The sequence below is a fragment of the Pocillopora verrucosa genome, chromosome 5 (assembly GCF_036669915.1).
Source record: "Pocillopora verrucosa isolate sample1 chromosome 5, ASM3666991v2, whole genome shotgun sequence".
Classification (NCBI taxonomy): domain Eukaryota; kingdom Metazoa; phylum Cnidaria; class Anthozoa; order Scleractinia; family Pocilloporidae; genus Pocillopora; species Pocillopora verrucosa.
This window is the reverse complement of record NC_089316.1, coordinates 28076554-28144077: the sequence shown is the minus strand read 5'-3', so window position 1 is coordinate 28144077 and position 67524 is coordinate 28076554. Positions and strand designations below refer to the sequence as shown.

General features: G+C 38.0%; 3 protein-coding genes and 1 pseudogene across 3 annotated transcripts in view; all 4 read right to left on the bottom strand.

The window, feature by feature from the left end:
• Nucleotides 1-13139: 13139 nt before the first annotated feature.
• LOC136281099 (tetratricopeptide repeat protein 28-like) lies at nt 13140-29663 on the bottom strand. The gene is made up of 7 exons (XM_066167306.1): nt 29403-29663; nt 25686-25839; nt 24533-24694; nt 24193-24270; nt 18121-18188; nt 16789-16933; nt 13140-16518 (listed from the first exon to the last, which is right to left on the bottom strand). Exons 2-7 carry the CDS (start codon nt 25780-25782, stop codon nt 13259-13261), a joined length of 3810 nt encoding a protein of 1269 aa, XP_066023403.1. The 5' UTR covers nt 25783-25839; nt 29403-29663; the 3' UTR covers nt 13140-13258.
• Nucleotides 29664-32394: 2731 nt separating this feature from the next.
• On the bottom strand, nt 32395-38301 carry LOC136280855 (melatonin receptor type 1A-like; annotated as a pseudogene).
• Nucleotides 38302-44187: 5886 nt separating this feature from the next.
• On the bottom strand, nt 44188-55589 carry LOC136280854 (tetratricopeptide repeat protein 28-like). The gene is made up of 4 exons (XM_066166591.1): nt 55440-55589; nt 54270-54431; nt 53944-54008; nt 44188-47329 (listed from the first exon to the last, which is right to left on the bottom strand). The coding sequence occupies exons 1-4, from the start codon at nt 55534-55536 to the stop codon at nt 44327-44329; spliced, it is 3327 nt and encodes a 1108-aa protein (XP_066022688.1). The 5' UTR covers nt 55537-55589; the 3' UTR covers nt 44188-44326.
• An 11775-nt stretch (nt 55590-67364) lies between these two features.
• LOC136280853 (melatonin receptor type 1B-B-like) overlaps nt 67365-67524 on the bottom strand; it is a 981-nt gene continuing 821 nt past the window's right edge. The window contains exon 1 of the mRNA XM_066166590.1: nt 67365-67524. This exon is cut by the window's right edge and continues 821 nt beyond it. Within this exon, the coding sequence (XP_066022687.1) occupies nt 67365-67524 (160 nt within the window).

Below are 67524 nucleotides of genomic sequence, written 5' to 3'. Positions count from 1 at the left end.
CATTCCTTTTCCAGACTGGAACTCAACGCTGCCATTTTTGAAGAGTAATGTGGGAGCAGATCCATAATGAAAAGAAAGTTGAATAAGAAAGTAGCATGTGAATGATTCGTTGCATTTACATGCGTTTTATAGCGCCGCTGACAATATACCTCGGGCGCAGTTCCCCATGCCAAGTGCGTTGCTTCAACGTTACTTGCAGTTTTTTTTTTTTTTGCCGTTTTTGCCGAGTTAGTTTCAGCGAGGGATTTTAGGCTGTGTAAGAAGCAATAACTTCGAATCGTCGCCGGATAGATCCTCATTGGTCATTCGTTGTGATTATCCTGTACTAGAATACAAGGAATCTGGACGCATAGAATTTGTTGTGTCATATTTATTTTGCCAAGCGCAGCTGGCCCCCTACAGCATGAAAGAAGAATGAAACAAATGCGGAGGAATTGTAAGTAGCAATTGAAGAGGACTGGGGAGAGCGTCACAGAATGTAGACGTGTGTTGCGAGGCTCCGTAAACCGGACAATTTTACTACCGTTTGAACGTCCATGGAAAAATTATTCATCACTCCAAAACGGAAAAGTAGCTATCGCAGTGATTCGGAGCCGTCACCAGAAGATAAAAGACTGAAAGAGTCAAATTCTCCGGCTAAGATATCGTGTGACGAAGACGAGGTCATGGAAGCACTCGGATCCAAAATAGATTTAGTGTTATCGAAGCTTTCTAACCTGGAAACAAAAATGGAAGAACTGAACGCAGCAGTCAAAGGTCTACAAAGCAAGTTAACGTCTTTGGAGAGAGAAGTAGATTCAGTGAAAACGAAGCAGAATACCTTAGACGAATACTTCACTTCAATGGAACAAAATTCTGTATTCGTTGACGAGCAAGTACAAGACCTGATAGCTAAGACTAAAAAAAACAATGACGACGTCAGCGATACACGTAGAAAACTGTTATACTTGGAGGCCTACAGTCGACGCGAAAACTTGAAATTTGAAGGCATCCCCGAAACTTTCGCTTCGAGCGAAGAAGATGGAGCTATTCAGCGGGGCGACGTGTCTACTGAAAATACAAAAGCAGTGCTGACTGATTTCTTTGAAAGAGTCCTGGGAATAGAAGATGCAAAGAACATCGAATTTCAACGAGTACACCGAATGGGCAAGCCAAGAAAGGAAAATGGAAGAGAAAGGATCATTATTGCGCGTTTCTTAAGATTTTCAGACCGAGAACGGGTGCTCAAATGCGGACGTAAACTCAAGGAAACAGGATACAAGATGTATGAAGACCTCCCGAAAGAAATCCACGAGATGCGAAAGCTCCAAATGGAGAAGTTAAAGAATGCCAGGAAGGACGGTAAACGTGCTTATTTTAGTAGATCGGAGCCCGACAAACTTTACATCAACGGTAAATACGTCAAAATGTAAAATGTAATAAGTTTATTTGGGTTAACGTTGCTATCATGATCATTCTTTTTCTCTAGAAAATGCTAATTTAAGAAGCAGTAGAAAATTCCTGCCATTTTTGTCACTTTCTACTTTATCCGTTATGCATATTATTTCTCACACCTCATGGGCACTACCAGTTTGATTTTTTTTTTTTTCACATTCCGGTGAAAGGGTTTCGGGTGGAATGATGTACTAGGCGTTTGTTCGTGCTCGTAAACAGTTCTTCTGGAGCAAGAGGTATGTGGGATTGGTTAACTTATTTTCGCCCTCAGTCTTCGTTTTCGTTCTCGTTTTCGTTTTTTGTTCATGTAGTTTTATCGCAGTCTGTTAGATACCAATTTATTTCATTCAAACCGCACTCAATTTTTATACCCAGCTCATTTTCATATTTTAAGAATGTAATATCTATCAACTTACTCTTATGTATAACGTTTGCTTTAATGTTCTATCCTTGAATGTTAGAGGAATTCGTGATCTCAACAAACGCAAATCGATCTTTACATGGGCTAGGGACCAGAAAGCGGATATTATTTTTTTGCAAGAGACATATAGTACGCCAGATGTTTTTGATAGTTGGAAATTTCAGTGGCTGGGAGATATGTATTATTCGCACGGATCCAATCATAGCAAAGGCGTTCTGGTGTTAATACGTCACTCTTGACACCAGAACGAGAGCCTTTCAATACAAAATCTTAAATCGTATTCTCTACACCAATAAAATCCTATATAAAATGAATTTGGTTCCTTCTCCGATGTGTACCTTTTGTGGAGATCACGAAGAAACCCTTGAGCATCTTCTAATCAGCTGTACCTACACTAAAAACTTTTGGCTTTCGGTTATTTCTTGGTTAAATACTTACAATATGAAAATTGATAAGCTTGATGAGGTAACAATCCTCTTTGGTATTTCCGATAATAACCCTGGGAATTGTTTGTTAAATCACATAATCATTCTTGGAAAATATACCATTTATTCATGTCGTTGTAAAAATATCAAGCCGTCTGTATCCTTACTGAAGGCTAAAACATCTGAAACTCGGAAATTTGAATTTTTGATTGCAAAAAAGAATAAAAAAGAATCTATTCATTATAAAAAATGGGAAAACATGTTATTGTAACTCAATAGATGAGTATCGGGTATTAACAGTTATAGACGCAGTTGTATATACAGTCGTTCTACCAAAAAAGGAATTTGATGTAGAAGTATTTGTACAAATTAGGCTTATATTATTATATAACCACAACATAAATTAAATCTAGCCGACTGTGAATGTAATGTAATGTAGTATTTCGTAATTAGTGTTAGTGAGTAGCGTAAGCGTTAGTGTAATTAATTTTGTATTTGTTTGTATTACTCTAGTATTTGTGCTTTAAGTGAAAATAAAAAAAAATGTTAAAAAAAATTTTAAAAAAATGTTAAAAAAAAAACAAACAAAAAAAACTAGCAATTGAATCCGGAATGGGAAGTCAAAACTATGAAAGGTGGTCAGAAGAACTTTCCGCATGACGACAACATTAACGTAACAAATTTTAAAATTTGTCAGGTGCCCGATTAACGAGCCCAACTCCAAGGAATGTAATTATGAGCTGTGTGCACTGAAATCAAATAAAAAGACCCCTTTCTATATGTTTGCTGTTAAAATAGCAGATATTCCTCGGAAAGAAAACAGTTTACTTTGTACGAATTCTTAGTTTAAACTGAGCAAAATTTTGGCGTAATTATTTAAACAAGTATCAGTCTATTTAATTAATTATAGGGTTTGACGGGAGTAGGTTACTGTATGTTGAATGTTTGAACATTTGAATGACAGTTAAGCGGGTTAAATTAAGGATATTTCTGAGGAAAAGTTCACTTCCAATTTTGCATTGTTCAAAGCAACAATTTCTCACTTACAGTGGATAATAATGATGAAGACGACATGTAAACTCAAACGGTCATGTCCCGGCTGAGTTATGATTGAAGAACTTTCCCCTAATTTGCTGACATGTGTTTTAAGATGTCCCTTTCGATTATCTCTAGTTTGGCCCCAAGCCTCAGAGAAGTCATTGAAGGGCACAGGAAATTAACCTCAATAATAAAAGTGCAAATGAAAAGAGAAATGTTTTAAACTGATATCCATATACAAACAAAAATTTATTATTACATAATTAACAGTTTTGCTCGAGAACAAAATTCCTCTTTGAAATCAAAAAGAGACTATCTCTATGGATGCTGTCAACTGCTTTGTAAAAGTTAATGCACAGCTGTCTTTTCCAGTCTGTGCGTTACCTGATGATATTTTGATAGTAAAGATCTCTTCGCTACATTCCTTTCCTTCCCTGAACCTTACTTGTTCCTTCCCGAGCTCTTGGTCCACTGTGTTTAATATTCACTTGATGATGATGTTGGCCAAGATTTTTCTTGGTACTGAGAAGGGGGTAATTCCCCGCCAGATGCTGCAATCACTAAGGGTGCCTGTCTTAGGGATCCTCCTGATGACTTCCAGGTTTGTGCAAAGTATTTATTTTGTCACTCTTTTCGGTAACACAAGCCAGTCTACAAATAAACATGGGTTCGTGTGAAGACCTACAAATGTTTCCATTTTTATCAATAACAACCTCACTTAAAATGTCAGAAAAAAACTACCTCTACACCAGGTTTTGCGCCATTTCAGTTATTCGTCGTTATTTTCGTTGTTGGCTCGGCATTTGAAGCTAAAAATCTTCCAGAAAACAGCCTTATACTCCCGTCTGAAGCTCTTATCTGTGGCACAATATATGAAGGGGTTTATGGTGCTACTCAAGTAAAGCAAAAAGCCATATGTTACGTAAGCTGGTCGTGGTAGCGTGGGCTCTCCCTGCGCCATGTCGATATTGTCGATGATGAAAATAGGAAGCCAGCAGCATGCACCTTGGCTTCCTCCAAATTCATCCGACAAACAGCGAGAGATACTTTTCCCAATTAACAACACAGAAATATCGGCTGACTGCAATTGCTGCCATAGTTCCAAGGCTACACTTCCCAAACGCAAAGATATCAAATGCTTGAAAGCGGCAGACCGTTTCATCAAAGATCTACCTGCCGTGGAAAAGGCTTGCAACTGTAAAAGGCATACATATAGTAGACATCAGAATATCGCTCACAGCCAGTGCAATCACGAATATGTTGGGAATCGTGCGTAGTCTGTGGTTATGGTACACGGCGCAAAGAGTGAGGAGATTTCCAAAGATGGCCACAACATTGGTAACAGCAAACAAAACTGTTTCAGTCCAAACTAACGCCTCTTCTCTTGTGGCAAGCTTAAGGGAGAGTTAACTTGTCATCACTGCTTTTGGTCGATAAGCTTATAAGCTTAGATAAGCTTAAGTAACTTACACTTCTGCACAGTCTTTGTTGTCGACTTTTTGTAGCACTGATCGGCGAAACCCTCTGGTGTGCGCGATTACCAACACTGCGTACCAAAACCGAAAATCAAACTTTATTTTCCATCGTATCCTATCTTTAAACACATTGCAATTAATAAATATTAAAAGATGTCTGTATGTCGTCGTTGTTATCATTCTCATCAAGTTGGAAGTTGTAGGGCCAAATAACAACTCCATTTTATGTTTCTGTTCGGCGCGAGCTCGTGAAGTACGTCGTTGTTGCTGAAAGAGGTTTGTTTTAATTGTACTCAGTTATTTACCTCCGGATAAGTGTTGTTGAATCGCTTTTAATAATCGACATATCTCTTTCGAGTGAAAGAAAAGATGTTGCTTCTACTTTTCCGTATCTTATCTATACAATCTCTTCACACAGCTGGTTAATAAACAAACATATTATTCCGTCGCGTACGAAAGGGATAAGATATCTTGAAGAGTTTGAACAACTCTCTTTTTCTGCGACATAAAATAGCTGAAAAAAATAAAAACTCTCTCAGGAAAAAATTGAAATCCATTCTGTTATAAATAATTTTCGGCATTGTATAGGGGAACTAATTTTTTTTTTGATGGCCATAAAAGATCGCAGAAGTTAAATGACAGTCAAATTTGAAATTTTAATTTAAACCACCTTAAATTTATGCTTGAATTAAAAACCTTTATTCTTAAACCGAGAGGATATCGATATTGTTAACGCCTCCTCTCTTGTGGCAAGTTCAAGGGAGAGTTTATTTGTCATCGCTGCTTTTGGTAAATAAGCTCAGCAAAAAGATAAGTAACTTACACTTCTGCATGGTCTTTTTGAATCACTGGTTGGCGAAACCCGCTGGTGTGCGCGATTGCCAACACCGAAAAACAAATGTTATTTTCCATCACATCCTATCTTTAAACACATTGCAATTAATGAATATTTAGATTTTAGAGATGTCTGCATGTCATCGTTGTTATCATTCTCATTAAATAACAACTCCATTTTGTTTTTCTGTTCGGCGAGAGCTCGTCCAGTATGCCGTTGTTGCTGAAAGAGGTTTGTTCTAATTGCACTCAATTATTTACCTCGGATAAGTGTTTTTAGGTCGCTTTTAATAATCGACATATATCTTTCGAGTGAAAGAAAAGATGTTCTATTTTTCCGTATCTTGTCTAAACAATTTCTTCACACAGCTGGTTAATAAACAAACATATTATTCCGCCGCCCACGAAAGGGATAAGATATCTTGAAGAGTTTGAACAACTCTCATGTCTGCCATAAAAAATAGCTGAAAAAAACAATTAAAACTCTCTCAGAAAAAAATTGAGATCCAGTTTGTTATAAATAATTTTCGGCATTGTATAGGGGAACTAATTTTTTTTTGATGGCCATTAAAGATCGCAGAAGTTAAGTGACAGTCAAATTTGAAATTTTAATTTAAACCACCTTAAATTTATGCTTGAATTAAAAACCTTTATTCTTAAACCGAGAGGATATTGGAAGAATCAATTGTTGTCGAATAAAGAAGCGGAAAAGTCAATATAAGCTCTTAATTAAGCATTGGTTTAAAGCCTTTTTACATTTATTTGCGTATCCAGAACGAAAGAAGACGTTAGAAAAATTGTCGGCCTAGAAACTTCCTTAACTGTAATATAACAACGTTCTAGACAGTAATTAAGCAAATCTGTTTAACAAGGCCACAGAGACGGTATGTTTTCTCTTGCTTATGATGATAGGAGTGAGATAGCAGCGCCTGGTCATCAGCAAAGTCGAGGTCCTCACACACCCTTACCTCACTCCAATTGTCATTCTAAAGCTGAGTATTCTTACCTCTGCTCGTGAAGTTGTCGTAAACGCTCTTATTGAGAAGAAATAGGCAAGTACACAGTTACGATACAAGAAAACCAATTGCTATCGACCACATAACTCTCGTACAAGGATAATGGCAATAAAACGTGACAGATTGCTTAGTTGCATATTAAGTTAGGTTTTTCAATCTCCATCACATACGATATTTAATACTAATCCACGCAGGCTTAACTCACTGATCAATCGAAACGTTCCCTTAATTTATTCAGTCACATTGTGCGCTCAATATTTGATGTTTGTGCACAATCAGTGAATTCCCATAACATACCGCTGCCCAGCTGGTTTCATATTTGTTTGTTATTGACTTTGATAACCATTCTCTTCTACTCAATAATATTGTAATGATATGAGTTTTTGAATAATTATGAATGACAAGAGGGGGAATCAAAAAGAGAAAAAAAAGAAAATAACAGAAAAAGAATAAACATTTTGAAATGAAGCTACAAATAATTAAACTAATCGTTTACTTTTATTGTTGAAAATACTCTAAGAGAGAATCCACTCTCAAAAAAAATTGGGCAAATGTTGCAAGTTCATATAATTTGTTGCAACAGCAATTCAAATTATTTAAGAGGCTGTGGGTAGTTAGGTAAAGTCTGTATTTGAGCAGTGGCCCATCCAGGCCCTGAGCTTATAATACTGGTTTCCTCACATGAAGTGAGTGGGAGTAACTACACCCCTTGGATGAGATGCCAGTCCATCCCCTTTCCCCCTAGCATTTCATCAGGCTTACCTGGCTATAATTTCTGCTACCCATTTAAAGGTAAACTTTACTCAGATACCAATCTATCATTACCAGTTGATGAATTGGATTCCTAAAATTCATAGGCAGTTAGTTGAAAGGACGCTTCCAATAAATCACTAGGTGACGTTTGAAGAAAAGACATCGTTTCTCAATATTTAACATGGAAATCAGTGTAACAGTACAGTTAAAAGGGAGAATCTAAGCAGTCTATCAAAAAAGGAAAATATTGCTTTTAAACTGTATAAAATAATAAACATAAACACGTGAAATAAGCTGGAAATGTTTCTAGGTTTTTGATCAAATGCATCGTAAATACGGGAGCACATTAAATTAATACCTATGTTAGCCTGACACAAAAGCTTGTACAAAACACGTTCATGATTGTGTGCATGACACGCAGACGAAACTGAAAGTGTTCCGATCATCAACGCCTGCACAAAATCAAATCCATGACTTAAATATTCCTTTTAATTCTCCCGAATTACTTATTTTATCCAAGGTAAATGCCGGGTATTGCCTGTGAATGTTTGTGAAGTCGACAGCTGTAACTTGTTCAAACAAGCTCAGCTTAATTAGCTTTTAAGTAACACGAAGCGGCAATACAATTTATAGACCCAAGAATCAAGTAAAAGTTAGCGATCCTCGTTAGTTAACCACAGGGACGTCTTTCATTGTCGGAAATCAGAGAAATTAGGACACATTAAGAGCATTTGAGGGAGAAAATATTGACTGAGAAATTCGAAATAAAAGTATTTACCTTATTACTTTTTCTTAATATTTTTAGCATTTACTGCGTCGGTGATGGCCATGGTATCGATAAAAAACAGCGTTAAAGATACAAATCCCATTGAGTAAGTATTGAAAAACCTATTGTTGTATAAATTGTTCCACTAAACTAGAGCAGTAAATGCAACTATGTTCCCCAGCCGAAATGCGTGCACCTTTCAAACTCAATTTGTTTGTTTTCTATAACGTTCAACGACGTTCACCTAAAATGGATCTATATTTCAAGTGTGTTTTTTTCTTTTTCTTTTTCATGTCAATAGGTCACCACTGTGTCTCTGGAGCCCAAACTTTTTTTTGCAGGAAAAATTCGTCCCCAGATATAACATTCAAACATTCATATATATCATTTGAAAAATGAGAAGAAAAAAATAGCACATCCGATCCTGAGGAACTGAGAACAATTATTTATAAGTTTACAAAATAGGATCAGTGGCTGTTTATATTTACTGACATTATTTTTACTGTCTAAATCACCTCTGAGCCAACCAGGTTCAGAATAATTTTCATATTTGTGAGAAAGAGGGCTAGTCATCGTCTAAATAAAAAATGAGTTTTCCAAATGCAAAACACTGAAATATAACGCGTAAACTTCGCAACTGCGACCGATGTTTATGAATTGTTGATGACTATTGTTGTCTAAAGAATTTGCAGACTTATCATAACGTGTTTAATGTCCTTTAAAGGTGCCACCTGTTGTTTGTCTATTTCCTATTATATAAAGAGTTAATTTACGTCTTAACTAGTGCAGTATTTGAACAAGTCGCTAAGAACCGAGTTCCGGTTTAAAAGAAGAACCCGAGGAATGGAAAAAATCAATAATTTAATAGACAATGAAAACGTTTTCTAGGGCCTTTTAGAGAGCAAACGCCAGAACGCAAAAGCACCAGCGCTGTTGCGTGTTTAGCCCGTATTCTTGCCAATCGGGTCATTATTTTGTGCAAAAGTGACTTTAAAATGCAAACACACGCGCACTATCTTCGTGATAGCACAGTTCTGTTGAAGATGAGGATGGAGATTCACAACGCTGTAGCTGTGTCTTGTCAGTGTCTTGATTTCTTTGTATAACTGGCAAAATAGGAGTAAAATTTATTATCCAAAGTAAACGTAAATCGAATTTCAATTATTCAGAATTGATAACGATGATCATGAATGATTTTGTTTCAGACTTTTTGAGTCCAACCCAAGAGTTCAAGACATATTTCCCGCCTTTAAGAGTTTGAAACTTGAAGCCGTAATCAACTCTCAATCTCTGTATCTTCACGTCAGACGAGTCATGACTGCGCTGGAAAATGCTGTATTTTCTTTGAACGACGCAGAGGTTTTCATCGAATATTTAATGAACTTGGGAGAAAGACATAAACCATGGCTCGTGAGGCTGGAGCATTTCGATATATGTATTCTATTATGCCGATCAAGGCTACTTAGGGGTACATATTGTTGTATAGCGCTGTATTGTGATGTAAATTACAGTAGCGGGAAGTGTAGTGCTATCTTGGGGTACATATTATTGCTTATGATCCATCAAATAATTTTGCTCGCGCGCGATTGGTCTAAACGCAGTAAGTGACTGAATATCCCCTGGCTAAAACTAAGTGATATCCGAGAATATCACCTAAACGATATTCCCCAATTTTCAGACATTACGTCCACCACGATAAGTCTTCGTCTCAAAATTTATGCAATTCAGGGTAATTAGGCATTATCAACAGAATCGATAACGTAAATTGCCCACCGCAAAGAGTTTAAAAGCTCATGTTTCGAGCGTTTGCCCTTTGCAATCGCTCTGACGAAGGGCTGACGCTCGAAACGTCAGTTTTTAAACTCTTTGCAGTGGCCAATTTACGTTATCAACTCACTTGATAATACTAAATTACCATGTTATACTCTCCCACCGACGCAGCATCACAGTTTTTTTAGAACTTAACCTTTTCTTAATTCAATTTAGTAAGCTGTTCATTAACATTTTTCACGAGCGTCGCAAAATATTTGAAGGATAAAAAACACAATAGTGTCTATTTTGCGCGAAAATATGAACGGATATTTGTCCTTGGATATTATCTGTTCCTCGAAGCTCACAGTTTCCGCATCTTGGAACAGAAAATTCGAGAAAATGACTGCGGCAAATATTCGCACTTATTTTGGCGCCAAATTGGAGCAATTGTTTATATAGCGCTGTATGGTGATTTAAAATTCAGTAGAGGGAAGCATAGTGCTATCTAGGGGTACGTGTTGTTGTGAAGCGTTGTCTAGTTACTACATTTTACGGATTTACAGTGCTACTCTGGGGTATAATGTTGTATTGTGCTGTATGATGATAAAACTTGCAGTAGAGGGATATATAGGGACGGGGAAGAGGGGCATATAGGAGTGCGTATTCGAACAGACATGGAGTTTAATAATCGACGGAACGTGTTTGCTCATGATGAATCTCTCAAGTTGTCATCGGCTATCTCTCTAAGCATTATTGTAACTTATCCTTTCTCAATTATTGTTTTGTCAAAACTCTTCCTCAGGGTCTTCTCTGCGTCTGCATCCGAGATGGCGGCTACCGACTCAGTAGAGTCCGGCTGTGGATTGGCCAGCCGCCATCTTGGATTCGCATTGTAGGTGGACCCTGGGCGAGAGTTTGACCCATTCCCAATCACATGATAGAAGAAGCCTTAATTTGGACATTGAGGGACTCGTTTCCGACTAAATGCACTGATTATGTCGCCGAGTCTTGGAGGGAGCTGTTTCGCTTTATAACTGCTATTATGATGAGAGGACTGAGGAGAGCAAGCACTGGCACCCTGTGGACTAGGAATCAATCGAAAGGAAAACTGAGATTTTACTAGAGATGACTTTAAGAGGACACCGTCCCAAAGTGGACATAATACGCATGATCACAACTACTATGGGGGAGTGACGAGGTATATGAGTTGTAAGAAGCCTGACGTTGCGCAAAGATTGAGACGAGTGAAAACTGAAACAGACATGAAAAAGATGGGAATAAAGGAAAATTGTGATGAAAAAAAAAAAAAAAAAGGAAGGAACCAGAGGAAGGAGAAAAAAAAAGGATGCGCAAATGTGAAAAGGTGTAAAAACTTGTGTGAGGAAAAAAATAAAAAAAGGCGCAGATATGTAACAGTATGAACACGTCCGTCGGCGTTCAAAACCATGTGGCAATACGGAGAACGATAGACAGTGAAAGAGACACAATCGAAGAGATGACGCGCTTTTGTTTAGTGGGCGGGGGCTTGAAACATGGAATGTTAGTACACTATTAGCTGCACACATTATCAACTTGGTGCGCGGGAACCAGAGTGGGTCAAAACAAGTATTGAAGTCCCCATAGGATCTGCTTTCTCTACATCTTACGTGCATCCTAAGAATATAAAGACACACAATGTAAATCAACGCAGTTTTTGTATTTTATACACTGTATATTTTTCTTACACAAAGAAGTAAAAAAATAAACACAATAGAAACTGCATTAAATTGTTCAAGGCATTAAGTAAAATATGCGCGAAACGGAGACGCTAAAATGAACCCATTTACTCCCAAGACTGATCATAATTTAAATTCTCCTCACGGTATTAATACACCGACAAACATGGAGTCAATAAAAATTAAAGAAAACCAAACTGGAGGATAATCTTTTACTAGAAACATAATGTTACATCGAATTCTCGGAACAAGCGGCAGCAAAGACAAACACATTCTTATCAGTTGGGAGAATTTTTCTTCAGAACTTGGGAGTTCATGAGTTAATTAATGTAAACTAAGATAAATGAACAGTTATATTCAACTTAAAAAAAAATTGCATCAAAACACTTCACACGAAATACACTGACATTATACAAACCATGTTTAGTTGAAACTGTCCTAGCATGTCTTTAAAATCCTAGTTACATTATATTCAACCACGCATATTATCAGACATCCTCAAATCATGCTGAGGTAAATTTAAAGCGATGAAAAAATTTCAAGAGGTGATTTTCAACAATTAGAAGTTTTATCCTGAAGCCCTGAACGTTTTCACACCTATGGAAACTTTAATTATAGTGAACTCTGCGTCCCTCTTTCCTAGTTTAGATTACATGGACAATTTTTTGCCTCTCCGTCGTCGTTCTTTAAAACGAACGGAGAAGTGTTTGGTAAAACGGACAAAAATTGCCCAGACTCGTTTGATTGAAAACAGGGTTGTAGCCAGCTTTTTGACTAAATGTAAGCCTCTTCCCTCACAAATTTCAGTTTTTGTTTCAACATTTGCAAGAGTCATATCATCTTTTAGTAAAAGTCAAGCGGGCAGAAAACAATTGTAGGTCGGGCCTACGGGACTAGAGGCTGGCTACACCCCTAAAAGTAGGCGTAATGTCTCTAACATATGGTTAGTAAATTTAATAACATCATCTCTGATGTTTACTTCTTCAAATTAAGCTTAGAATGGCAATCTTGGCACTGACAGAACTAGATTGCATTAAAATGGATTGAGTCGAAAATGGTAATCAATTTTTTTGTAAAGATGAAGGTAAATTGTAACAAAGTAACTTATGGTGTAGAAAACGGTCTAAGATCAATTCACATATTCAATTCACATACATATTCAATAAAAGTTTTGGAAATAAAAATTCGTCAACTTTTGCAAATGACGAATTGTTTCTTTGCTTATCAAAAGCTTAGAGCATAAAGGTAATTAAAATCCGGTGGAAAAGCCCCTGGTTGGGTAAAAGAAATAACCTTTAAATTATTTTCCATACAACTGATTGTAATACAGGAACAGAGCTGAGTGACATGTTGGTGGAAATGGAAACCTCGTTCATAACAGAGGCCTTGTTGCATTTCGTTCTCTTCGCAAGCATTTAAATTTGTTAAAGTACCAAAAAATTCCATTGATCAAAATATAATGAAATAGACTGGTTTATTTCTTCACCATACTACAGTTGCACATCTCAAGTTCCAATTAACAAAAAAGTAAAAAGTAAAGAAAAATAGCCAAAAATTGTTTAAAATAGAGAAACATTTAAACCTTCCAAGTTCCTACTTCATTCTTTTGAGATGAAAAATAAAATTTTCTCATTTATTTGATTTTCTATTCAAATTTTCTCTTTCCTTTGCCATCAGGTCAAACGTGAGGTCATCTCCAATCAGAAAAAAGGGCGCCCAGTATTTGATGTCGTGGAACTCATCTGATTCTCTGAGGCTTTTCATGGCCAGGTTCAGTGACTTGCTTGTAGATTTACCTTCTGCAAGGTGTTGATAAAAGCATTTCATGAACTCGAGAGTAGCCTCGTCATCAATCGCCCACAGGGACACCACAACAGACCGAGCACCAGCCCCCATAAAAGCGCGCGCAATGCCAACCACACCTTCAGCCTTGATCTCGCCCCGACCACTGTGGCAGCAACTGAGCACAACAAGTTTAGCGCGAAGTTGAACATTCAACACATCTCGAATCGTTAAAATGTAATCCTCTTTCTTGGTAGGCACAGTAGATATTCGGTCTGGGTCAGGTGTAAGAGCAATTTCGCCAGTTTCCATACATCCGTGTGCCGCAAAGTGAACTAAGGAAACGGAACTGAGTCTTTTCAACACCTCACGTTTCGTGGCTTTTCTGCCAGTGATTGGCGTAGTATTCAGAATTTCTCCGATCATTTCTACTTCTTCTTTAGCAGACGGAAGCTGCTCGAGGACTTTCTCTCCCTCGCTGTTAGTAACCTCGGATACCCAAGGATCTCCTACAAGTAACGCATCACTGCTTTTGTGATAATCATCTGGGCAATCGGCAATGAGTCTAAGACTTGCTAACGATGGAGCGACTCGGATTGTGAACGATTCACACAGGTATTTAGAATTACCATCCTTCAATGCAGCGTAAGGAGCGATCCACAGGGGTCCATCAGGAATAATGAGTAGCTCATCCCCTTGAATCAAGTCAGCCACCGGCTTCATAACGATATCATACAAACTGCTCAAGCATCCGTCTTGTTGGAAGTGAAGTTGAGGGTTGGCTTCTTTGGTTTTCTCATCCACTTTTGAACGGCCCTCCCTCAAAGCATCTAAAGATCGATTCTCGCATCTCACATTAGAACGAACACCAAGTTGTGTATAGACACCGAGCATGAACGACTCAAAGGACTGGCTAGATCCACTATTCTCTGAAACAAAACCTTTGAGTTTACTTTGTCTTAACTGAACTTGTTTTCCTTCGGACACAACCCAAAGCTCGACGTTAGCTTTGTCCACTGCCTGAAAGACAGTGTTTGATGGAACGTTTTTTAAAACTGCGCAGTCTTCATCTTCTCCCTTGTGGTGACTTGATCCACCACAAAACCTGGATTCCATGAGGTCGGTTAGAGCTTGAGCTCGTCCTTTCTCAGCAACAAATAGGGCTTCATATACCTTACCTTGTTCTACGAGAACTCTCCACAAACCGGTATACGCCATTTGATGCTGATTTCGAAAATTAACTTTCCACTCATCTTTAGATTTTAGAAGTACTCTCAAGGAATTGAATAAGGTTATGCTAGCTTGGTAATGTTCAACGGCTTTTGGCAATCCACCTTGCAACTCAGAAACGCATCCTAATGAACAGTAGGCCATTGCCTCCAAGGATTTGTCTCCTACTTCTTTAGCTATTTTAAGATTTAGGTTATGGTACTCTATGGCTTTTTTTAAATCACCCAGACGGCGATAAGCATTGCCAAGATTGCCATAAGCACCACCCTCCCCATGCTTGTCTCCTACTTCTTTAGCTATTTTAAGATGTAGGTTGTGGTACTCTATGGCGTTTTTTAAATCACCCAGACGGCGATAAGCATTGCCAAGATTGCCATAAGCACCACCCTCCCCATGCTTGTCTCCTACTTCTTTAGCTATTTTAAGATGTAGGTTGTGGTACTCTATGGCGTTTTTTAAATCACCCAGACTAGAATAAGCATTGCCAACATTGCCATAAGCACCACCCTCCCCATGCTTGTCTCCTACTTCTTTAGCTATTTTAAGATGTAGGTTGTGGTACTCTATGGCTTTTTTGAAATCACCCAGACTGTCATAAGCATTGCCAAGATTGCCATAAGCACCACCCTCCCCATGCTTGTCTCCTACTTCTTTAGCTATTTTAAGATCTAGGTTGTGGTACTCTATGGCGTTTTTTAAATCACCCAGACTAGAATAAGCATTGCCAAGATTGCCATAAGCACCACCCTCCCCATGCTTGTCTCCTACTTCTTTAGCTATTTTAAGATGTAGGTTGAGGTACTCTATGGCTTTTTTGAAATCACCCAGACTAGAATAAGCATTGCCAAGATTGCCATAAGCACCACCCTCCCCATGCTTGTCTCCTACTTCTTGAGCTATTTTAAGATGTAGGTTGTGGTACTCTATGGCTTTTTTGAAATCACCCAGACTAGAATAAGCATTGCCAAGATTGCCATAAGCACCACCCTCCCCATGCTTGTCTCCTACTTCTTTAGCTATTTTAAGATTTAGGTTATGGTACTCTATGGCTTTTTTTAAATCACCCAGACGGCGATAAGCATTGCCAAGATTGCCATAAGCACCACCCTCCCCATGCTTGTCTCCTACTTCTTTAGCTATTTTAAGATCTAGGTTGTGGTACTCTATGGCTTTTTGGAAATCAGCCAGACGGCGATAAGCATTGCCAAGATTGCCATAAGCACCACCCTCCCCATGCTTGTCTCCTACTTCTTTAGCTATTTTAAGATGTAGGTTCTGGTACTCTATGGCTTTTTTGAAATCACCCAGACGGTGATAAGCATTGCCAAGATTGCCATAAGCACCACCCTCCCCATGCTTGTCTCCTACTTCTTTAGCTATTTTAAGATCTAGGTTGTGGTACTCTATGGCTTTTTTGAAATCACCCAGACTAGAATAAGCATTGCCAAGATTGCCATAAGCACGACCCTCCCCATGCTTGTCTCCTACTTCTTTAGCTATTTTAAGATGTAGGTTGTGGTACTCTATGGCTTTTTTGAAATCACCCAGACGGCGATAAGCATTGCCAAGATTGCCATAAGCACCACCATCCCCATGCTTGTCTCCTACTTCTTTAGCTATTTTAAGATGTAGGTTGTGGTACTCTATGGCTTTTTTGAAATCACCCAGACTAGAATAAGCATTGCCAAGATTGCCATAAGCACGACCCTCCCCATGCTTGTCTCCTACTTCTTGAGCTATTTTAAGATGTAGGTTGTGGTACTCTATAGCTTTTTTGAAATCACCCAGACTAGAATAAGCATTGCCAAGATTGCCATAAGCACCACCCTCCCCATGCTTGTCTCCTACTTCTTTAGCTATTTTAAGATCTAGGTTGTGGTACTCTATGGCTTTTTTGAAATCACCCAGACGGTGATAAGCATTGCCAAGATTGCCATAAGCACCACCCTCCCCATGCTTGTCTCCTACTTCTTTAGCTATTTTAAGATGTAGGTTGTGGTACTCTCTGGCTTTTTTGAAATCACCCAGACGGTGATAAGCATTGCCAAGATTGCCATAAGTGTTACCCTCCCCATGCTTGTTTCCTACTTCTTTAGCTTTTTTAAGATATAGGTTTAGGTACTCTATGGCTTCTTTTCCCCAATTATAGAAGTCTATGACTTTCTTGATATCACCTGAACTTGCGCTAACGTGGTCATGACTAATGGGATCTTTTTCCTCCATGGACTTATCTCCCACTTCTCTGACAGACTGAAGTCTTAATGACAACAAGATCCTATTGTTTTTGTCAATCTTTTTTTATGTTAAGGGTTAAATGTGGAAAAACAAAAAAGATGATGTTTCTGATCATATTGATATGTAATAGTCCATTTTAACATTTGCGTGCTTGGTTCCCAAGCCTCTGAACAAGAGGGATGATAAAAGGCTAACCTTGTTATGATAAAAACATTGCTGCTTTTTAAATGCAAACTACTTTGTTATTATTGTTTCTAGATACTGGTCTCTATCACAACGAGGTCACCTTCAGCCTCACTCCAAATCAAAGGCTTGGCAACTAAGTACACGACTATAAAATGGCCCATTAGGAGGGCTTTGCATGAAAGGTAGATGATTTATCAACATTCAGTCTTAAAGTCAGTTATGAAGTAAATCTACATTTCAAAAAATGTTTTTTCTGTCTACAGCCTCAAAATTTAACGCGAAATATCTAGATTTAATCCTTATTTTTTAAAAACTGAGCAGCACTTGCTCAATTTTAAATTAATATAGCTTTAACATCGGACAAATGTTTTACAGCAGTGGAAGAAATGAGTCTACAACACAAACACATGTCTTTAAAATTTTTATTTGTCCATAGGAAAGCAGGACGAAAGTTTCCGAGTCTCTAAGTAGTGGAAAAAGGTCGAAGGCAAGAAAATCTGCATAAAATATGTAAACATTACCGAGCTTTTTGTTCTGGCCTGTTTTAGAGAGATCATCTACCCAAGTACTATGTATAAACTGGATGAATATTAGTCTTCTAACCCTTTAACTCCCGTGAGTGACCAAAAGAGAATTTCTCCTTACAACAGCAATACAATATCAATCAGATAAGTGTTGAGAGTAAAAAAAATACATCAATTTGAAAATAGTTAGTTGATGCAATACTGAATTCTCTGTACTAACATTACAAGAATTGTATGGTTGACAGTAAGGATAATTACAAATTTGGTCTGGGAAATTAAAGGGTTATTTAAACTAATGTACCAGTTATTGGCATGGATAGTAGAACTAAGTCAAATTGACTAAAAGGAGTAATTTCATTAATAAGTCCTGAGGTAATAACTTCTCCTATGTTTTTAATCACACACACTTAAAGTATATAAACTGATAAGTTCCCATCATAATTAATACTTTGTATTTTCTCCCTTAAAACATCAAATCATGGAAACTTTTTTTTATACCCACGGTTAATAATGAAAGATTCCTTCAAAGGATACAGCTAGTCCCTTATCACACCAAGTGATTGCTCCTTCAAATCTCTTCAATTCAACACAAGCAGTGGCTCCTGTAGGCAACAACACAAAGAAGCATACTATTACTGTAGCTCAATTCTGAGAAAAGAACCTGAAACCATTGAAATCATTACAGACCAGAAGAAAAAAAAAAAAACAAAACAAAACAAAACAAAAAAACTAAACGGAAAAGAATAAACAGGCCCTATTAGGTTTCAGTTAGATTTATTTAGCTTTACAGACAACTGAAACTTCTAAGAACACTTAAATTGGGATCAACAACTCCCACAAAAATACTAAGAGTTAGGTAAGTCCTGATCCTTCTTTCTAAAACAGCTAGATAGTGACTTAAGAGCGTGTCCACGAGAGCACCGGCCAGTCGTGCTACATGCCATCTCACCGATTTCAATGAAACTTTGTCAGTTTAAAGGCTCTACTCCAAAACTAAAAAAAACAGACTGGTTTCTGTTTTGGTTTTTTCCGTGGGAGATAGACCACCCCCCGGTTTTTCTTGGTTTTCACCAGTGAAATCGCTTCAAATAGGTAAAATGTATGAAGCTCTCACTGCGATGGTATTAAACCAATTACTTTGAGGATTTGCACACATATTTTTACATCCTTAGTTAATGGCCGCCGCGAATATCAGTCAGTTCGATTGACGGCTTGTAAATCAACAGAGGCAAATATACGACTGTGTTTTTAGACTTTTCGATTCATCTAAATATTTTACAACTTTGAGGTCAAATATCTCCCGTTGCCAGAAAGCTGCAACACTAATCTTAATTACACTTTATAACCCATCATTTCATCTCTGAAAAATCCTCAAAAAAATCTTTGGGCACTACCGTATTTTTGTCTTGGATACCTTTTAAAATCTGCGACTGTGACAGGTTTCTCTCAACTACACCTGTCACGCACTTCTTGCTCTAGGCGGTCACTTGACCAAATAAACCTACGTTTTTTAGCTCTTTATACAAGATGATTGACCAAGGTGGAAAATGTGAAAAACTTTCGAGATTTTTTGTAGGAATGGAAAATTTCACGTTTGGAGAGATGCATGTTGACGAAAAATCAATGGGAAAATCGTTGCGTTTCTTTCTTCAGTCGTTTATTACTTTGAAGATTTGCTAAAATCAGGACATAGGGCTCTTGTACAGAACAAAACATTCATTAGCCTATACTTTGATCGTCTATTATCATTATCGCACAGTTTACAATAAGGAAACTGTAACAGTAGAGGAGATTTTAAAGTCACATGCCGCCTGCTTGTTGACGTACAAGTTCCCGAGTGTAACAACTTCGGCTTTTCCATACTGCGAATGACGGGGAACTCTACCCCCCTTATTTGATAGGAAATATCAATAGCCCCATAAATTCATTAACTACGCCATGTTTCCAGAAAATAAGACTGGAAAATGTTTTTTCCATTTTCCACCATCAAGAAATTCCACGTATAGAAATAGTATTTGTAGGGTTACTGCGTGATTTTTCATGAGAAGTAAAAATTGTTCATCTTTTCTTTTCAAGAAGACACTTCTAGAAAGTTCTTAATCCTTCCGTTATCTCATTTTCCTGTTTTTTGACTGCAAATATCATTTGCATTTGCTATTATTTTCGCTGATTGTCATGGCCTTTCCTGAGTTCACGTGCGAGCTAGTTCATATACAGGACTCTTTCGAGTTTCTCTGGGTGATGTCGGGCTTAGGTGTGTAGGTCTGCCTCGAAAGATATCTGCACGCGGCAACACGGGTTCCCATGTTTTCTCCTTTTTCTTCATTTGGATTTTCATTCTCTTGCTTGCATTATCACACATTTATGTTTTTTTATTCCCTCCTTTTCTAGCACTATTTGTTTCAGAGAGCCCCTGTCATTTGTGACTTTATTTCTCAAGAAAATGTGTTTTTATTTGCTATTTATTTCCATTAGAATATGAAACTAGGTCCTGATAAGTTTTTTTGATCTCGTGACTCCCAAAAACTGTGTTTACGACAACATCAATTTAGAAATCAAAGGCAATTACGCCTGAAAAATTCGCTTGTAGCCTTCTACCCGCAGAAGGCAACTCCATATAATGAAACGTTCTAATACCTCTATAAACTAGAGACATTGCGTGATGTTGAGGGGTGAAATATTTACCCTAAATCTGTGACCCTCAAACGGATCACGTACTCGTACATGTAACGTCCGGAAAATGTCACGCATGTATAACACCTTAGGCGCACCTGGCGAATTCTATCCATTGGCTTCAATAGCAAAGAGACAACTTATTTACTATTTGTATATGAGAAAGCTTATTTACCCTACTTGAAAAAATCCTTGATGAAAATTATTTTACTGGAGGGCGATGTCGCTTACCTTGGCGCGTCTTGACTCTGGCCGACGAAAATTATCGAGGTGAACTCCATAAAATTCTAGTCAAATGTTTTAAAAACTTTGTCTCCCCTTGATATGCACGCAGAAAAAAAAAGGCAAATTCCGAACGGTATTTCAAAACATTTTATTCATTAGTCAATTTATGAACTGTTTTATGGCAGCCCGAGGAAAAAGCCGGCGTATCGGTCAAATGAATTCCAATTTTTTCAACAAGGAGTTGGTAAGTTCATTTATCCTAGTAAATTTAAGTGGGGGTCATTTTTTTGTGACAGCCGATCAAAGATAGACATCTCTGAAACGTTCCTGAAACTCTTTTTAAAGAGAGTTTAAACTTCCGGTAATATTTTCCTCATTCTCGCAACAGCGCAACAGACATTTTAATCCTATGTAGTGTAGGTGTATCAATTGTATTACGTCTTCATAGTGGTGCCATATAAGAAATCGAGTGTCTAAAAAGCCCTCAATTCAATCTAACACTCGAATTGATAAAGTCAAGATGGTGCAGTTGTCTTGTTCATTTGCATCTAACTGTAGAACCAAATGTTATTTTTCTCGCGCTGGACAGGGACGGCAACAGCTCATACCTCTAAATTCGTGGGTATACAGCTTAAAAAAAAAAACATTTGAGAGACGTCGGTGTATCCCAAACATGCGTTTCGTCCGAGATGGAGCTTATTCCAGCGCGTATTGGCTTATTTGGAGATTACGAAGGCCGCGATTTCACGATGTATCTCAAATATCGTGCACAACTTGGTGTGAGATTCAGACCTTCGGGTTCGTAAATGCCAGTATCCTCCTCAAAAAAATCGGAGACATAAAGTGGGAGAGAGATGAATCTGCAGATGGCAGAAGAAATCAAAGCTAGTGGCGAGTCTTCCTGGTGGCGGCAAGGTGAGTGTACACTTAAATAGAACGCGTACTGTAACTGCTATCTCAGAGTCGGCAATGAATAAGGAAGAAGGGCAAGAAGAGCGCTTATCTGAACATCAGTTTTCCTAGCTGGTGATTTGTGACTGAGATGAACTTTATATCATATGATTGCTAGGGATACGCAGGTACTGTAGAGGAGCTCACATAGATAGAGGTGGGCGATCCTCCCTCTGACTTAAGAACTGCGACAAGTTTATAGCGCAGACCAACTGGCACGGTTTGAAGCACCTCAGGGTCTCACTAGGCTCATCACATTAGCAAACTAATCGTAGAAGCGGGTGGTTATCAGCAACGTGCACAGATTTCTGAACGCGGGTCATCGCGAGAACTATACCCAATCCGTCATAGACGGAACAAGAAAGCGAGATATTCTTGCTAAAAGAAGGATATATCAAGACGTTTCAGTCATTGGCTGCCATCCAAATGTACCCTGACAAAGACAAACACAGTGAAGCCGACAAAAAATTCTGCCTAGGATAAGATGAAGAGGAAATGGACTAAGACCGGCTTGCCATTCTATAGGGGATGGCTACGTTCAAGGTCGGACCTCAAGTAAAAATTCTGACGAACAATCCTTAACTAGCCAAGTGGACTTTGGATGGGCTCTTTGGAAAACACAAAAACAGTCACCTTTTCTCAGAAAGCAGAGAATTATCTCCTAGACGTGTGCTGGAGAAGGGAGGAAACTAGTAAGGCAACCGCCTCTAATGTGATTTCCCAAATATCGAGAGAGTTTAAGAGACGACACCAGCCAGAAATGTTGTCTAAGACTGACCGGTTGATACAGCAGCAAATCGCTCGATACTTCAGTCGGGTATCTGCCGTAACAAAAATTGGTTTATTGATGAGGTCCCCCTCTGTAAATATGAATGAGGACGGAGAGGCCGATGCCAATGATCTAGCTTTAGAATTCGAAACTGACCGAACAAGGCAGAAGATAATGAGGGACCTTGCAAAATTTAGACGAAGACTGCAGGAGAGGGTACAGCTGCTATTAAGCTAAAAAAAAAATTGCATCTCACTTTTCTTTCATGTTTATTGTCTTTGCTCACGAAAACAACTGGCTATGTCTTAGGATTTCATCAAGGGAGATTTGCAGGAAGCCTACTCGTCAAATTACTGCTGGCTCATTCTTATTTTAAAATTTTACAAGTCAAACCCGGCAACATTCGATCTAGAGAGATGTGGATTTATATGTAGTAATAGAATGCTTGAAAAAATATGCTGATATTTTACAAACGAAGCAGGCAAATAATCATAGAGAGCTGCAGATTATTCTGAAATTGTTATCTAGCAGACAGCATGAACAACGCGCTTGAATAATTCCTACGGAGAGTCTTCGGGTCACACAACAGATGTTAGCTTAGTGGAGTTCTGCATGGAAATGTTCGATGGCGGTAAGCGACAACGAAAACACTATTGAATTTTATTTTCGGAATAGAAGCACAGTTTTTAGTCCGTTAGAACTATTGATATTTGCTCTCGAGCGAGAGCGCAGAATTTCTCGTCTGTAAAAGCCGAAGTTGTAGTACACTGGAACATGTAGTAATATCAACCAACACGCAGCATGTGACTTTAAAATCTCCTAAAATGAACAATGATCATGATAAACAATCACATTATAGACTAATGAATGTTTTGTGCCGTACAAAAGCCGTATCTGCTGATTTTAGCAAATCTTCAAAGTAATAAACGACTGAAGAAAGAAACGCTACGATTTTCCCATTGATTTTTCGTCTACATGCATCTCTCTAAACGTGAAATTTTCCATTCCTACAAAATTCTCGAAAGTTTTTCACAATTTTTTACCTTTCTTGATCAATCATCTTGTATGAAGAGCTAAAAAAATTTAGGTTTATTTTGTCAAGTGACCGCCTAGAGCAAGAAGTGCGTGACAGGTGTAGTTAAGAGAAACTTGTCAAAGTCGCAGATTTTAAAAGGTATCCAAGACAAAAATACGGTAGTGCCCAAAGATTTTTTTGATGATTTTCAGAGATGAAATGATGGGTTATAAAGGGTAGTTAAGATTAGTGTTATAGCTTTCTGGCAACGGGAGATATTTGACCTCAAAGTTGTAAAATATTTAGATGAATCGAAAAGTCTAAAAACACAGTCGTATATTTGCCTCTGTTGATTGACAAGCCGTCCATCAAACTGACTGATGCTCGCAGCAGGCATTAACTAAGGATGTAAAAATATGTGTGCAAATCCTCAAAGTAATTGGTTAAATACCATCGCAATGAGAGCTTCATACATTTTACCTATTTGAAGCGATTTTCTTGGTGAAAACTAAGAAAAAACCGAGGGGGTGGTCTATTCCCCCCAGAAAAAAACCAAAACAGAAACCAGTTTGTCTTTTTGAGTTTTGGGGTAGACCCTTTAAACTGGCAAAGTTTCATTGAAATCGGTGAGATGGCATGTAGCACGACTGTCCGGTGCTCTCGTGGACACGCTCTTAACATATCTGACACCTGTGACTCATTGAACTTAAGGAATTAAAATATCCATGCTGCAATTTTGCTTTGCATTCCGCATTGAGTTCTTCATCCCGTTCCAAATAATATTCTCATCATGATTAATGGAAGTAATGGCGTAGCAGTCAAGAGCTGGATTCAAATGTACATCAGGGTGGTCTTGACCTCTTAATTAAAGTCAATTGAGACAAGATTGAACTCCATTTAACCTTATTTAACCTTAGAGTGTTGAGTTCTTTTTTTTTATTACTATTATTATAGTACAGCTAACACATCTAACCTCTCACAATTGCCTTAAGGAAAGTTGGATTTAACTCAATGGCTGCTTCTGCATCCCTTAGTGAATCCTGGTGATTTTCTGTTATTGAAATAAATATATCTGATTAACCATACATGTTGCAAACCAACTACCATTACTGTAATTTTGGGAAAAACCTTGTGATGCTCGTTGATATCTGGGGTAAGAGGTTACTTCTTTGTATATTTGAGAGGCCAAGATAAGATGTAAATTTTTCCGGGCATGCATTCAAAATCATCACCTTTTTCAGAAAACTACTACTGACAACTCAATAGCTTCAAAATAGAAAAAAAAATGCATATTAAAGCTCTCATCATCTTACCAAGTTTAGAATGTGCAATTGCCCTGTTGTTGTGCAGTTTGGCCTTCAGTTCTTTGTCATTGCAGTTCATTTTAATTCCTTTGGTGTAAAAATGAATAGCATTGATGAAATCTCCTTTCATGAAGGCCTCATTACCCTCATTCCTATAAACATCAGCTGTGGCTGCAAAGAAAAAATAAAATAATTCGAAAAAAAATTAAAAATGGGTGTCAAAGTCTGTGGTCGTAGTTAATAATTATTCGTGTATAGTCAGAGCTGCCAAGATCTGGAGATTTAAAATCTGCAGATTTTCAATAGTTATGATGATGCTAACAATGTAGGTGACAACATGGGTAAGAATAATGATGAGAATTATAAGCATCACTCAATTCGAAGCAAACCCCTGGAGATTCCTAAAATTCCTATTCCCTGGGCAAAATTAATAAAATGTTCAAATGCCCCACACAATCTTATGTAAAAGGCGAAATAATTAGCAATTTCACTTTCAACTAATTGATCAAGTTTTAAAAACTAATTGACCAAGCTTTAAAACCTAGATCTTGAAGCCTTATTTCTTCTGAGCCATTTGTTAGTGAAAGTACACTATCTACCTAAAACACCTCCATATTCAATGATAATTAACACTTGTACTCTCCTGGAAATTAGATGTGACAGTTTTTATTCAAATTCCCTAACGCCAGTCAGGCAGGGTTAAAACCCCCTCTCCCCTCCCCCCACCCTCTTTGGCTTGGATGAAGATCAAATGCCTGTGGGTTGCTCGAGGAGAAGGGAGGGAATGTTGAAGGTTTCAAAGAGAGTATGTTTCATTAAAATAGAAAGATGATGGTAATGATGATGGTGATGATGATGATGGTACCTATGATGCAAACTTACACAATGGATGTTATATGATGATCAAATAAAGTCTTAACTTATTATAACTTTGTGTTATTGCTTTGAACTGTTAGAAAAGAAAATAGAAAAAGTTTCTGTGTCGTAGATCTTCTCAATGAACAGCATATTGTAATCATAGAAGAGAGTCATGACTAGCCAGATATCCTTTAAAGTGGTCATACGCTGTAAATGTCCTTTTCCACATCTGCTTGCATTCTTGAAACTGATCGAATAGAAATTGTTCTAACAATAAATGAAGCCGAAGTTGAACCTAGCTCACCTCGTAAAGTGTCCTCGTCAAAATCTGGTGCATTTTCTTTGTCAGGTAAGTCTTCATTTTCACATGGAACTTTAATTGAACTTCTTCCTGTAGCCATAGCAACTGTAAGAAGACTGATGCTTCTTAAAAAGTTGTTCTTTTAAGTCATCCTGGCCTGAAAAAGAGGTGATTGAAAATGGTTTAAACATCAGCTCAACATATTACCCAGTTGCAAAATAAATATTTTTCCCTTCTGAGAATGGGAGGGATACATAGACACAAAATCAGAAGCCAACTAAGAGCTAATGTCAACATGCATCCGACAAACAGCGGCAAGTCGTCCAAATTCGTTTTCTATCCTACTTTCATATTTTGTAGCCCAATATGTCCTAATAATGGTGGTGCAGTTTTTTTAAAAATATATTTTAGTTTCTGAGAAATGATTTTTTTCGTTCGACCGCTCAAATATGCAAATTTTCACTCTGAATATTAACCGAGTTGTGTGACCTCATGTAACGAATTTACTTGACCTCCGGTATTTCTATCGGCATAATCCTTTGTTTTATCATCTAAACTTAATCCCTTGACATTATTGAGGCTGGCAAAAAATTATTTATTTTTTGGTGAATATTTTTGTCTTTTTTTTTTTTTTCTATGTCGAAAAGTAGCATCAAAACAAAGACAGTTTTAACAATGACCAATATGAGAGAATCTACTGAGCTTCTAGCTTTTAAAAGACAAAAGGATGGTTATAAAGTTACTGTAAAAATTTTCTTGTGTAATTGTGTTGTTCTATCGTGAGACGAACTCAAAGTCCGGCAAAATTTACTTGCTAGCGACTATGAAATATACATGGTGTGCCTACTTGTCGCCACCTTTTATTGGCATATCGAAGCATAAATCACTACAATTTGTAAAAAAATTCTAACATAACACTCTTACCTAGTTTATTTATGATTTTATAAGACCAATAAGCTGTTTCGGTCATTATATTACGCTTGGGTATTACTTTTTGCCGAGAGCCCAGGTTTTACGTTGTGTTTTCCCCTATTCCAGCTATATCAGAAGCTAGTCACGCAATAATTGATACCAACACAAATTAAATAAATATTTACCCTGTGTGAAGATTTTTGTTTATGTTAAATTGGCAATATTACAATATGTCACTTTTGTGGTCAGTAATCGTTGTTTCAGTGGCAGCGTAGCAGTTCAAAGCAGGTTGTTGCTTCAACGCTATTGAAATTTATAGTGTTCTGGCAGGAAAGCAAAGCATGATGCTCTGGGAATAAAAACTCTTTGGGGCCTTTCACATAATATCGGAATGAGTTTTGTTCATAAACGAGTTCATTCCGGTTGCCATGTGATACCAGAGTAAAATTATTCCAAACGAGTCATTTCTGAATGAGTTTATTGAGGTTTTCATTCCAGAACGAAACACTTATTCTGGACGACCTTTTGTACCTGTGTAAAGTAAACGCGGTACGACACTCATATCTGTATGAATCCTCTGTATGAGTGAGGAAAGCATAGAAAAGGGACGTAAATACTTGTTTTTATAATCAAAATTATCTTGCATGTAAACGCGGCATGAAATTAATTTCATTCGGAAATGAAACCCACTTTGGAAAAACGTAAAAAGGAACCTTATTGACGGACCATTAGATTTTTGATAAAAGGGGGGGGGGGGGGTCTTTTGCCAATTGCACGATTTGTTTTCTTCCATTAAGCCCGTGCTCGATTTTTTCGGGGGTTATTGCCCAACACCCCAATACCCCCCCCTTCCCCCGCATCAAAAATCTACTGGTCCGTCCCTAAGATGCTATCAGGTCCTACAACTTTTCATGTGATGAAAGAATTTGGATATATATGTATTACTCGCGTTGTTGTTGTTGTTTTTTTTACATTACCGAGCAAATTTCAAGTGATAATTTCAGGAAGTAAGAAGCAACAACAAAAGGATTCCTATCCAAGCGAAGTGCCATTTTCAGTCATACCTGGTCGGACACCTTGAAAACAAAGGATGACACGCAAGCAGTTTACTGCAAATTTGACATGAAAATAATTCTGATGCCTCTTTGAAAAGAGAAAAAGGCTTGAACAATAGACATCGCAAGATCTTTGGCTATGTTACAAAAGAATACTTAATGCACTAGAAGTGCACACATCGAGTTCTGGACTTGAATAGTCTGTTTAACAAATGCAGACGTACAGTTATTTTAATCCCTATCAAATTATGTCAAGACGCACAAAACAAAACAAAAGTACAGCCGTTCTACCTCGAAGCAGGACAGATTTTTTCCGCATAAAAATCTGACAGATCAGCGCCTAAAGTTTTTATAAGTAAATAACCAGTTTACGTGAATTTTACGAGGTGAGACTGACAGCTCGTAGTTGGCAAATCACATCTTTTGTTTTTAGGTGCTGACAGGGTTGGTGGGGGAGAGGTATTTTATGGTAGGTAATTCAAATGTGATTTATTAGAGTGTACACGCAAATACCCTCGTCATAAAATCAGCTGTCCATTGTTTGCAACTCTGCACAATTATCCTGATAATATGCAAAACTTTGTTGGACGATTTCCGCTTGCTGACAAGTCTTTCCACTTGAGACAATTTTACCCCGGGTTTATATTTCCTGTTGTCTTCAGAAGCAATAATAATCTACACAATCTTTACTTCTTACCGATCGCGCCATGTTGTTTTTTCAACCTAACACCTTTGGGCATGCTCCGTAGAACTTTGAGTACACCACAGTCAGGAGGTATGGCACTAACGAAATGACTCGGATTAATAGTAATGTTTTCTTTCCTTCATATTGGAATATTTCCTTCTGTCATTGCAAACTAAACTAATAGATAAATATCCGCAACCCAAAATGCCTTCAATGAAAAACTTGAACGAGTAGCACGTGGTGCACTCATGATTTTATGTGGAACAAACAAATACAATCAGGCAATCTCATTTCAAATTTTCGTAAAATTTTCGACTCGAGTTATGACGAACAAGAACGAGGAGCATGTGATTTACTCGTTAATTTATGTAGGACAAAAAAAAAACAAAGAAGACGATCATTTATTCCAAAATGTATGTGCGAACTGGATTTCAGCTTATTTTCATTTTCCAAAGGTATGCTGATAAATATTCAGTTACGCTGTGTTCTTAATATAACCTACATTTTTTCAAAAGAAGTCAAATAATGTGTTAAAGAATTCGTATTTTGATTTGTCGCCTTAAATTTTTCTCTGCCTGAAAATACCTGCCAAGTTTTGTATCATTTAATAAGCAAGGAGCGTTTTACACCTTCCCCTCGAAACATGTGTTTATGACAACTGCTTCCTCTTTCAATTTCTATAATGCGAACAGGATGTAACACGTAGACGGTAGTTTATAATCAAAATAAAAAGGAAAAAGGCTTCACATTATCTCGTAACACTCAGTTTTCTTAGTTCTCACTAAATACTCTTCTAAAAAAATAGAGTAAGCAGGGACACAGCACTTTCCATCGATAAAATTTTCATAACTTCCTCTTGTCTGCGATCATAAGGCCTAGTGTGTTGTTGCCGGTTCACTTTGCTGAAAGACCCACATGAAACCAAGACCCCACGCCTCATACCGGATTGTCTATATTTTACCATGTACAAAGTTTTTCTTTGTTAATACAAACTGGCAATGTTACTGATGGAACACTGCGAGTGGGTGAGACAAACCACTTGGTTTAATTAATTATTTCAGAGCTTACCTTAAAACGACGTTTCGTCAACGACGGAGCGTTGAATTCGTCCTTAAGAACCTGTTAAATTTGTAAAATTTTGCAAGACCGAAGATATTTTGATGAGGTCTTCAGAAGGTGAATTATAACAAGAACGGTGTCGAGAGGGTACTCTTTTCTTAGTGATCTCACGACGTAGGAGTATTTGATTTTTTTCCTCTTAAATTTAGCTCGCGATAACTTAGAAGCAACGCTTCGAGCTGGGGATGGCGAGCGTTAAAAATTTCTCGCTGCCACCAAAGGTGTTCACCTCGACCGTGACAGGATGCAAATGACTCACTTTTTGTTTCACAACCATAATGATGTTTTTACAATAGCGTGACATTCCCTGGAAAACCAAAAGTTAATTACACATTGTGAACTTTCCCGAGAAAATGAGTCATAAATAGTGAATAATTCATGGGCGCGCGTAGATGCGAATTTGGTTGATGGAATACAATTCAAGCACGCGAAAAATTGCCAAATGTTCACGTAGTGCAATGATTGGGTATGTTCTAATGGACTTTGCACGTTGTTTTTATGGTACGTGATGGAACGTGAGTTGTTAGCCGTGTTCTTTGTGCGTCAAGAGGCCGTAAAAACACGTTTGACTTAAAAATAATACAAAAAATGAAATGCGAACCTTTCATGTCCCGATAAATCTCGATCTTAATCAACGAGGCTCTCGCGAAGGCCACAAACCACCACACTTATCATCTGAGCCCAAGATTTCTGGTTGATGTTATTCTTTGTGCACAGCCCCCTGATCCATGAAATCATTTATAAGAACATAGGTATGCGTAGCATGGGTGGGTCGAGATGGGACACTTTGTGTACCTAATGTTTTCATTTTTGTAACAGAAAAAGAGCATGACTTTCAAACGGACGAAAATATCGCGTTACTTCACCTTGAGAGAAAGAAAAAAACTTAATTTATCTGAACTCACACCACAAGCAGCCGTGATGATACTCAAGGATGTTGTGGTAAAATTGCAGTGCACAAAGACAGAGTAAGCAATGTTACTTTCAACTTTGAACAAACACATTCCTTTTCCAGACTGAAACTCAACGCTGCTATTTTTGAAGAGTAATGTTGGAGCAGATCCATAATGAAAAGAAAGTTGAATAAGAAAGTAGCATGTGTATGATTCGTTGCATTTACATGCGTTTTATAGCGCCGCTGACAATGTACCTAGGGCGCAGTTCCCCATGCCATGTGCGTTGCTTCAACGTTACTTGCGGGTTTTTTTTTTCTGTCGTTTTTGCCGAGTTAGTTTCAGCGAGGGATTTTAGGCTGTGTAAGAAGCAATAACTTCGAATCGTCGCCGGATAGATCCTCATTGGTCATTCGTTGTGATTATCCTGTACTAGAATACAAGGAATCTGGACGCATAGAATTTGTTGTGTCATATTTATTTTGCCAAGCGCAGCTGGCCCCCTACAGCATGAAAGAAGAATGAAACAAATGCGGAGGAATTGTAACTAGCAATTGAATCCGGAATGGGAAGTCAAAACTATGAAAGGTGGTCAAAAGAACTTTCCGCATGACGACAACATTAACGGAACAAATTTTAAAATTTGTCAGGTGCCCGATTAACAAGCCCAACTCCAAGGAATGCAATTATGAGCTGTGTGCACTGAAATCAAATAACAAGACCCCTTACAATATGTTTGCTGTTAAAATAACAGATATTCCTTGGAAAAAAAACGTTCACTTTGTACGAATTCTTAGTTAAACTGAGCAAAATTTAGGCGTAATTATTTGAACAAGTATCAGCTTATTTAATTAATTATAGGGTTTGACGGGAGTAGGTTACTGTATGTTGAATGTGTTGAACATTTGAATGACAGTTAAGTACGTTTAATTAAGGATATTTCTGAGGAAAAGTTCACTTCCAATTTTACATAGTTCAAAGCAACAATTTCTCACATACAGTGGATAATAATGATGAAGACGACATCGAAACTCAAACAGTCATGTCCCGGCTGAGTTATGATTGAAGAAATTTACTCAAATTTGCGGACATCTGTTTTAAGATGTTCCTTTCGATTATCTCTAGTTTGGCCCCGAGCTTCAGGGAAGTCATTGGAGGGCACAGGAAATTAACCTCAATAAGAAAAGTGTAAATGAACAGAGAAATGTTTTAAACTGATATCCATATACAAACAAAAATTCACTTTTACATATATAACAGTTTTGCTCGAGAACAAAATTCCTCTTTTAAATTAAAAAGAGACTATCTCTATGGATGCTGTCAACTGCTTTGTAAAAGTTAATGCACAGCTGTCTTTTCCCCTCGTTACTTGATGATATTTTGAAAGGAAAGATCTGTTCGCTAAATTCCTTTCCTTCCCTGAACCTTACTTGTTCCTTCCCGAGCTCTTGGTCCACTGTGTTTACATTCACTTGATGATGATCTTAGCCAAGATTTTTCTTGGTACTGATAAGAGGGTAATTCCCCGCCAGATGCTCCAATCACTAAGGGTGCCTGTCTTAGGGATCCTCCAAATGACTTCTAGGTTTGTGCAAAGTATTTATTTTGTCACTCTTTTCGGTAACTCAAGCCAGTCTACAAATCAACATGGGTTCTTGTGAAGACCTTCAAATGTTTCCAATTTTACCAGTAACAACCTCAGTTAACTACCTCTACACACATTTCAGTTAACTGTCGTTGTTTTCGTTGTTGGCTCGGCATTTGAAGCTAAAAATCTTCCAGAAAACAGCCTCATACTCCCGTCTGAACCTCTTATCTGTGGCACAATATATGAAGGGGTTTATGGTGCTACTCAAGTAAAGCAAAAAGCCATATGCTAAGTAAGCTGGTCGTGGTAGCGTGGGCTCTTCATGCGCCATGTCGATATTGTCGATGATGAAAATAGGAAGCCAGCAACATGCAAAGCCGACTACAACTGCAACCAAACGCTTCGTCACTTTGGTTTCCTCCACATTCACATTCCTACCACATTTCTCTGGCTATTTCAGTTAGGCGTCACCGTTCTCCCTGTTGTCTCGGCATTTAAAGGTAAAAATCTTCCTCAAAACACCCTTATACTCTCGTCTGAACCTCTTATCTGTGGCACAATATATGAATGGGTTTATGGTGCTACTCAGGTAAATTAAGAGGCTGTTAGTTAAGTACACTTGTCGTAGCAGCGCGGGTTCTCCACGTGCCATGTCGATGTTATCAACGACAAAAACGGGAAGCCAACAGCATGCAAAGCCGACCACAACTGCTACCAAACGCTTCGTCACTTTGGCTTCTTCCACATTCACCCGAAGAAGTTCCAGGTTATTTTCCAGTGAGAAAACACGATTTGATCACGACACGGCGCGGAACACTTTGAAATAGGAGATCTTGATGATAATCAAGGGTGTTGTGATAAAACAACAGTGCATAAAGACAAAGTAAGCAATGTTACTTTTAAATTTGTACAGACACATTGCTTTTCCTGGCTGGAATTCAACGCTGTTATTTTTGAAGACTAATATGGGCACAGATCCAACCAGAGCCAAGCACCAAACAATGAAAATGTACATCACGGATCTTTGCTTCTTAAACAGCGAGGGATACATCAAATGCTTGCCAGCGACAGACTGTGTCACCACAGATCCACCTACCGTGGAAAAGACTTGCAACTGTAAAAGGTATACAGATGGTAGACATCAGAATATCACTTAGAGCCAGAGCTATCAGGAACATGTTGGGAATCGTGCGCAGCCTGTGGTTTCTGTACACAGCATAAAAAGTGAGAAGATTTCCGAGGATGGTCACAACATTGGTAACAGCAAACAAAACTGTTTCAGTACAAACTAACGCCTCCGTCCTCGTGGTGAGCTCAAGGGAAAGTGTGTTTCTCCTCAACTCCTTTGGTCGATAAGTTCAGCGAAAAGATAAAAAAAAAACTATACCGTTGCGAAGTCTTCGTTGACGACTTTTTGAATCATTAATCGCTAAAACCTTCGGTGCGCGAGCGATTTTGTCTGCTGGGATGAAAACAGATGTCATTCTCTCATAAATCTTATCTCTATACCCATTGCAGTAAATAAATATTGAGCAATATTTAATATTGAACTATGAATTATGTCAACGTCGTTTTCATTTACCGTTGGAAGTTGTAATGCAAAAAAAGATCGATTTTATATTACTTTTTATCGTTGATGTTAAAAGAGGTTTGTTTTAATTGTTCTCACTTGTTTAACTTTTATATAAGTGCTGGTGAGTTGCTTTTAATATTTGGTTTATCCCTTTTGAGTGAAAGAAAAGCTATTCATTCTGTTTAGCCATTTCTTGTTCGTACACATCAGCATTTACAGGTTCCTGTTAGTAAACAAACGTTATCCGACGATTCCGTCGTTCACAAAAATGAGAAAATGCTTTAGAAAGCTTCAACAATTTTATTTCCTCAAACAAAATTACTGAAAAAAAGAAGAATTACGGAAATCAAAGGAAACTTTGTGATCCATATTGCAACTTTTGGTAAAAATTTGTTTTTCGGCATAGTAGAGGGGAAGTATTTTCTTTTGATAAGCATATAAGATCTCGGAAGTAGAGTGTCAGTAAAATTTGAAGTTGTTTGAACCACCTCACGTTTCTGCTTGAAACATTTGGAACGTTAATTAAAAACCGTGGGGATGTTGTCTGAACATCTTCTTTCTAAATATTGAAGCCAGAAAGTCATTTTACGTCCTAAATTAACCTTAAGTTGACATAATTCTTTCTCGTGTTGCGGTGGAAACCAACAAGTTTTAACAGGGTTGGCCGAAGATATAAAAATCGTCGCTTTAGCACATTTCTTAACAGTTTTTATATCGTTTGAATTCAACTAAATCAACTCATGTCGCAACAATTTTAAAAAATGCATAAAAAGAAACTGTTTTACCTTGGAGAGGACAGAGATGGTCTCTCGCTGATGATACACATAAAAAAACTGTAGAATACAGCTGTTTTTGTTTAAAGAGCTAATACCAGCTTGCAGTAATAAAGTTCTGGAAAAAACTTTTAAGCGTCTTCGTAAAAATCTGCCCTATACCAGCTAAAGCGCTTGAATATTATCAAATAACGGCAAAATTGGACGCGTTTGACATTTCGTCTCTCAATATCAACGCAAAAATTAATCTAATGTAAAAAGACATGATTTCAAGCTACTTTGTCATCACATTTCGTTACCATAGCTACCTACTTGTGCCTTTAATTAACTAAAACATTTCAAAATGCCCTTGAACTCTCTCCTCAGTTGCTCACTCAATGCACTATAAATGAAGAGGGTTAATGGTGCTACTTAGGTAAGCGAAGAACCCATATGTAAGGAACACTTCTCGCTGCAAAGTGAGTTCCACGCGTGCAGCTTCATTCATGTCATCACGTGTCGGGGGAGGGGGAGGAATTGGTTGACTTTTGGGGAGTTACGCAGTTTTCAGGGGAATGAGAGGGGGGATCGGTCGTCGCTAACAGAATATAAAGGGTGGAGCCCAAGCCTACAAGAGATTCACCTCCACTGACTTTGCGAAATAACTGGCGAAAAGGAACTGATGACGGCTTCTAAATGAGGTAACGGCAGACTTGTAGTAACTTGAAATAAATCTCAGAGTTCCTGGACTTTTTATGATAATTTTGTCTCGGGTGTAAATCGTCTTACAAAGATAAGTGCACTCTATTATGTCATCGTGAAACCTGATTGTATCGTTCAAAGCAGAACGAAAAGAAAGTTGAACAAGAAAGTAGCATGTGTATGATTCGTTGCATTAACCTGATAGAGTTTATAGCGCCGCTGATAATATACCTGGGGCGCAGTTCCCCATGCCATGAGCGTTGCTTCAGCATTACTTGCATTTTTGTTTGTTTTTTTTTTTTGCCGTTTTTGCCGAGTTAGTTTCAGCGAAGGATTCTAGGCTGTGTAAGAAGCAATAGCTTCGAATCGTCGCCAGATGGATCCTCATTTGTCATTCGTTGTGATTATCCTGTACAAGAATACAAGGAATCAGGACACATAAAAGTTTTTGTGTCGCATTTATTTTGCCAAGCGCAGCTGGCCCTTACAGCATGAAAGAAGAAAAAAACAAATGCGGAGGAATTGTAACTAGCAATTGAATCTGGAATGGGGAGTCAAAACTATGAAAGGTGGTCAGAAGAACTTTCCGCATGAAGACTACATTAACGGAACAAATTTTAAAATTTTCAGGTGCCCGATTAACAAACCTTATTCCAGGGAATGTAATAATGATCTGTGTGCACTGAAATCAAATAAAAAGACCCCTTACTTTGTAGTTGCTGTTAAAGTAACAGATATTCCTCGGAAAGAGAACACTTTACTTTGTACAAATTCTTAGTTTTAACTGAGCAAAATTCAGGCGTAATTATTTGAACAAGTATCAGTCTATTTAATTTATTATAGGGTTTGACGGGAGTAGGTTACTGTATGTTGAATGTGTTGAACATTTGAATGACAGTTAAGCGGGTTTAATTAAGGATATTTCTGAGGAAAAGTTTACGTCCAATTTTTCATATTTCAAAAACCACAATTCCTCACTTATAGTGGATAATAATGATGAAGACGACATGTAAACTCAAACGATCATGTCCCGGCTGAGTTATGATTGAAGAAATTTCCCCTAATTTGCTGACATGTGTTTTAAGATGTCCCTTTCGAATATCTCTAGTTTGGCCCCAAGCCTCAGAGAAGTCATTGAAGGGCACAGGAAATTAACCTCAATAAGAAAAGTGTAAATGAAAAGAGAAATGTTTTAAACTGATATCCATATACAAACAAAAATTTATTATTACATAATTAACAGTTTTGCTCGAGAACAAAATTCCTCTTTCAAATCAAAAAGAGACTATCTCTATGGATGCTGTCAACTGCTTTGTAAAAGTTAATGCACAGCTGTCTTTTCCAGTCTGTGCGTTACCTGATGATATTTTGATAGTAAAGATCTGTTCGCTACATTCTTTTCCTTCCCTGAACCTTACTTGTTCCTTCCCGAGCTCTTGGTCCGCTGTGTTTAATATTCACTTGATGATGTTGTTGGCCAAGATTTTTCTTGGTACTGATAAGGGGGTAATTCCCCGCCAGATGCTGCAATCACTGAGGGTGCCTGTCCTAGGAATCCTCCTAATGACTTCCAGGTTTGTGCAAAGTATTTATTTTGTCACTCTTTTCGGTAACACAAGCCAGTCTACAAATAAACATGGGTTCTTGTGAAGACCTACAAATGTTTCCAATTTTACCAAATAACAACCTCACTTAAAATGTCAGAAAAAAACTACCACTACACCAGGTCTTGCGCCATTTCATTTAGGCGTCGTTGTTTTCGTTGTTGGCTCGGCATTTGAAGCTAATAATCTTCCAGAAAACAGCCTTATACTCCCGTCTGAACCTCTTATCTGTGGCACAATATATGAAGGGGTTTATGGCGCTACTCAAGTAAAGCAAAAAGCCATATGTTACGTAAGCTGGTCGTAGTAGCGTGCACGTGGGCTCTCCCTGCGCCATGTCGATATTGTCGATGATGAAAATAGGAAGCCAGCAGCATGCAAAGCCGACTACAACTGCAACCAAACGCTTCGTCACTTTGGCTTCCTCCACATTCATCCGAAGGAGTTCTGGATTATTTACTGATAAGAAAACACCAAATGGGGTATTAGATACTTCTTCAAAATGTCTCGGTTGATAAACGCACTTGACGGATGATGAGTGTCAAATAATGTCGTTAGTCCTTTGTTTCTGATTTTACCAGCAACAACCTCGAACAAAATCTCCGAAAAATCTATTTCCTACCACACTTCTCTGGCTATTTCAGTTAGGCGTCACCGTTCTCCCTGTTGTCTCGGCATTTAAAGGTAAAAATATTCCTCAAAACAACCTTGTACTCTCGTCTGAACCTCTTATCTGTGGCACAATATATGAATGGGTTTATGGTGCTACTCAGATAAATTAAGAGGCTGTTAGTCAAGTACACTTGTCGTGGTAGCGCGGGTCCTCCACGTGTCATGTCTATGTTATCAACGACAAAAACAGGAAGCCAACAGCATGCAAAGCCGACCACAACTGCTACCAAACGCTTTGGCTTCTTTAACATTCACCCGAAGAAGTTCCAGGTTATTTTCCAGTGAGGAAACACGATTTGATCTCGACACGGCGCGGAACACTATGACATAGCAGATCGTGATGATAATCAAGGGTGTTCTGAGGAAACAGCAAAGGATTGAGGCAGAGTAAGCAATGTTACTTTCAAATTTGTACAGACACATTGCTTTTCCAGGCTGGAATCCAATGCTGTCATTTTTGAAGAGTAATATGGGAGCAGTCCAGCTAGAGCTAGGCACCAAACAATAAAAATATACATCAAGGCTCTTTTATTCTTAAACAGCGAGAGATACTTTTCCCAATTAACAACACAGAAATATCGGCTGACTGCAATTGCTGCCATAGTTTCAAGACTACACTTCCCAAACGCAAAGATATCAAATGCTTGAAAGCGGCAGACCGTTTCATCAAAGATCCACCTGTCGTGGAAAAGGCTTGCAACTGTAAAAGGCATACATATAGTAGACATCAGAATACGCTCACAGCCAGTGCAATCACGAATATGTTGGGAATCGTGCGTAGTCTGTGGTTATGGAACACGGCGCAAAGAGTGAGGAAAACAAAACAAAACTGTTTCAGTCCAAACTAACTCCTCTTCTCTTGTGGCAAGCTTAAGGGAGAGTTTACTTGTCATCACTGCTTTTGGTCGATAAGCTTATAAGCTTAGATAAGCTTAAGTAACTTACACTTCTGCACAGTCTTTGTTGTCAACTTTTTGAAGCACTGATCGGCGAAACCCTCTGGTGTGCGCGATTACCAACACTGCGTACCAAAACCGAAAATCAAACGTTATTTTCCATCGCATCCTATCTTTAAACACATTGCAATTAATAAATATTAAAAGATGTCTGTATGTCGTCGTTGTTATCATTCTCGTCAAGTTGGAAGTTGTAGGGCCAAATAACAACTCCATTTTATGTTTCTGTTCGGCGCGAGCTCGTGCAGTACGTCGTTGTTGCTGAAAGAGGTTTGTTTTAATTGTACTCAGTTATTTACCTCCGGATAAGTGTTGTTGAATCGCTTTTAATAATCGACATATCTCTTTCGAGTGAAAGAAAAGATGTTGCTTCTACTTTTCCGTATCTTATCTATACAATCTCTTCACACAGCTGGTTAGTAAACAAACATATTATTCCGTCGCGCACGAAAGGGATAAGATATCTTGAAGAGTTTGAACAACTCTCTTTTTCTGCGACATAAAATAGCTGGAAAAAAATAAAAACTCTCTCTCAAGAAAAAATTGAAATCCATTCTGTTAAAAATAATTTTCGGCATTGTATAGGGGAACTAATTTTTTTTTTGATGGCCATAAAACCATGTCAGACCAGTAAGGTTAGTTGAAGTGACTTGTACTGACTCCAGCAGCAGTAGTCCGTGGGGGTTTCGAGAATAGAAAGCCACTCTCTTTATGGTGCAAAAATATATACCTCTTAATTCTCCTTCTAAGCGTTGTGCTAAATAAATTTTTAAAAAAAACTAAGTTGTAAGTTATGGTAGTTTGAGTTAAATGTTTTATGTTGTCGTTTATAATTAACGCTCAGATCCTCACCTCTTTTGTATCTCTGGGGCGTGCCCCTGGACTGCTTTCTTTCCTGAGTTTCTTTTGAGATCCTCTTCCCTTTTATATTTTAAGACATCGGCGTGAAAATCTAGTTTGATAATTGTTCTCCATCGTTTTCTTCCTTTTGTTAGTTTTCTGTCGGATTGAACAAGAAATCACTAATAGTTCTCAGCAGAAAATTTCATCGACTCAAACCAAAATAATTTGCTCACACATGACATGAACTAACGCTGATGGTTAAAATAAAATCCCTGCAAATTTTTCTTGTCACAGACATACTTTCATTGCATTATTCGTCAGCATCATGATCACTGCAGAAGCCTGGAGCCTAAGTTTGTGACGTCATTTAAAATAATGTCACATCAAGAAAGAATACAAAGTTAATCTAACTGAGAGAGGTTATATCTCGTCATGTATTGGAGTATGTCACTTAAGAATCATTTAAAAATGACACCCAGTAATTTGACTGTCACAAATCACTTAGTTAAGAATGAAGAATTACTTTTACTTGTCTGGACGGGCTCATATCGTCATTTGACTATTCGAAGCAAAGATATTATGAAAAATTCCTTTTCTTGTATTTATTTTCGAACATTTTAGCGCAAATGTCCCTCGGATCAATATTTTCTAGTAGATGGGACGCTTTTAATTTCCGACTCCACAACTTAGAGAATGAATAAATCAATTCGCCTGAATTCGTGCGTTGAGGTATGTCGGAATAACTAAAGAAATCGAATTCTTTCTTTCTTTTTGGCAGCTCATTGGCGCATTAAGAGCGTCACAAGGAAGAAAGTGTTTGTCTATTTCCTGTTGTATAAAGAGTTAAGTTACGTCTTAACTAGTGCAGTATTTGAACAAGTCGCTAAGAACCGAGTTCCGGTTTAAAAGAAGAACCCGAGGAATGAAAACAATCAATAATTTAATAGACAATGAAAACGTTTTCTCGGGCCTTTTAGAGAGCAAACGCCAGAACGCAAACGCAAAAGCACCAGCGCTGTTGCGTGTTTAGCCCGTATTCTTGCCAATCGGGTCATTATTTTGTACAAAAGTGACTTTAAAATGCAAACGCACGCGCACCATCTTCGTGATAGCACAGTTCTGTTGAAGATGAGGATGGAGATTCACAACGCTGTTGCTGTGTCTTGTCAGTGTCTTGATTTCTCTGTATAAATGGCAAAATAGGAGTAAAATTTATTTTCCAAAGTAAACGTGAATCGAATTTCAATTATTCAGAATTGATAACGATGATCATGAATGATTTTGTTTCAGACTTTTTGAGTCCAACCCAAGAGTTCAAGACATATTTCCCGCCTTTAGGAGTTTGAAACTTGAAGCCATAATCAACTCTCGATCTCTGTATCTTCACGTCAGACGAGTCATGACTGCGCTGGAAAATGCTGTATTTTCTTTGAACGACGCAGAGGTTTTCATCGAATATTAAATGAACTTGGGAGAAAGACATAAACCATGGCTCGTGAGGCTGGAGCATTTCGATATATGTATTCTATTATGCCGATCAAGGCTACTTAGGGGTACATATTGTTGTATAGCGCTGTATTGTGATGTAAATTACAGTAGCGGGAAGTGAAGTGCTATCTAGGGGTACATATTATTGCTTATGATCCATCAAATAATTTTGCTCGCGCGCGATTAGTCTAAACGCAGTAAGTGACTGAATATTCCCTTGCTAAAACTAAGTGATATCCGAGAATATCACCTAAACGATATTCCCCAATTTGCAGACCTTACGTCCACCACGATAAGTCTTCATCTCAAAATTAATGCAATTCAGGGTAGTTAGGCATTATCAACTGAATTGATAACGTAAATTGCCCACCGCAAAGAGTTTAAAAGCTCATGTTTCGAGCGTTTGCCCTATGCAATCGCTCTGACGAAGGGCTAACGCTCGAAACGTCAGTTTTTAAACTCTTTGCAGTGGCCAATTTACGTTATCAACTCACTAAATTACCATGTTATACTCTCCCACCGACGCAGCATCACAGTTTTTTTTAGAAACTTAACCTTTTCTTAATTCAATTCAGTGAGCTGTTCATTAACATTTTTCACGAGCGTCGCAAAATATTTGAAGGATAAAAAACACAATAGCGTCTATTTTGCGCGAAAATATGAACGGATATTTGTCCTTGGATATTATCTGTTCCTCGAAGCTCACAGTTTCCGCATCTTGGAACAGAAAATTCGAGAAAATGACTGCGGCAAATATTCGCACTTATTTTGGCGCCAAATTAGAGCAACTGTTTATATAGCGCTGTATGGTGATTTAAAACTCAGTAGAGGGAAGCATAGTGCTATCTAGGGGTACATATTGTTGTGAAGCGTTGTCTAGTTACTGCATTTTACGGATTTACAGTGCTACTCTGGGGTATAATGTTGTATTGTGCTGTATGATGATAAAACTTGTAGTAGAGGGATGTATAGGGAAGGGGGGAAGAGGGGCATATGGGAGTGCGTATTGGAGGAGACATGGAGTTTAATAATCGACGGAACGTGTTTGCTCATGATGAATCTCTCAAGTTGTCATCGGCTATCTCTCTAAGCGTTATTGTAACTTATCCTTTCTCAATTATTGTTTTGTCAAAACTCTTCCTAATGCGTCTGCATCCGAGATGGCGGCTACCGACTCAGTAGAGTCCGGCTGTGGATTGGCCAGCCGCCATCTTGGATTCGCATTGTAGGTGGACCCTGGGCGAGAGTTTGACCCATTCCCAATCACATGATAGAAGAAGCCTTAATTTGGACATTGAGGGACTCGTTTCCGACTAAATGCACAAGTTATGTCGCCGAGACTTGGAGGGAGCTGTTTCGCTTTATAACTGCTATTATGATGAGAGGACTGAGGAGAGCAAGCACTAGCACCCTGTGGACTAGGAATCAATCGAAAGGAAAACTGAGATTTTACTAGAGATGACTTTAAGAGGACACCGTCCCAAAGTGGACATAATACGCATGATCACAACTACTATGGGGGAGTAACGAGGTATATGAGTTGTAAGAAGCCTGACGTTGCGCAAAGATTGAGACGAGTGAAAACTGAAACAGACATGAAAAAGATGGGAATAAAGGAAAATTGCGATAAAAAAAAAAAAAAAAAGGAAGGAACCCGAGGAAGGAGAAAAAAAAGGGATGCGCAAATGTGAAAAGGTGTAAAACCTTGTGTGAAGAAAAAGATAAAAAAAAGGCGCAGATATGTAACAGTATGAACACGTCCGTCGGCGTTCAAAAGCGTGTGGCAATACGGAGAACGATAGACAGTGAAAGAGATACAATCGAAGAGATGATGCGCTTTTGTTAAGTGGGCGGGGGCTTGAAACATGGAATGTTAGTACACTATTAGCTGCACACATTATCAACTTGGTGCGCGGGAACCAGAGTGGGTCAAAATAAGTATTGAAGTCCCCATAGGATCTGCTTTCTCTACATCTTACGTGCATCCTAAGAATATAAAGACAGACAATGTAAATTAACGCAGTTTTTGTATTTTATACACTATATTTCTCTTACAGAAAGAATTAACTGCATTAAATTGTTCAAGGCATTAAGTAAAATATGCGCTAAACGGAGACGCTAAAATGAACCCATTTACTCCCAAGACTGATCATAATTTAAATTCTCCTCACGGTATTAATACACCGAAAAACATGGAGAGAAAATCCAAACTGGAGGATAATCTTTTACTAGAAACATAATGTTACATCGAATTCTCGGAACAAGCGGCAGCAAAGAGAAACACATTCTTATCAGTTGGGAGAATTTTTCTTCAGAACTTGGGAGTTCATGAGGTAATTAATGTAAACTAAGATAAATGAACAGTTATCTTCAACTTAAAAAAAAATAGCATCAAAACACTTCACACGAAATACACTGACATTATACAAACCATGTTTAGTTGAAACTGTCCTAGAATGTCTTTAAAATCCTAGTTACATTATATTCAACCACGCATATTATCTGACATCCTCAAATCATGCTGAGATAAATTTAAATCGATGAAAAAATTTCAAGAGGTGATTTTCAACAATTAGAAGTTTTATCCTGAAGCCCTGAACGTTTTCAACTACGCACTAGGTTTGCATTAATTAATGAGCCTTTTCACCAAAATAATTCCCATTGAGGACTACATGGCTTACGTTAACTGCTTCTCTCGTTTATGAGCGTAAATATTGTCATACTAGAAACAACAAATTCCATGTCACATACAATAAAAGTCACACCTATGAAAACTTTAATTATAGTGAACTCTGCGTCCCTCTTTCCTAGTTTAGATTAGATGGACAATTTTTAGCCTCTCCGTCGTCGTTCTTTAAAACGAACGGAGAAGTGTTTGGTAAAACGGACAAAAATTGGCCAGACTCGTTTGATTGAAAACAGGGTTGTAGCCAGCTTTTTGACTAAATGTAAGCCTCTTCCCTCACAAATTTCAGTTTTTGTTTAAACATTTGCAAGAGTCATATTATCTTTTAGTAAAAGTCAAGCGGGCAGAAAACAATTGTAGGCCGGGCCTACGGGACTAAAGGCTGGCTACACCCCTAAAAGTAGGTGTAATGTCTCTAACATATGGTTAGTAAATTTAATAACATCATCTCTTATGTTTACTTCTTCGAATTAAGCTTAGAATGGCAATCTTGGCACTAACAGAACAGGATTGCATTAAAATGGATTGAGTCGAAAATGGTAATCAATTTTTTTGTAAAGATGAAGGTAAATTGTAACAAAGTAATGATGTAGAAAACAGTCTAAGATCAATTCACATATTCAATTCACATACATATTCAATCAAAGTTTTGGAAAATTGAATTGTTTCTTTGCTTATCAAAAGCTTAGAGCATAGGTAATTAAAATCCGGTGGAAAAGCCCCTGGTTGGGTAAAAGAAATAACCTTTAAATTATTTTCCATACAACTGATTATAATACAGGAACAGAGCTGAGTGACATGTTGGTGGAAATGGAAACCTCGTTCATAACAGAGGCCTTGTTGCATTTCGTTCTCTTCGCAAGCATTTAAATTTGTTAAAGTAAGAAAAAATGACAATTCCACTGATCAAAATGTAATGAAATAGACTGGTTTATTTCTTCACCATAGTAAAGTTGCACATCTCAAGTTCCATTTAACAAAAAAGTAAAAAGTAAAGAAAAATAGCCAAAAATTGTTTAAAATAGAGAAACATTTAAACCTTCCAAGTTCCTACTTCATTCTTTTGAGATTAAAAATAAAATTTTCTCATTTATTTGATTTTCTATTCAAATTTTCTCATTCCTTTGCCATCAGGTCAAACGTGAGGTCATCTCCAATCAGCAAAAAGGGCGCCCAGTATATGATGTCGTGGAACTCATCTGATTCTCTGAGGCTTTTCATGGCCAGGTTCAGTGACTTGCTTGTAGATTTACCTTCTGCAAGGTGTTGATAAAAGCAGTTCATGAACTCGAGAGTAGCCTCGTCATCAATCGCCCACAGGGACACCACAACAGACCGAGCACCAGCCCCCATAAAAGCGCGGGCAATGCCAACCACACCTTCAGCCTTGATCTCGCCCCGACCACTGTGGCAGCAACTGAGCACAACAAGTTTAGCGCGAAGTTGAACATTCAACACATCTCGAATCGTTAAAATGTAATCCTCTTTCTTGGTAGGCACAGTAGATATTCGGTCTGGGTCAGGTGTAAGAGCAATTTCGCCAGTTTCCATACATCCGTGTGCCGCAAAGTGAACTAAGGAAACGGAACTGAGTCTTTTCAACACTTCGCGTTTCGTGGCTTTTCTGCCAGTGATTGGCGTGATATTCAGAATTTCTCCGATCATTTCTACTTCTTCTTTAGCACACGGAAGCTGCTCGAGGACTTTCTCTCCCTCGCTGTTAGTAACCTCGGATACCCAAGGATCTCCTACAAGTAACGCATCACTGCTTTTGTGATAATCATCTGGGCAATCGGCAATGAGTCTAAGACTTGCTAACGATGGAGCGACTCGGATTGTGAACGATTCACATAGGTATTTAGAATTACCATCCTTCAATGCAGCGTAAGGGGCGATCCACAGGGGTCCATCAGGAATAATGAGTAGCTCATCCCCTTGAATCAAGTCAGCCACCGGCTTCATAACGATATCATACAAAGTGCTCAAGCATCCGTCTTGTTGGAAGTGAGGTTGAGGGTTGGCTTCTTTGATTTTCTCATCCACTTTTGAACGGCCCTCCCTCAAAGCATCTAAAGATCGATTCTCGCATCTCACATTAGAACGAACACCAAGTTGTGTATAGACACCGAGCATGAACGACTCAAAGGACTGGCTAGATCCACTATTCTCTGAAACAAAACCTTTGAGTTTACTTTGTCTTAACTGAACTTGTTTTCCTTCGGACACAACCCAAAGATTGACGTTAGCTTCGTCCACTGCCTGAAAGACAGTGTTTGATGGAACGTTTTTTAAAACTGCGCAATCTTCATCTTCTCCCTTGTGGTGACTTGTTCTACCACAAAACCTGGATTCTATGAGGTCGGTTAATGCTTGAGATCGTCCTTTCTCAGCAACAAATAAGGCTTCATATACCTTACCTTGTTCTACGAGAACTCTCCACAAACCCGTATACGCCATTTGATGCTGATTTCGAAAATTAACTTTCCACTCATCTTCAGATTTTAGAAGTACTCTCAAGGAATTGAATAAGCTTATGCTAGCTTGGTAATGTTCAACGGCTTTTGGCAATCCACCTTGCAACTCAGAAAAGTATCCTAATGAACAGTAGGCAATTGCCTCCAAAACTTTGTCTCCTACTTCTTTAGCTATTTTAAGACTTAGGTTATGGTACTCTATGGCTTTTTTGAAATCACCCAGACGGCGATAAACATTGCCAAGATTGCCATAAGCACGACCCTCCCCATGCTTGTCTCCTACTTCTTTAGCTATTTTAAGATCTAGGTTTTGGTACTCTATGGCTTTTTTTAAATCACCCAGACTAGAATAAGCATTGCCAAGATTGCCATAAGCACCACCCTCCCCATGCTTGTCTCCTACTTCTTTAGCTATTTTAAGATGTAGGTTGTGGTACTCTATGGCTTTTTTGAAATCATCCAGACTGTGATAAGCATTGCCAAGATTGCCATAAGCGTTACCCTCCCCATGCTTGTCTCCTACTTCTTTAGCTATTTTAAGATGTAGGTTGTGGTACTCTATGGCTTTTTTGAAATCACCCAGACGGTCATAAGCATTGCCAAGATTGCCATAAGCACCACCCTCCCCATGCTTGTCTCCTACTTCTTTAGCTATTTTAAGATCTAGGTTGTGGTACTCTATGGCTTTTTTGAAATCACCCAGACGGTGATAAGCATTGCCAAGATTGCCATAAGCCTTACCCTCCCCATGCTTGTCTCCTACTTCTTTAGCTATTTTAAGATGTAGGTTGTGGTACTCTATGGCTTTTTTGAAATCACCCAGACTGTCATAAGCATTGCCAAGATTGCCATAAGCACCACCCTCCCCATGCTTGTCTCCTACTTCTTTAGCTATTTTAAGATGTAGGTTTTGGTACTCTATGGCTTTTTTTAAATCACCCAGACGGTCATAAGCATTCCCAAGATTGCCATAAGCACGACCTTCCCCATGCTTGTCTCCTACTTCTTTAGCTATTTTAAGATGTAGGTTTTGGTACTCTATGGCTTTTTTTAAATCACCCAGACTAGAATAAGCATTGCCAAGATTGCCATAAGCACGACCCTCCCCATGCTTGTCTCCTACTTCTTTAGCTATTTTAAGATCTAGGTTTTGGTACTCTATGGCTTTTTTTAAATCACCCAGACTAGAATAAGCATTGCCAAGATTGCCATAAGCACCACCCTCCCCATGCTTGTCTCCTACTTCTTTAGCTATTTTAAGATGTAGGTTGTGGTACTCTATGGCTTTTTTGAAATCACCCAGACGGCGATAAGCATTGCCAAGATTGCCATAAGCACCACCCTCCCCATGCTTGTCTCCTACTTCTTTAGCTATTTTAAGATGTAGGTTGTGGTACTCTATGGCTTTTTTTAAATCACCCAGACGGTGATAAGCATTGCCAAGATTGCCATAAGCGTTACCCTCCCCATGCTTGTCTCCTACTTCTTTAGCTTTTTTAAGATATAGGTTTAGATACTCTATGGCTTCTTTTCCCCAATTATAGAAGTCTATGACTTTCTTGATATCACCTGAACTTGCGCTAACGTGGTCATGACTAATAGGATCTTTTTCCTCCATGGACTTATCTCCCACTTCTCTGACAGACTGAAGTCTTAATGACAACAAGATCCTATTGTTTTTGTCAATCTTTTTTGATGTTAAGGGTTAAATGTGCAAAAACAAAAAAGATTATGTTTCTGATCATATTTATATGTAATAGTCCATTTTAACATTTGCGTGCTTGGTTCCCAAGCCTCTGAACAAGAAGGATGATAAAGGCTGACCTTGTTATGATAAAAACATTGCTGCTTTTTAAATAGAAAATACTTTGTTATTATCGTTTCTAGATACTGGTCTCTATCACAACAAGGTCACCTTCAGCCTCACTCCAAATCAAAGGCTTGGCAACTAAGTACACGACTATAAAATGGCCCATTAGGAGGGCTTTGCATTAAAGGTAGATGATTTATCAACATTCAGTCTTAAAGTCAGTTATGAAGTAAATCTACACTTAAAAAATGTTTTTTCTGTCTACAGCCTCAAAATTTAACGCGAAATATCTAGATTTAATCCTTAGTTTTCAAAAACTGAGCAGCACTTGCTCAATTTTTAAATTAATATAGCTTTAACATCAGACAAATGTTTTACAGCAGTGGAAGAAATGAGTCTACCACACAAACACATGTCTTTAAAATTTTTATTTGTCCATAGGAAAGCAGGACGAAAGTTTTCGAGTCTCTAAGTAGTGGAAAAACATCGAAGGCAAGAAAATCTGCATAAAATATGTAAACATTACCGAGCTTTTTGTTCTGGCTTGTTTTAGAGAGATCATCTACCCAAGTACTATGTATAAACTGGATGAATATTAGTCTTCTAACCCTTTAACTCCCGTGAGTGACCAAAAGAGAATTTCTCCTTACAATAGCAATACAATATCAATCAGATAAGTGTTGAGAGTAAAAAAAATATATCAATTTGAAAATAGTTAGTTGATGCAATACTGAATTCTCTGTACTAACATTACAAGAATTGTATGGTTGACAGTAAGGATAATTACAAATTTGGTCTGGGAAATTAAAGGGTTATTTAAACTAATGTACCAGTTATTGGCATGGATAGTAGAACTAAGTCAAATTGGCTAAAAGGGGTAATTTCATTAATAAGTCATGAGGTAATAACTTCTCCTATGTTTTTAATCACACACACTTAAAGTATATGAACTGATAAGTTCCCATCATAATTAATACCCTTCTTTGTATTTTCTCCCTTAAACATCAAATTATGGAAACTTTTTTTTTATACCCACGGTTAAAAATGAAAGATTCCTTCAAAGGATACAGCTAGTCCCTTATCACACCAAGTGATTGCTTCTTCAAATCTCTTCAATTCAACACAAGCAGTGGCTCCTGTAGGCAACAACACAAAGAAGCATACTATTACTGTAGCTCAATTCTGAGAAAAGAACCTGAAACCATTGAAATCATTACAGACCAAAAGAAAAAAAAAGACAAAACAAAACAAAATAAATTAAACAGGCCCTATTAGGTTTCAGTTAGATTTATTTAGCTTTACAGACAACTGAAACTTCTAAGAACACTTAAATTGGGATCAACAACTCCCACAAAAACACTAAGAGTTAGGTGCTGATCCTTCTTTCTAAAACAACTAGATAGTGACTTAAGAGCGTGTCCACGAGAGCACCGGACAGTCGTGCTACATGCCATTTCACCGATTTCAATGAAACTTTGTCAGTTTAAAGGCTCTACCCCAAAACTCAAAAACACAGACTGGTTTCTGTTTTGGTTTTTTCCGTGGGGAGATAGACCACCTCCCGGTTTTTCTTGGTTTTCAACAATGAAATCGCTTCAAATAGGTAAAATGTATGAAGCTCTCATTGCGATGGTATTTAACCAGTTACTTTGAGGATTTGCACACATATTTTTACATCCTTAGTTAATGGCCGCCGCAAGTATCAGTCAGTTCGATTGACGGCTTGTCAATCAACAGAGGCAAATATACGACAGTGTTTTTATACTTTTCGATTCATCTAAATATTTTACAACTTTGAGGTCAAATATCTCCCGTTGCCAGAAAGCTACAACACTAATCTTAATTACCCTTTATAACCCATCATTTCATCTCTGAAAATCATCAAAAAAATCTTTGGGCACTACCGTATTTTTGTCTTGGATACCTTTTAAAATCTGCGACTGTGACAAGTTTCTCTTAACTACACCTGTCACGCACTTCTTGCTCCAGGCGGTCACTTGACAAAATAAACCTATATTTGTTAGCTCTTTATACAAGATGATTGATCAAGAAAGGTGAAAAATGTAAAAAACGTTCGAGATTTTTGGTAGGAATGGAAAATTTCACGTTTAGAGAGATGCATGTTGACGAAAAATCAATGGGAAAATCGTTGCGTTTCTTTCTTCAGTCGTTTATTACTTTGAAGATTTGCTAAAATCAGGACATAGGGCTCTTGTACAAAACAAAACATTCATTAGCCTATACTTTGATCGTCCATTATCATTATCGCACAGTTTACAATAAGGAAACTGTAACAGTAGAGGAGATTTTAAAGTCACATGCCGCCTGCTTGATGACGTACAAGTTCCCGAGTGTAACAACTTCGGCTTTTCCATACCGCGAATGACGGGAAACTTTGCCCCCCTTATTTGATAGGAAATATCAATAGCCCCATAAATTCATTAACTACGCCATGTTTCCAGAAAATGAGACTGGAAAATGTTTTTTCCACTTTCCACCATCAAGAAATTCCACGTATAGAAATAGTATTTGTAGGGTTACTGCGTGACTTTTCATGAGAAGTAAAAATTGTTCATCTTTTCTTTTCAAGAAGACACTTCTAGAAAGTTCTTAATCCTTCTGTTATCTTATTTTCCTGTTTTTTGACTGCAAATATCATTTGCATTTGCTATTATTTTCGCTGATTGTCATGGCCTTTCCTGCGAGCACGTGCGAGCTAGTTCATATACAGGACTCTTTCGAGTTTCTCTGGGTGGTATCGGGCTTAGGTGTATGAAGGTCTGGCTCGAAAGATATCTGCACGCTGCAACACGGGTTCCCATGTTTTCTCCTTTTTCTTCATTTGGATTTTCTTTCTCTTGCTTGCATCATCACACATTTATGTTTTTTTATTCCCTCAGCGCGTTCTCTCAGATTTGGAAGTAGGCCATGAAAAGTCAATATTGACCAGAACTGAAATCCTTTTCTATCACTATTTGTTTCAGAGAATCCCCGTCATTTGTGACTTTATTTCTCAAGAAAATGTGTTTTCATTTGCTATTTATTTCCATTAGAACATGAAACTAGGTCCTGATAAGTTTTTTTTGTCTCGCGACTCCCAAAAACTGTGTTTGCGACAACATCAATTGAGAAATCAAAGGCAATTACGCCTGAGAAATTTGCTTGTAGCCTTCTACCCGCAGAAGGCAACTCCATATAATGAAACGTTCTAAGACCTCTATAAACTAGAGACATTGCGTGATGTTGAGGGGTGAAATATTTACTCTAAATCTGTGACCCTCAAACGGATCACGTACTCGTACATGTAACGTCCGGAAAATGTCACGCATGCATAACACCTTAGGCGCACCTGGCGAATTCTATCCATTGGCTTCAATAGCAAAGAGACAACTTATTTACTATTTGTATATGAGAAAGCTTATTTACCCTACTTGACCGCGATTTCACGATGTACCTCAAATATCGTGCACAACTTGGTGTGAGATTCAGACCTTCGGGTTCGTAAATGCCAGTATCCTCCTCATAAAAATCGGAGACATAAAGTAGGAGAGAGATGAATCTGCAGATGGCAAAAGAAATCAAAGCTGGTGGCGAGTCTTCCTGGTGGCGGCGAGGTGACTGACACCTAAATAGAACGCCTACTGTAGCTGCTATCTTGGAGTCGGCAATGAATAAGGAAGAAGGGCAAGAAGAGCGCTTATCTGAACATCAGTTTTCCTAGCTGGTGATTTGTGACTGAGATGAACTCTATGTCATATGATTGCTAGGGATACGCTGGTACTGTAGAGGAGCTCACACAGATAGAGGTGGGCGATCCTCCCTCTGACTTAAGAACTGCGATAAGTTTATAGCGCAGACCAACTGGCACGGTTTGAAGCACCTCAGGGTCTCACTAGGCTCATCACATTAGAAACCTTCAGCAAACTAATCGTAGAAGCGGGTGGTTATCAGCAACGTGCACAGATTTCTGAACGCGGGTCATCGCGAGAACTATACCCAATCCGTCATAGACGGAACAAGAAAGCGAGATATTCTTGCTAAAAGAAGGATGTATCAAGACGTTTCAGTCATTGGCTGCCATCCAAATGTACCCTGACAAAGACAAACACAGTGAAGCCGACAAAAAAATTCCGCCTAGGATAAGATCAAGAGGAAATGGACTAAGACCGGCTTGCCATTCTATAGGGGATGGCTACGTTCAAGGTCGGACCTCAGGTAAAAATTCTGACGAACAATCCTTAACTAGCTAAGTGGACTTTGGATGGGCTCTTTGGAAAACACAAAAAACAGCCACCTTTTCTCAGAAAGCAGAGAATTATCTCCTAGACGTGTGCTGGGCAAGGGAGGAAACTAGTAAGGCAACCGCCTCTAATGTGATTTCCCAAATAACGAGAGAGTTTTTAGAGACGACACCAGCCAGAAATGTTGTCTAAGACTGACCGGTTGATACAGCAGCAAATCGCTCGATACTTCAGCCGGTTATCTGCCGTAACAAAAATTGGTTTATTGATGAGGTCCCCCTCTGTAAATATGAATGAGGACGGAGAGGCCGATGCCAATGATCTAGCTTCAGAATTCGAAACTGACCGAACAAGGCAGAAGATAAGGAGGGACCTTGCAAAATTTAGACGAAGACTGCAGGAGAGGGTACAGCTGCTATTAAGCTAAAAAAAAAAAATACATTTGCATCTCACTTTTCTTTCATATTTATTGTCTTTGCTCACCAAAACAACTGGCTATGTCTTAGGATTTCATCAAGGGAGATTTGCAGGAAGCCTACTCGTCAAATTACTGCTGGCTCATTCTTATTTTAAAATTTTACAAGTCACGCAATTAAACCTGGCAACACTCGATCTAGAGAGATGTGGATTTATATGTAGCAATAGAATGCTTGAAAAAAAAATGTGCAGATATTTTACAATCGAAGCAGGGAAATAATCATAGAGAGCTGCAGATTATTCTGAAATTGTTATTTAGCAGACAGCATGAACAACGCGCTTGAATAATTCCTACGGAGAGTCTTCGGGTCACACAACAGATGTTGGCTTAGCGGAGTTTTGCATGGAAATGTTCGACGGCGGTAAGTGACAACGACAACACTATTGAATTTTATTTTTGGAATAGAAGCACAGTTTTTAGTCCGATAGAACTATTGATATTTGCTCTCGAGCGAGAGCGCAGAATTTCTCGTCAGTAAAAGCCGAAGTTGTAGTACACTGGAACATGTAGGAATATCAACCAACACGCAGCATGTGACTTTAAAATCTCCTAAAATGAGCAATGATGATGATAAACAATCACATTATAGACTAATGAATGTTTTGTGCCGTACAAAAGCCATATCTGCTGATTTTAGCAAATCTTCAAAGTAATAAAGGACTGAAGAAAGAAACGCTACGATTTTCCCATTGATTTTTCGTCTACATGCATCTCTCTAAACGTGAAATTTTCCATTCCTACAAAAAATCTCGAAAGTTTTTCACATTTTTCACCTTTCTTGATCAATCATCTTGTATAAAGAGCTAAAAAATGTTGGTTTATTTTGTCAAGTGACCGCCTAGAGCAAGAAGTGCGTGACAGGTGTAGTTGAGAGAAACTTGTCACAGTCGCAGATTTTAAAAGGTATCCAAGACAAAAATACGGTAGCGTCCAAAGATTTTTTTGATGATTTTCAGAGATGAAATGATGGGTTATAAAGGGTAATTAAGATAAGTGTTGTAGCTTTCTGGCAACGGGGGTTATTTGACCTCAAAGTTGTAAAATATTTAGATGAATCCAAAAGTCTAAAAACACAGTCGTATATTTGCCTCTGTTGATTGACAAGCCGTCGGTCAAACTGACTGATGCTCGCAGCAGGCATTAACTAAGGATGTAAAAATATGTGCGCAAATCCTAAAAGTAATTGGTTAAATACCATCGCAATGAGAGTTTCATACATTTTACCTATTTGAAGCGATTTTCTTGGTGAAAACTAAGAAAAAACCGAGGGGGTGGTCTATCCCCCCCCAGAAAAAAACCAAAACAGAAACCACTTTGTCTTTTTGAATTTTGGGGTAGACCCTTTAAACTGGCAAAGTTTCATTGAAATCGGTGAGATGGCATGTAGCACGACTGTCCGGTGCTCTCGTGGACACGCTCTTAACATATCTGACACCTGTGACTCATTGAACTTAAGGAACTAAAATATTCATGCTGAAATTTTGCTTTGCATTCCGCATTGAGTTCTTCATCCCGTTCAAAATAATATTCTCATCATGATTAATGGAAGTAATGGCGTAGCAGTCAAGAGCTGGATTCAAATGTACATCAGGGTGGTCTTGACCTCTTAATTAAAGTCAATTGAGACAAGATTGAACTCCATTTAACCTCATTTAACCTTAGAGTGTTGAGTTCTTTTTTTTATTACTATTATTAGAGTACAGCTAACATATCTAACCTCTCACAATTGCCTTAAGGAAAGTTGGATTTAACTCAATGGCTGCTTCTGCATCCCTTAGTGAATCCTGGTGATTTCCTGTTATTGAAATAAATATCTCTGATTAACCATACATGTTGCAAACCAACTACCATTACTGTAATTTTGGGAAAACCTCGTGATGCTCGTTGATATCTGGGGTAAGAGGTTACTTCTTTGCATATTTGAGAGGCCAAGATAAGATGTAAATTTTTCCGGGCATGCATTCAAAATCATCACCTTTTTTCAGAAAACTACTACAGACAACTCAATAGCTTCAAAATAGAAAAAAAATGCATATTAAAGCTCTCATCATCTTACCAAGTTTAGAATGTGCAATTGCCCTGTTGTTGTGCAGTTTGGCCTTCAGTTCTTTGTCATTGCAGTTCATTTTAATTCCTTTGGTGTAAAAATGAATAGCATTGATGAAATCTCCTTTCCTGAAGGCCTCATTACCCTCATTCCTATAAACATCAGCTGTGGCTGCAAAGAAAAAATAAAATAATTCGAAAAAAATTAAAAAATGGGTGTCAAAGTCTGTGGTCGTAGTTAATAATTATTCGTGTATAGTCAGAGCTGCCAAGATCTGGAGATTTAAAATCTGCAGATTTTCAATAGTTATGATGATGCTAACAATGTAGGTGACAACATTGGTAAGAATAACGATGAGAATTATAAGCATCACTCAATTCGAGGCAAACCCCTGGAGATTCCTAAAATTTCTATTCCCTGGGCAAAATTAATAAATTGTTCAAATGCCCCACACAATCTTATGTAAAAGGCGAAATAATTAAGAATTTCACTTTCAACTAATTGATCAAGCTTTAAAAACTAATTGACCAAGCTTTAAAACCTAGACCTTGAAGCCTTATTTCTTCTGAGCCATTTGTAAGTGAAAGTACACTATCTACCTTAAACACCTCCATATTCAATGATAATTAACACTTGTACTCTACTGGAAATTAGATGTGACAGTTTTTATTCAAATTCCCTAACGCCAGCCAGGCAGGGTTAAAACCCCCTCCCCCCACCCTCTTTGGCTTGGATGAAGATCAAATGCCTGTGGGTTGCTCGAGGAGAAGGGAGGGAATGTTGAAGGTTTCAAAGTGATTATGTTTCATTAAAATAGAAAGATGATGGTGATGATGATGGTGATGATGATGGTGATGATGATGGTGATGATGATGATGGTACCTATGATGCAAACTTACACAGTGGATGTTATATGATGATCAAATAAAGTCTTAACTTGTTATAACTTTGTGTTATTGCTTTGAACTGTTAGAAAAGAAAATAGCAAAAGTTTCTGTGTCATAGATCTTCTCAATGAACAGCATATTGTAATCATAGAAGAGAGTCATGACTGGCCAAATATCCTTTAAAGTGGTCATACACTGTAAATGTCCTTTTCCACATCTGCTTGCATTCTTGAAACTGATCCAATAGAAATTTTTCTAACAATAAATGAAGCCGAAGTTGAACCTAGCTCACCTCGTAAAGTGTCCTCGTCAAAATCTGGTGCATTTTCTTTGTCAGGTAAGTCTTCATTTTCACATGGAACTTTAATTGAACTTCTTCCTGTAGCCATAGCAACTGTAAGAAGACTGATGCTTCTTAAAAAGTTGTTCTTTTAAGTCATCCTGGCCTGAAAAAGAGGTGATTGAAAATGGTTTAAACATTAGCTCAACATATTACCCAGTCGCAAAATAAATATTTTTCCCTTCTGAGAATGGGAGGGATACATAGACACAAAATCAGAAGCCAATTAAGAGCTAATGTCAACATGCATCCGACAAACAGCGGCAAGTCGTCCAAATTCGTTTTCTATCCTACTTTCATATTTTGTCCTAATAATTGTGGTGCAGTTTTTTTGAAAATATATTTTAGTTTTTGAGAAATGATTTTTTTCGTTCGACCGCTCAAATATGCAAATTTTCACTCTGAATATTACCCGAGTTGTGTGACCTCATGTAACGAATTTACTTGACCTCCGGTATTTCTATCGGCATAATCCTTTGTTTTTACATCTAAACTTAATCCCTTGACATTATTGAGGCTGGCAAAAAAATATTTATTTTATTTATATTTTAAATACTTGTTTTTATAATCTAAATTATCTTGCATATAAACGCGGCATGAAATTAATTTCATTCGGAAATGAAACCCATTTTGGAAAAACGTAAAAGGTACCTTATTGACGGACTATTAGATTTTCGATGCGAGGGGGGGGGGGGGGTCATTTGCCAATTGCACGATTTTTTTTCTTCCATTAAGCCCGTGCTCGATTTTTTCGGGGGTTATTTCCCAACACCCCTCCCCCCGCATCAAAAATCTAATGGTCCGTCCCTAAGATGCTATCAGGTCCTACAACTTTTCATGTGATAAAAGAATTTTGATATATATCTGTATTACTCGCGTTGTTGTTGTTGTTTTTTTTACATTACCGAGCGAATTTCAAGTGACAATTTCAGGAAGTAAGAAGCAACAACAAAAGGATTCCTATCAAAGCGAGGTGCCATTTTCAGTCATACCTGGTCGGACACCTTGAAAACAAAGGATGACACGCAAGCAGTTTACTGCAAATTTGACATGAAAATAATTCTGATGCCTCTTTGAAAAGAGAAAAAGGCTTGAACAGTAGACATCGCAAGATCTTTAGCTATGTTACAAAAGAATACTTACTAGAAGTGCACACATCGAGTTCTTGATGCACTTGAATAGTCTGTTTAACAAATGCAGATTATTTTGCCAGTCGAAGATTAACTCAGTCCACGGTTTTAAACAGCTCCTTTATTGAATCATGCTTGTAGTAGTCGCGTTCAAAATCCAGTGGTGTCTCACAGTTCTTCTGACTAGCAAGTCGTAATGCAGTGAATTACGTTTATGACGTCATCACGTTATGCGATTAGTATTAATTAATTGAAAATTGTGGCCTTAATTAGCTAGCGCAGTGGATAACATATTAAGCAATACACAGATGTACAGTTATTTTAATCCCTACCAAATTATGTCAAGACGCACAAAACAAAAAAAAGTACAGCTGTCCTGCCTCGAAGCAGGACAGATATTTTCCGCATAAAAATCTGACAGATCAGCGCCTAAAGTTTTTATAAGTAAATAACCAGTTTACGTGAATTTTACGAGGTGAGACTGACAGCTCGTAGTTGGCAAATCACATCTTTTGCTTCTAGGTGCTGACAGGGTTGGTGGGGGAGGTGGGGGAGGAGGCGATCAGAAATGGGTGAGGATGCTTGTCGTACCTTTCAGGGGTCAAAATCAGTGATCTGGTACCTTTTACGGTGTCTCAAACTTTAGTGGACTGCCAGAGACTTAGCTGGTACCTTTTAGGGTGTTTTTCGCTCAATGAAATACCTGAAATAAGCATTTAATAAGCACTAGGACGATTTTAATGATCTGACTTGAGCCTCTAGAGCACATCGATAAAGAAGTTCTTATTTTTGAGATTTTTCAATTTTTTTGTGTTTAAATTGGTACTTTATAGGGGTAGATATCAGTTGTTGCCACTCCCACACGGATCCAGGTACCTTTTATAATTTTATAAGGGTCGTTTTCGAAATTCCTAGCGCGCATCCTCGCCCTCTTATATATAGGGGTTCCCCGGGGGGTGCTGATACGTGCAGCACACTTGAAATTTAGCAAGGATAAATTTTGATGTGATTTTCGGTGGAGAGAAAAAGTTTTGTCAGCGTCTTGTAGCTACTACGGAAGGGCCCTTTACCACTGTGTGCTTAATTACGCGTCCCGCCAGATGGCAGGAAGCCTACAAAGTGCTCAGACATTAGTATAGAAAACTCCGCCTCTGTCTGGATTTTTGAAATTTTTTTTGAAACTCAACCTCTGTCTGGATTTTTGAAAATTTCAAGATTTACAAAAGACAGTCCTAATTGACTGAGGTAAATTGGGCAAAAATCATCATCTTTATGTTGCAAGTTCATATAATTTGTAACAGCAGCAATTGAAGTTATTTAAACCAGAGGCTGTAGGTAGTTAGGTAAAGTCTGTATTTAAGAGTGGCCCATCCAGGCCCTGAGCTTATAATCTTGGATTCCTCACATGAAGCGACTAGATATTATTACTCCTCCCTAGACATGATGACAGTCCACTCCATGGTTACCCCCCCCCCTCCCCCCTCCCTCTTCCCTCCTGTCATTTCATCAGGTTCCCCTGACTAATTTCTGGTACCCATTTATACTCCTGGGTGGAGAAGGGTACTGTAAGAGTAAAGTGTTCTGCACAAGAACACAACACATTGACTGGAACCCAGACCTCTTGACCCTGAGTCCAGCACAGGCCAGGTTACAAATGCAGACCTCTCGACCCTGACTCCACCTCACTAATCATAAGGTCACCATGTCTCCACAAGAGGAGAGAGTTTGTGGTGAATCCCTTCTAATAAGAAACAACTTTTACAAAACCAAAGTAAGATTTTCTTATCTGATATTTAAATAGGGATTACTAGTCAAAACTTACAAAATATGTAAGTTTTTTATTCAATTTCCTCCAGTTGAACCGACATCCATATTTGTGCAGCTGACAGTTAGTTCAACTGGACACTTATGACAAGAAAAACAATGAAATATATACACCAATGCTTGCTAATGTATTTTGATATGGATTTCAATTTGGTACAGGTGCTGATGTTTGTGGTTTACCAGTATATGTATATTAAACTAATTGTTTTTGCAATTATTTCATGTTTACATTGTTTTGTGCACAGAATTGATTTGTCTTTGATGCTAACTTTAATTATCCTGATAATCTAGACTGGTTGTTTTTCAAATATCATGAAATCCTTGCTAGCTGTCTTCACGTAGAAAAAAATTCAAGAAATGTAGAGGAACAAGGAAATCAATTGTTCTGGAATTAAAAATAGCATGAGATGCATGTACAGTGTAGATCATTTTTTCCAAAGCCATTACTAACTTCTTACTGACCACTCGAGCACGAGTCTCTCCGAGGGAATATTGGCCCATGGTTGCGGCAGTATAGAAATGCCATAGAGCCAATATTTCCCAGTACAGCTCAAGAAAGCAAGGTAATGGTCATGCACTAATGTCACTTGCACTAAGCTAGTGTATTGTGAATTTTCTGGCTTCCAAATAAAAACATAGGCATGCGTAGCATGCAAGAGTTATTTTTTTTGACCGGGTGGGATGAGATGGGACACTTTGTGTACCTAATGTTTTCATTTTTGTAACAGAAAAAGAGCATAACTTTCTAAAAAAAGAAAATATTGCATTACTTCACCTTAAGAGAAAGAGAGGAAAACGTAATTTATCTGAACTCACACAGGTATCTTGTGGTCTATTTTCTCTACCGTCGAAATACTTCTGAGCAAAAATAAAATGGATTGGTGCCACGCTTACTGTTTTCTCCTTCGCAGCAGTTGTTTGGTCTCGTCACACAACGCCATTTATTCCCCGACGGAGAGAGAGCGCGTAGCGTGATGAGACCAAATAATAGTTGCGAAAGAGACCGCGCTTACTGCCGTTCCTCTGCCAGAGAGAAAAGTAAAATTATTCGTCAACAGTTAGATGCCTGAAAAATATAATTCCATGTAATTTTACCACGAAAAGCAAACTGAAACTCTGTTGTATCTCCAATAGACTCTAACCAAAGGTATATTGCGATCTCGACCAAACGAAGATACATTTCTCAAGAGAAAAGGATAATATTTGAGAGAGGGCTCCTTGATTGGTTGTTGCCTATCTGGCCTTTGCCCACTGTGTGTGAAATACCTTATAAAATGCAGGTTGTTTACAAGGAATAAACACACGATTGGACTAAGTCCAAGGTAGTTAAAAGCCGAGTTTATTCGTAGAAAAAAGTTAAAATTGCGTGAAAAGTTCACTATCAGTAACATTTAGTGTAAATTTTTTCCAGTGGGGTTGGATATTGCGGTTAGAATACGTGATTAAATGAAAATTGTTTACAAGGAAATGACACGTGATGGAGCGAAGTCTAATTTGGCAAAATTGGCAAGAACTTTGAAGATCCTTGAAGATCCTGGCAAGAAAATGAAAGATCCTTGAAGATCTTAGCAAGAAAATGAAAGATCCTTGAAGATCTTAAGAAGAATTTGAAGATCTTTAAAGGTTCTCATAAAGATCTTGTAGGAACGTTAAAGATCCTTCAAAGATTTTCACCAGGGATGTCATGAGAAGGCGAAAAATATAGAAAACGCTCGCCGCATCCGCACTTCTTTTTTGTTGTTTTGGTAGCCACTTTGGAAATTTAGCAAGGCATTTCATTGTAGGTAATTCAAATGTGATTTATTATAGTGTACACGCAAATACGCTCGCCATAAAATCAGCTGTCCATTGTTTGCAACTCTGCACAATTATCCTGATAATATGCGAAACTTTGTTCAACGATTTCCGCTTGCTGACAAGTCTTTCCACTTGATACAATTTTACCCCGGGTTTCTATTTCCTGTTGTCTTTAGAAGCAATAATAATCTACACGATCTTTACTTCTTACCGATCGCGCCATGTTGTTTTTCAACCTAACACCTTCGGGCATGCTCCGTAGAACTTTGAGTACACCACAGTCAGGAGGTATGGCACTAACGAAATGACTCGGATTAATTGTAATGTTTTCTTTCTTTCATATTGGACTATTTCCTTTTGTCATTGCAAACTAAACTAATAGATAAATATCCGCCACCCAAAATGCCTTCAATGAAAAACTCGAACGAGTAGCACGTGGTGCACTCATGATTTTATGCGGAACAAACAAATACAATTAGGCAATCTCATTTCAAATTTTCGTAAAATTTTCGTAAAATTTTCGACTCGAGTTATGACGAACAAGAACGAGGAGCATGTGATTCACTCGTTAATTTATGTAGGACAAAAAAAACAAAGAAGACGATCATTTATTCCAAAATGTATGTGCGAACTGGATTTCAGCTTATTTTCATTTTCCACAGGTATGCTGATAAATATTCAGTTACGCTGTGTTCTTAATATAACCTACATTTTTTCAAAAGAAGTCAAATAATGTGTTAAAGAATTCGTATTTTGATTTGTCGCCTTAAATTTTTCTCTGCCTGAAAATACCTGCCAAGTTTTGTATCATTTAATAAGCAAGGAGCGTTTGACATCTTCCCCTCGAAACATGTGTTTATGACAACTGCTTCCTCTTTCAATTTCTATAATGCGAACACGTAGACGGTAGTTTATAATCAAAATAAAAATAAACACATTATCTCGTAGCACTCAGTTTTCTTAGTTCTCAGTAAATACACTTCTAAAAAAATAGAGTAAGCAGGGACACAGCGCTTTCGATCGATAATATTTTCATAACTTCCTCTTGTTTGCGATCATGTGGCCTAGTGTGTTGTTGCCGGTTCACTTTGCTGAAAGACCCACATGAAACCAAGACCCCACGCCTCATACCGGATTGTCCATATTTTACAATGTAAAAAGTTTTTCTTTGTTAATACAAACTGGCAATGTTACTGATGGAACACTGCGAGAAGGTGAGACAAACCACTTGGTTTAATTAATTATTTCAGAGCTTACCTTAAAACGACGTTTCGTCAACGACGGAGCGTGGAATTCGTCCTTAAGAACCTGTTAAATTTGTAAAATTTTGCAAGACCGAAGATATTTTGATGAGGTCTTCAGAAGGTGACTTATAACAAGAACGGTGTCGAGAGGGTACTCTTTTCTTAGTGATCTCACGACGTAGGAGTATTTGATTTTTTTCCTCTTAAATTTAGCTCGCGATAACTTAGAAGCAACGCTTCGAGCTGGGGATGGCGAGCGTTAAAAATTTCTCGCTGCCACCAAAGATGTTCACTCGACCGTGACAGGATGCAAATGACTCACTTTTTGTTTCACGACCATAATGATGTTTTTACCATAGCGTGACATTCTCTGGAAAACCAAAAGTTAATGACACATTGTGAACTTTCCCGAGAAAATGAGTCATAAATAGAGAATAATTCACGGGCGCGCGTAGATGCGAATTTGGTTGATGGAATACAATTCAAGCACGTAAAAAATTTCCAAATGTTCACGTAGTGCAATGATTGGGTACGTTCTCATGGACTTTGCACGTTGATTTTATGATACGTGATGGAACGTGAGTTGTTAGGCGTGTTCTTTGTGCGTCAAGGAGCCGTAAAAACACGTTTGACTTAAAAATAATACAAAAAATGATATGCGAACCGTTCATGTCCCGATAAATCTCGACCTTAATCAACGAGGCTCTCGCGAAGGCCACATACCCCCACAGTTATCAAATGAACCCAAGATTTCTGGTTAATGTTATTCTTTGTGCACAGCCCCCTGATCCATTACGCAATAATGATACAATATCTTTAGCAAGCGTTTTAGATTCGCATTACAATCGTATCGGTATTTTGTAGCTTATTTATTTACTTTTTATTCATTCATTCTTTCATTATGTATTCATTTACTGTCATTATTTTATTTTAGTATTGTTATTGTAATTATCTATTGTAAATAGCATTTTTATTGTAATTATCTATTGTAATATTAGTTTTCTTGGATTGTAAAGCGCCTTTGATCATTCCATAAATGTTAAACGGCGCTATATAAGTAAATAAATTATTATTATTATTATTATTATTATTATTATCCATGACATCATTTATAAGAACATAGGTATGCGTAGCATGGGTGGGTCGAGATGGGACACTTTGTGTACCTATTGTTTTCATTAAGAGCATGACTTTCAAAAGGACGAAAATATCGCGTTACTTCACCTTGAGAGAAAGAAAAAAACTTAATTTATCTGAACTCACACCACAAGCAGCCCAAGCTCCAGCTGCGAGATGATCATCTCGCGAAATAAGATTCATGGTGATTTTTTCGGATTTTTTCGGATTTTCTTTATCTGGCGGTGACAAACCTGAGTATTTTTATGAGTTGCGCCGTATTTTGACTTCCCCACAGGCTCGTCAAATTCAAACAAGGAGTGAAAGTACTTGGCAATACTACACACCAATGAATAGTCTACTAGGTTATTTATGATCCAACTGCTTTTTTTTCCCGCTAAGTCTTTCTGCTCATTTCTCATAAGGCGGGAAAAGCAAAGTTGATAGAGAAACGCAGCGTGCGTAGCCGACCGGTTAAACAGATTTTTTTACAGTACACAATAACCAACTGTACATATGTGGTATATACATATTTTCGCGTTATTTGAACTCTACCTTGTGCAGTTGGATTATAGAACCAAATTGTCTTGTTGTACCCCTCACTGACGCAGCAGCACAATTTCCTTAGAAACTAAACCCATTTATTCATGCGTTGTTGATTACAATGCCTGCAGCTGGTGCGAGGCAAAAAGCAACCAAAATATACTAAATAAACTGCGCTTGGAGTAGAAATCTCCCAAAAACTCAGCATACTTCGTATAAACATACCCTAACAATACTAAAATACTTCTCGAGCGCTTCACATAACATTATTCTCTCACTTTCATACGATCTGATTAGCTATACTTTATTTTTATTATTTCTACATTTTTTTTGTATTATTTTACGTTTTTCCAGTCTATCGAGTTCATGTTCCATACAAAGCCGTTTTATTCTTGATTTGCGTTCCTTGTTTGAAAGAAATTTGATCATATGAATTAACGTTTAAGCGTTTGACGAAAATGAAATACCCTATGCATAAATCAAATGATTGAACAGCTCGTTAAAACGAAATGTGTAGCAGCGAGAGAGGAGAATTAACAATCAGATCTTGGGAGTTAAGGGGTTTACGTCTTTTGGAGTGATAGAATTATCATTAGCTCTTCGGATTAGATAGAGATACTCTACCACATTAATTAATTAAATCGTTTTGCAAAGAAGCCTTTGACGGTGGCATATATGCGTTGATAACGAAAATCTGAAAAGGAGAGGCGAACATTAATTAATATGACATGAGCCCCAAAAAATGTTTAGCGAAGACGTACATCAATCACAAAAAAGTCTCCCTCGGCGTTACTTCCTAGTTCCCAGAAAAGAGTATGCGTAGCCTCCATGCTAAAGTTTTAAACTGCTTTCCCCTATGAAGGAGACTGTCAGCGTAGCTCAGCTCCATGAACAATAGCTTTGTAAAATTAGTTTAAAACATTTGCGCTCGTTTTCTACTCACTTTGAATTAGAAATGTGAATTCAAACTTTCTGCGTCCTTAGAGATAGATTGGGAATGCAGTCTTGTCTGGCTACCACGATCGCAAAACACCTTAGCGATCTCGTGTTTACCAATTTGTTCACCTTCCCTGGAAATGGTTTCTTGTTGCTGTTCATCTTCCTCGAATTTAACATCAACGACACCACTGTCTTTTACCGCACCTACAAGAGTGGGCATCTCCACTTGTCCTGTTTGCAGTTGATTATCAAGGACATTCGTCTCAACCATACCAGTTACTTCCGCCTGCAGGCCACAAAGGGGGAGGAGCAGGGCCAGGAAGCAGGAGAGGGACCACTGTGGATTTTGTTGCCATTCCTTGAAGTATCCTTACAAATGCAGGACATACTGAACTAAAAATTAAGATGTATGGGAATGATTTTGAATTCAGAAAATTATTGATTTACTTTTCAAAAAAATACTTTCAACCTGGCAACAATAGAAGAATATCTTCCATAAAGTAATGACATAAGCACAAACAGATGACTTTCGCCACCTCAAGTCATAGTGACTCAGAAGAGCTACGATCTCATCTTACTTTATTATTTTACTATTATTTCTTAATCCCGACCGACAAACCAAGAACACTACACAATGACCTGGCCAGGTTTCGAACCCAGACCTCTTGACCCGGAGTCCAGCGCACTAACCATTACGCCATCGCGTCTCCCTCATAGGGGTAAAATCACGTGATTCTGCCTCGTCATCATGCGCACTGACGAAGTCACGTGAGAAAACACTAACCGCCCGAGAGATTACCAACACTGTCTACCAACACCAAAAAACAAATGTTATTTTCCATCACATCCTATCTTTAAACACATTGCAATTAATGAATATTAAGAGATGTCTGTATGTCATAGTTGCTATCATTCTCATCAAGTTGGAAGTTGTAGGGCCAAATAACAACACCATTTTATGTTTCTGTTAGGCGAGAGCACGTGCGTTGTTGCTGAAAGAGGTTTGTTTTAATTGTACTCAGTTATTTACTTGCGGATAAGTGTTTTTGGGTCGCTTTTAATAATCGACACATCTCTTTCGAGTGAAAGAAAAGATGTTGCTTCTATTTTTCCGTATCTTGTCTAAACAATCTCCTCACTCATCTGGTTAATAAACATATTATCGGCCGCTCAAGAAAGGGATAAGATATCTTGAAGAGTTTGAACAACTCTCATTTCTGCGATAAGAAATAGTTGAAAAAAAAAATTAAAACTATCTCTCAGAAAAAAATTGAGATCCAGTTTGTTATTAATAATTTTCGGCATTGTCTAGGAGACCTAATTTTTTTTTTTGATGCCCATAAAAGATCGCAGAAGTTAAGTGACACTCAAATTTGAAATTTTAATTTAAACCACCTTAAATTTATGCTTGAATTAAAAACCTTAATTCTAAAACCGAGAAGATATTGGAAGAACAAATTGTTGTCGAATAAAGAATTGGAAAAGTCAATCTAAGTTCTAAATTAAACATTGGTTTACAGCCCTTTTACATTTATTTGTGTATCCAGAATGAAAGAGGAAGTTAGAAAAATTGTCGGCCTAGAAACTTCCTTAACTGTAATATTACAACGCTCTAGACAGTAATTAAGCTGTGTAAACAGAGATGTTATCTTGTAGACAACACTCATCAGAAAAACTGCTTTGGTGATTCTTCAAAGAAAATTAAAGTTTTATTTGAAAAAAAAAGCCCTGATAAAGGTTGGAAACCAATTATATGACTCGGCAAACTCTTCTATACCATTGAAATCATTTCCTGAAACAAAGAATTGACACCATCTTGATTTTTAGTTTTGATAAGAGAAAAACATTTTAAGTTTTTTTTTTCTATGGCAACTACGTGAATATGATGATCAAATGTCTCACACAAAATTTAAGAAGACTGTGAAAGACTGTCAATGTGGAAGATCGCCTTCTGTCATTCTCCAGCATTCAGAGCCATATATCTGTGTGGATAGGACACAGCTATGATATAGTTTTAGCCTGATCTTGGTGCTCTGCTGCTGGGACCTCCATACATAGTTGAGCATTCTGACTACATTTATGGCGTTCAGTAAGCGCTTCTTGATGTCCTTGTTTGCTCTTCCATCATGTCTGACTGTGTTGTCCTGGTACGTGAATTCCTCCGTCGTTGGAAGATCCTCTCTGTTCGCTCTGATCAGCTGGGGGTTTGGGACATTCAGAATCATAACTTCTGCTTTGTTTTAGCTGATTTACAGGCAAGTCTGTTGAGTAAGTCCACAGAGACAGGATGTTTTCTCTTGCTTATGGTGATGGGTGTGAGATATAGCAGCGCCTAATCTTCAGAAAAGTCGAGGTCCTCGTATGCAGAGAATAATGTCTATCGGATGCCTCTGGTCCGGTCTTCAGTTGTTCGCTGCAGCACCCAAGCAGTCGCAAGGTTGAAGAGGAGTGCTGACATCACACACCCTTACCTCACTCCAATTGTTACTCTAAAGCTGAGTGTTCTTACCTTTGCTCGTTAAATTGTCGTAAACGCTCTTATTGACAAGAAATAGCCAAGTACACAGTTACAATACAAGAAAACCAATTGCTATCGACCACATAACTCTCGCACTAGGGTAATGGCAATAAAACGTAACAGATTGCCTAGTTGCATATTAAGTTAGGTTTTTCAATTTACATCACATACAACATTTAATACTAATCCACGCAGGCTTAACTAACTGACCAATAGAAACGTTCCCTTAATTTATTCAGTCACATTGTGCGCTCAATATTTGATGTTCGTACACAATCAGTAAATTCCCATAACACACCGCTGCCCCGCTGTTTTCATATTTGTTTATTATTGACTTTGATAACCACTCTCTTCTACTCAATAATATTGTAATGATATGAATTTTTGAATAATTATGAATGAGAAGAGGGGGAATCAAAAAGAGAAAAAAAGAAAATAACAGAAAAAGAATAAAAATTTTGAAATGAAGCAACAAATAATTAAATTTATGGTTTAGTTTTATTGTTGTAAATACTCTAAGAGAGAATCCACTCTCAAAAAGAAAAGCAATAATCTCTCTGTCTAACTTTATTACACACAAAAAGTTGCCGTCAAAGCGTCTTTTTTGATCTGATTTTTTTTGTTTCTGAAAGGATTTGCTACTAGGAAAGACAATGTCGCAAAAATAGTTAAATGTCATATTTTTCTCTTTAGCTACATCGATTTTTGAAAGAAAAAAATTAAAATAAAAGATTAAAAGGTCAAGTATGAGGATGATGAGAACAATTTATGGATGACTTTCAACGTTGTGGCTGCTGTTGTTATTGCCTTTTTGGCGCCGAAAGAAAGTAATCTTGCGCAAGAGGGCCTTGTACTCTCGCCTGAACTGTCTGTTCATGATACCGTAAATGAATGGGTTGATCGTGCTACTCAGATAGGCCAAGAAC

Coding starts and splice junctions, on each gene's coding strand:
- LOC136280854 (XM_066166591.1), bottom strand. CDS start 55,536: ATGGCTACAGGAAGAAGTTCAATTAAAGTTCCATGTGAAAATGAAGAC. Junction 54,432..55,439: donor TGACGAGGACACTTTACGAG/GTGAGCTAGGTT, acceptor TTTTCTTTGCAG/CCACAGCTGATGTTTATAGG. Junction 47,330..53,943: donor TAAATCCAACTTTCCTTAAG/GCAATTGTGAGA, acceptor TTAAGACTTCAG/TCTGTCAGAGAAGTGGGAGA.
- LOC136281099 (XM_066167306.1), bottom strand. CDS start 25,782: ATGGCTACAGGAAGAAGTTCAATTAAAGTTCCATGTGAAAATGAAGAC. Junction 24,695..25,685: donor TGACGAGGACACTTTACGAG/GTGAGCTAGGTT, acceptor TTTTCTTTGCAG/CCACAGCTGATGTTTATAGG. Junction 16,934..18,120: donor GGTGTGATAAGGGACTAGCT/GTATCCTTTGAA, acceptor ACATAAAAAAAG/ATTGACAAAAACAATAGGAT.